Below are 72,089 nucleotides of genomic sequence, written 5' to 3' on the forward strand. Positions count from 1 at the left end.
TGACACATATGGCAAATAAGGGGACTGAACATTCTCACGTGGTTTCCGGTAACACATTTTAGGTCATTTGATCAAAGTCTTTGATCAGTTTCCCCCTCCAGGGGCAAGGGTACCTAGACCTGGGGCTTAGAGTACGCTTGGGGAGTGTGATTGTGTGTACAGTGTCTCTTTATGTCTGTCTCCACGTTGGTTGAGTGTGGAGTAAGTGCATATGAGAGCATGAGGGTGGGAATGGATGTTTGTATCTGTGTGTGCCTGTATGTCTGTGTCTATATGTCAGGTTGGGTATCAGACGCCACCTCTCTGTGGACATCTCAGGTCCTCCAAGGTATGGAGGCCTATCTCCCCCCACCACTTCCCCTGCCAGTGGCAGATGCCCTCAGACATCAGTGCGTTGGTGGTTCTTTGTGTCCAGGGGTGGGCGTCCAGGTACACACCGGCTCACTCCTTGGTGGCTGCTTGTCGGGGCCTGGAGCCTGGGGCTCGCTTGGGCCACTTTGGGGGTGGGGTGCCCTCAGCCTCTTGGCCTTGGGCTCGGTCACTCACACAGCTGGCTGCCGGTGGAGCTCATGGGCACGTCACTGCAACCCCCCTGGCTTCTGCTCCGCGGCTGCTGAGTGACCCCTCATGTGGGACTCACCTCAGCTCCTTCTGGGATAGTGGCGCAGCTGCCCCTCTGTTGGTCTTCCTTGGTCTCTTGTGTTCTGGGGGCCTCTGGATGTCTGGAGTTTTGATCTCCTCCATACCTGCTTCATGCCCTGGAGGACGGGGCTGTGGCCCCCCACACCCTCTAGCAGATCATTACATGAAGGAACCTTTTAAATACAAGCGCGTTCATGCTCACAGGTGTACACACGGGTGATCACACACACAAACTACACCCTTTTTGGCTCCTACCTAAAAGCACACTGTGCGCTGTCGATATTACATGCTGCACAATAATGTTTAATATTTAGTATTTACTGTTATATTCCCATATATCATCGTGATGTTGTTTACTATATTGCTCTCTCTCTTGGGAGAGAGACAGAGAGCGAGAAAGAGCAGAAAAAGAGAGAGAGCGAGTTTTGAAATGTGAGAGATTTGTAACGTTTAGCATGTTTGGAGTGTGTAGTTAATGTGTTGTCTTGTGTAGTTAGTGTGTGGTGTTGTGGATAGTTTTGTGTTGTGTGTCAGAACAATGAGGTGACTGCTGTCTCCAAGTATAAAACAGGAGTGATACACCTGCTGCCGTCAGACCTGCAGGTATCAGGCTGTGATGTTCACCTTTATAGTGGACAGAAATTATTTTTTTGGAGTGTCACAAATAATTTGTGTGGCATCTTATTGAATGCAGAAAAGCTGATTGTCCTGTAAATAGTTTGAAATGGTTATTTAAAAAATCAAGGTAAAAGTTAAATGGATGCAAATAACTTTGTTGTTTGCAAAACTTGTGCATAGGATTTTAAAATTGACAATTTATATTTGTATTTAAAGTTATGAAATATGATTCAATAAACATGTTTGTGGTTGTTACAGTGATAAATATAACTTTTTCTACTCTGATTTTATGTTTTTTGTCTGATTTTAGATCAATTGTGTTAATACAGTATGTCAAAATGAAACCATAACTGTAAATTCAGACATGTGAGGTTGTGCTGAAAAGGATGAAGTAAATAGTTTTTAAAGGTGAAATGTGGAGGGAAAATCAAAAGTAGTTAAAATTGGCCAATTATACCCTGGACCCCAGAGGGTTAAAAAAAATTTTTTTTTTAAGTAACGCAATAGTTACTTTTCAAGTAATTAATTACTTTTAGAATATTGTAACTCAGTTACTAACTCAGTTACTTTTTTGAAGAAGTAACTAGTAACTATAATTAATTACTTTTTCAAAGTAACTTGCCCAACACTGTACAGTGACTATGTCAATAATATTGAACTTTAAGGGCACTTTCTGTAGACAAGAGGGTTTAACCAGAAATAAAAGGGATTTTTAAAACATTGCTTTATACTATAATTATTTTGAACAAAGTAATGTGTATTAATAAATTACTTTTTTTAAATTGGGAGTTTTGTATGTGTACAAATGATGATTTAAGATTTAAAACCTGCTGTTACTGCTAAACTTTCTAAAACATAAAATCATGAAAGAATCAGTGTAAATGTGATGATGTTAGAAAAAAATGTAACAGTTTTCAGTTCTAGGAAAGATGATTAAGGTTGATTCACTCAAAGCTTCGACGGATAGCCATAAATAGATTCACCATGGCAACAGGTAAATACTCTACTTAAGTGCAGTGGGTTAAGGACTGTGCTTCATTGTAGACCATTATTTATATTTATCTTTCATAAAAAAGGGAAAAAAAAATTTTTTTTCCTGCTCAGGGTTGTTTACTCCTCATTTTACCCAACTTCATTTTTACTTTATGCTGACAAACCTAGACTCCGGCCAAATGATGCATTTAATTTTTACATCTAATTAATCAAATAAATACACAAATATCAATCAAACAGAAAAGACACGTTATATATCCAGTGAAACCAGTTTTTATGATTTCCAACACTTATACATACATTTAAACATTTAATTGTACATTTAAATATTTAATGACTACATTTGAACATTTACACATATTTCAACATGAAAAACAGTAAGAGTGCACTTGGATTGTCTACAGCCTGGATTTAAAAACTACTCTAAGCTACATTTATTTTTAGGTTTTTTTTGGATGTTGGAGAACCAGAAAATTCATCCACCATTGCTACGATTGCTGTCTGCATTAGTCACACTGCTATCATGTGTAGTATTAAAACCACATAAAGATTTCCTTTTTTTAAAAAGCAACACGTTTTTTCCTCAGAAAGCTCAGAAGCTGCACATGAAACAATAAAACTAATGCTAACGTAGACAGAAAACACTACATGTGGCAAGGCAAATTTACTTTGGGATCATCTACCTGCTCCTATCCCTTGCATCCTCCTCATTACACTAGCACTCTAGCCATCCTTCTTTACTCTATCCACAAATCTTCTTTGTGGTCTTCCTCCATCTTTAAAAGCATTTGTCGAGTATATACACTGTATCTCCACTGTTTCCACTTTGCTTTTTTTTTTTTTTGGTCTCTGAACTGCTCAGCCTTGCCTGTTCCTCTGATGTCTTTTTGATGTCTATTTTCTTTTCCATTCTGGTCTCTCATAGTCAAAATCTTAACATCTCCAACTCTCCGACCTTCAGCTCAGCCTGCTGTCTTTCTTTCCCACCATCCTAAATCCTACATCACAGCCAACCCTCAATGTTTGACCAAAAAACACCTCACAAAACATATAACATACCACCTGGGCTCTTTACAGTTAATTTTAACAAACTCTTAAACAATATTACATGAACAGAAATACATTAATAACTAAACCTAACACTGAAGAAGTTCAAAAAGTTCAAAGAAAAAAATTATACTTTAATAAGCAGTTTGGCTATGCATGGAGCTGCCTTATGCCAGCCAACACAATATTTCAAAATACCTGTGATGACAACAATAGCTCCCATAGCAATAACAAGTGGCAGAAGAAATGTAGCTGGATCACACGCTTCCAATTTCTGGTCAAACTCAAACCCTTCTGGTACTGGTACTGTTGGTGAGAATTAGAAGAGAGGTGTCAGACATGATCTACAGGGTGGGCCGTTTATATGGATACACCGTAATAACATGGGAATGGTTGGTGATATTAAAGTCCTGTTTGTGGCACATCAGTATATGTGAGGGGGCAAACTCCTCACACCACACCATTGTTTTTCTTGTGACATTACCAATAAGTTTGATGTGTCACATGGCCCTCTTCCTATTGAAAAAACAAAAGTTGTATCCAAGATGGCCGACTTCTAACTGGCCACCATGGTCACCACCCATCTTGAGGAGTTTGCCCCCTCACATATACTAATGTGCCACAAACAGGACTTTAATATCACCAACCATTCCCATGTTATTAAGGTGTATCCATATAAATGGCCCACCCTGTACTATTATTGCTTTATGCAGTCTCATCAACAACATGTTTACAGAAAAATACATAACATTAAATTAAAAGATAAATAAATGCATGTTCCTTTCTCACAACAACAATCTGACACCTGTACTACAAAGCAAGCTTTGGATCTCAAAGAGTCAGCTCTGGGTTTTCAGTGTTCAGGATTCTGGTTCAATGAAAAGTTAATGGCATTGGATGACTTCAGATGAGTATGGGCAAAGTAACCCTTCTACACAGGTGAGTGTGAGCGGTGAGTGCTTGAAGCTACTACCAATGAGAATGCATTATGCAGTGTACCACCGAGTGACGTTTGACCTGGAAGTAAATACATTTGAGGTTACCTAGGCAATGGAATTATGGGATGTGTGCATGTGACCGGTCGTCTTCAAAGCAATGTGCAATGACTTAATCAATTCCAGTTTGGATGCAGCTTTAGGAAAGCGGTTCACTTCTTATTGGGCTACAACACCACGTGAAACTCAATTGCAGACCTAAGGCTGATCAGTCAGTTGTCTGGAAAACAGCATCAGTAAGAAATTCATCCATCCATCCATTCGCTTCCGCTTATCCTTTTCAGGGTCGCGGGGGGCGCTGGAGCCTATCCCAGCTGTCATAGGGCGAGAGGCAGGGTACACCCTGGACAGGTCGCCAGTCTGTCGCAGGGCTAACACACAGGGACAGACAACCATTCGCACTCACATTCATTCGCACATTCACACCTAGTGACAATTTGGGTTATCCAATTAACCTATCCCCACAAGCTGCATGTCTTTGGACGGTGGGAGGAAGCCGGAGTACCCGGAGGGAACCCACGCAAACACGGGGAGAACATGCAAACTCCACACAGAAAGACCCCGGCCTGATGTTGGAATTGAACTCAGGACCTTCTTGCTGTGCGGCAACAGTGCTAACCACCGTGCCACCGTGCTGCCGACTTTATGTTTACATCTTTGTGTTTACATCTTTACTTCCTGCACAGTGCTCTCTCTCAGTGTACTCAGAGACCAGTTTACCATCAGAAATCTGTTTATTACACGATTCGCTTATGACTCTGCTGTTGTGTACAGTGCTGTCCACCACTATTTTTTTTGTTTGTTTCTTCTTTTAATGACAAAAAAGCCTAATAAAGTGGAACCCCGACTTACGAAATTAATTTGTTCCCGAGGGTCTTTCGTAAGTCAAAACTTTTCGTAAGTCGAAGCACCCAGTGAGTGAGGTGATGTTGAATGATAAGCTATAGGCTAATTGCTAACTACAATGGGTCGTTCAAGGGGTTGTCACATGATCCGGAAGGCATTGTAGGCTCAGCCAATCAGAGCCAGTGGATTTCGTTACACGGGCATTTTGCCGTAACACGGGCAGAAATATTGCCATTCAGTGCCTTCGTAACTTGAATTTTTCGTTAAATGGGGTATTCGTAAGTCGGGGTTCGACTGTATCTTTTACAAATTACGCCCTCTGCTTCACTTCAGCAGCATCAGGTAATGTTCATATGTTGATTCTGGGTTTTTTTCCGTTTTTGTTCTACTGCAGAATATTTTTAAGGAGGTAATTTGCTATTCTGTGTTTTATCCTCAGTGACATTGATACAAAGGTATGCTGCTGTGATGGTTACACCTCTGATGAAGTCTCACAAGAGTCAGCTTTGTTTTTCTACACAGATATAAAAATATGGATATGCACTGAGAAATGACCAGAAGCATAATAGTTCTGACAGAGTCTAAATTGAATTGAGTCGAATCAAATCAATTCAGGACTTTTGAATCAGAATTTAATCAGTTATTACAATCAGTGACGATACCCAGCCCTTTTAACAGCTAATGTTACAGTTTTCACTCTGTTTGTAAGTCACTCTGCTGACAGTGGACAGAAACTGAATTTCTGATTGTTTAAAGCAGCTAGATTAATAAACCCAGTGTTGACTTACTGATCTAATAAACACCTTCATGTGAAACCAAATGAAGAAAAGATAATCTGGATATGTTGAACTTGTTTTGTAGTACAGGCTACAAAAGGAAGAAGATTAATTTCTTCTACAAACTCACCCACTGTCAGCTTGATGATTTTGATGGGCGTAGTCTTTAAAATGGCTGCCTTAGAGTTGTTTGTTCCTACCTGGGTGACATGACACTCGTACGTTCCATCATCATCAAATGTCGTGCCATACAGAAACAATGTTAATTTCCCTTTTTGCATGTCTGTATACATGAGACGTACACGGTTCGCAAGACGTGGTGGCTGAGTGCTTGGATCAGATGCATTGCTCTGGTAAAAAAGTTCATTTCCTAGATACGCGACAGATCTGGTCCACATCACAGCTCCAATGGATTCCTTATTTGGAACCTCGCATGGCAGAATGGCAATTTCTCCAGGTGCAACGTAGACTTTCAGTGGTTCTGAAACGGAGAGGAAACAACACAAAACAGAGCTAATATGATACCAAACAAACCATAATACACTGCATGCTAAATATTTAAAAATTACTGAGAATCACATGAGGAGAATAATTTAGATTCCCCAACACAAATAGAAATCAACTATAAATTTAAACCTGTCACAGTCTAAGGATCGTCTATTAGATCAAGTAACACTGGAAAAAATGTCGCTCTCACTCAAACAGAAACTTACATTACAGAATTACACTAACATGCTCCAGAGTGGTCAAATGTCACTCAGGTTCCTATTTTTTTGGATTATGGTTCATTGTTGCTTAACATTTCTGTTTTGTTATATTAATTTCTACATTCATCATCTTAAAAATGACTAAAAGAGTAGTTGTAAAATAACAAACTGATCATCTGAAGAGATTTCAGAGCTCACAGTACAGAAACAGCTTAGTGAAGGTTTAAAAAGGTTTAAGGTTCTTACGGCCTCTGACAGTGGATTCATCTCTGTGCTTGACCTACTGGAACTAAATGCAGTGTTCAGTAGGGATGGGTACCGGTATCTGACATAAACAGGAGTAACCAGACCGAAAAGCAGCGCACATTTCGGTGCTTCATTTCGGTGCTTTCTTTTTTTCCTGAGATGTCATACACTTTAGATTCTAGCCAATCATTTTACCTTTGCAAGCGTAGTAGGCGGGTCCAGGTACGTACGTTCTTTTAGAGCAGAGCTACAGATTAAAAATGCCCAAGGCGAAGCGGTCAAAAGTCTGGCTGTACTTCACAGCAAAAGATACAAACTCAGCAGCCTGCAACAAGTGCTATAATGCTGATACTGTGATACTGTCAAAGGAGGTAACACCTCGAATCTGATGAAACACCTGGTGACGCATAGCATTTTTTTTAAAAGCCGAGAAATGCACCGTATTTGATAGCTTGCTGTGAGACCTCACACCGAGCACATCTACTGCGGGTTGAGTGCCTGTTATCGACCCAGAGTTAGCAACATGAACCCAAAGACGAGAGTCCTGGCACCTAGCCCTGCGGTGTAGCAGAAAATCGCGGGTTATTTTTAGAATGTAACTCCTTCGATGAACGAGCGACCACTGTATGCAAAAATCGCAAAAAACCAAAACCAAGACAGCGCAACAGGCACAACAGACTGATACAGTCACAAGACAGTGCAGACACTGCAACAATGACAGTGGGTTGTGCAAAAGACTGAGCACTGTGTGTGTATGAGACTGGGCAGATAAGTGCTTGAAGTAGTGACCTGTATGAACGTGTGTGTTTTTGTGTGTGTGTGTCAGTCGACTCACTGAGTGTTCAGGAGTCTGACATGGGGAAGAAACTGTTTCGCAGTCTGGCAATGAGGGCCCGGTACCTCTGGTACCTCTTGCCAGAAGGCAGCAGGGTAAAGAGTGTGTAGGCGGGGTGTGTAGGGTCTTCCACAACTGTGGTTGCTTTGCAGATGCAGCAGGTGTGATCAATGTCTGTGATGGAGGGAAGTGAGGCTCTGTGGTAAAGGCTGTGTAAATTCCAATAAAACTGAGGTTATTGTACTCGGCCCTAAAGATGTTAGAAATATGGTATCTAACCAGATTCTTACTCTGGATGGCATCACCTTGACCTCCAGTAACACTGTGAGGAACCTTGGAGTCATTTTTGACCAAGATATGTCCTTCAGTGCACATAATAAACAAATATGTTTAATAGTCATTTAATTTAAAATATGTAAGACTGTGTTCTTCCATTTGCGCAACATCTCTAAAATTAGAAATATCCTGTCTCAGAGTGACGCTGAAAAACTAGTTCATGCATTTATTACTTCCAGGCTGGACTACTGTAATTCATTATTATCAGGATGTCCTAAAAAGTACATCCTGAGTACTGCTGCTCACCTACAAGGTCGTAAATAATCAGGCCCCATCTTATCTTAATGACCTTGTAGTACCATATCACCCTATTAAAGCACTTCGCTCTCGCACTGCAGGCTTACTTGTTGTTCCTAGAGTATTTAAAACTAGAATGGGAGCCAGCCTTTATGCCCCTCTTCTGTGGAATCAGCTCCCAGTTTTGATCAGGTAACCCTGAATCCTCTCTTATTTATGCTGGATATTTTTAAACACCTCTCTCCATTTAATTATTAGTTATTATTAATCTCTGGCTCTCTTTCGCAGCATCTTACCCCCCTCACCCAGAACTGGCCATGGCATGTGGCCACCCCTCCCTGAGTTTGTTTCTGCTGGAGGTTTCTCCCTGTTAATATATTTTTTCTTCCCACTGTCACCAAAGTGCTCGCTCATAGGGGGTCATATATCATATTTTCTCTCTTGTCTTTGTATTATTGTAGGGTCTTTACCTTGCAGTATAAAGTGCCTCAATGCAACTGTTGTTGTGACTATATAAATAAAGTTGATTTGAATTGAATTACTGGTGACATCAATTTGGTCATGTCAATATTTCTGATTGTTTAAAGCAGCTAGATTAATAAATCCAGTGTAGACTTACTGATGTGAAGCCAAATAAAGGAAAAGATCATCTGGATATGTTGAACTTGTTTTGTAGGCTCCAGGAAGAAGATTAATTTCTTCAACAAACTCACCCATTGTCAGATTGAGAGTGTTGATTGGCTTGGTCTTCAAAATGGCCGCCTCAGAGTTGTTTGTTCCTGTCTGGGCGACATGACACTCATACGTTCCAATCTCAGCAAATGTCGCCTCCACTATATACAAAGACAACTGACCATTCCACATGTCTGCATGCAGCAGATATATGCGACTCAGAGAAGGTGACTTCTGAGTGTCTGGATCAGACGCATTGCTTTGGTAAAAAAATACATTTTTTGAATCCAAGTAAGACCTGGTCCACATCACAGCCCCAATTGATATATCATTTGGAACGTAACATGGCAGAATGACATTATCTCCAGGAAAAACCTTGAGGTTTGTCGAGTCTGAAAGAGAGAAAAAAATAAAACACAGACCAGTAAGCTGGAGTTACAGCTGATACCAAACAAACCAGAATACACTGCATGCTGAATATTAATACAATTACTGAGAATCACATGAGGAGAAACATTTAGAGAGAATCGGTTGCCCACGACACAGATAGAAATCAAATATAAATTTAAACCTTTTACATGTAAGAATCCATTAGATCAAGTAACACTGGAAAATATGTCTCCCTCCCTCAAACAGAAACTTCCTGCTCAGTTGTTTTTGTACACATGTTACATTGCAGCAAAAAAAAAAACAAACCCTGAAATGTCTGGTTCCAGCAGCCTCCTTTTTAGACCAACATCAAAAGCTTTTAGACCCAACATGATGCGTCTCAGATAGGATGAGTCACCCACTTCACCCCAACTCTACAGGTACCATTAGAGTTACCTGTACCTGAGCTGGACTGCAGTAAACACAATCAGGTAAAGACTGGTAGTTGAAAGTATGGAGATAATTCAAAGACAAAGGCATCAATTTAATTAAAAAAAAGAAAAAACCTCTCCTCTCCCATCATCAAATTGCCTGAAAAAATTTACACAGAAAAAAACACTCTTACAACACTAATAGAAAATGTATAAATAAATGCCAAAATGTCAAAAAAATCAATTTTCAGACAATAAGAGAGTACACTATATTATATTAACAGAAACTAGAATGATTTCAGTTTCTGTGAACACCTGGGGAATATCACACTGAAGCTGCACCTTTGTACTTTTAAGCTTTAATATCTGTAAAACCATTAACAACGATTTGCACAGTTTAACTACAAGTTTATGCCTTAAATATGGAAATTTGTGCATAAAATATCCTACCCTACCCACTACACTGTGATTTCAATTGTCTTTGAAATCTGCTGTCAAAGATGGGACATCCAATAATTTCAAGAATCCATCTTTCTGTGTGAGCTTCACCTCTGAGACTTCACATTCATACAGCCATGCGATGTCCCTTAAAGTGTTTTTTTAGATAATAGAATTTTAAAATATCCTCTACAAAGAGTCATATCAGCAAAATTTCTAACAACACCCTGATACCTGCTCATATGTAATTGAACATTTAATTTTCTCAAACAAAAAATTATTACAAAAAGGACCTAAAGGTTTGCATAATGTACATTGAGAAGTTTATATTTGCCTTAATTTTTTCCAGCAAATCTGGGATGATCGGGTGAGAGGTATTTAATGAACTGATATGGAATGATCCCAAAAATGAAACATTTCAGTCTGAAAAATCACTTGAATTAAAATCCTTCCGAGCTGAGAATATCATCATAGATCCAACAGAAACATGTGTCTCGTCGCTTTTGATATTTTTTTTCATGATAAAAAAATATATATATTATTTAATGTCTATTAAGGAAAATTGATCTTGAATCAATGAGTTTTGATGAAAAAGATCAACATTGTGCTCCACATTGAAAAGCATTCTGATTTTTCTTCTGCATTTGATTCAAATTGAGGCTCTGCTGATTAGATATTTTTGTCGTGGTGATTCCTGATAGATCCTTCAGATGGTTTTCATTACTCACACGTGTGAACTTAACACCTGTCTGTCCTCCACCTGTTGATATTTATCACTAAGACAAACACGCTCTGTCAAAATCCAAACACTAAGTGCAGCACAGGAAGTATGTAACATAGTACAAAGTAGGAGAAATACGCATCTCTGTATACACATGTGTCGCTGCTGGCTGCAAGTCTGACATCAGCCAAATAAGCTGATTTACATCATTCTAATGAAAAACCTCACCTCCAGAAGATGATGGTGACAGACAAAGGAGAATCAAACCCAGCACGGCTCTTCTGGACATGTTCATCTTCGTCGGCAGTAGCAGTAACGTTGAAGAGCTGCTTCTTCTTGGTGCGTTAGGGTGCTGTGAGCACTTGTACTCTTGTCTAACTGGACACAGTCTCCACTGTTCAATCGCAGGTTTTCTGCTTCAGCCCATCTGCCTCATCCTTCAGACTGGACGCAGAGTTGGAGGTTTGCTGCTCTCTACTGTTCATGTGTGAACTGCCTTAAATACACATTCAGTTATTATTAAATCAACACTGAAAGTGCACAAAGAAAAGGAGAATACACATAAGATTAACATTTGTTTGAGACACTTGCATGTTTGAAATCCTCAAACAAATGTTAATATTTGACAAGTATAATCCAAGTAAATAGAAAATGCAGCTTTGAAATTATGATTTCATTTGTTAAGGGGAAAAAATTATCCTACCTTCCTGGGACGACGTGAAGAAGTAATCCTCCCCTAAACCTGCTATATGGTTATGTTACTACTGGCAGGGGCAATCAACCATTTGTAATAACTGTAAATGAGTCTTTGACATCACTGTGGAGGAATTTTACCCACTCTGCTTTGCAGAATATGCAGCAAACTGAGAAACCAGGAGGAGGCTAAACATTTTTTACAGCACTGTGAATTGGTTTACCGCCCTTTAATGTAAGCAAGATAGACTTTATATGCTAGAAAATGAGATTTATATGTATAATAACGATTTTTAAAAATAGCTGAGTGTTGAATTGCGCACACAGACAGCAGGGGGCATCTGTTTCTGCTGTGATGAACACCATAGACGGAGCGGTTCCGAACGACAGCAACATCAGGAAGAAGGAACACAAGAAGCTGGAGAAATAAAAAGGCCTCAGTGAAGAGCTGGAGAAGATGTGGAGGGTGAAGGTAACAGGAACAGCTAAGCGACTGCGCAGGACTCTCAAGCTCCCAGGCCTCTGGTAGATATTATCATATAATTATAAATTATTATTGTAAAATAAGTGGATTTTATAAATATCCTGAACAGAAATGTTAAGTTATTTAATTGCAAAGATGGTGACTAAAGTTTTAATTTCAGGTGGAAAAAATTGATTTTATAATTAAGGCATAAAAACTGTACTGGACCAAAATCAGAAATGTGCAGAGTGCAGCAAACAGGGGCGGTCCTAGCATGTTTGGTGCCCTAGGCTCTGCAGTCGTTCATTTTCCTGTTTCTCCTTATAAAAAATACATAAGCTGAGAGTGTTTCTCAAAACTGGGTTGTTAATTTTAATCTCTTTGTCTTGTTTTCAGAAAGCATCAAATTTTAATGAATTTAAAACAATAATATTCTGCATGTACACCCATGAAATACATAATATTTTAGGTTGTTCGTTTGATATGAAACTGCTTCCAGGTTTGTTACACCAACTGTTTCACTTCATAGATGCTTATTTTTCTGATCTAGTTTTTTTTTTTTTCTGAAATTTTACAATCCTACTATTTATCCTAATATGATTTATCCTAAGGTCCCAAAGAAGGATTTACTTACTTGGACTAACATGAACAAAGAATAAAGTCAAAAAATGCTTGCAGCGTCTAGTGCTTTCAACTAGGACATTTTGTTTAATTAATTTTATATAAAGTATTGAATTATTGCAGTCAACAGTGAGAGGACATTTATTCTCTGGGCATCTGTAGCTCTAGTATCTCCAGTAGCCAGAGCTGGAGATTTTTATGAATGGGAGTCACTGGTAGGATCAAGAACAAGGGTGAGGGTGGTGGTGGCATTTGGAAAAAAAAGTCAAAGAGAACATATGGCATTAATTCTACTTTAATTAAATGCTTATTTTGTATTATTTTATTATAATTTAACATGTACTTTACAACGGACAAAACACATGACATGCTGCGCAAAGTATTCCCTTGAGTGGGTAGTAGCATAGCTGGACTGGCCATCGGGCATACCGGGCATCTGCCCGGTGGGCTGATGGTGATTTTTCGTTTTTAATGGGCCGACGGTTTTTTTGTTTGTTTGTTTTTTGTAACGGTATAAACAATGAAAGGTGGTGGATTGGCCAAATGGCCACAGCCATATACTTTTCTTTCTTATTCTCATTTAAAATATCTAGGTTTTAATAAATACACCTGAATCTTACAACCAAAGTGGTCATCTGATGTAAAATATATAAAAATTAATTATTGTATATAGTAAATATTAAGTTTAATATATGCCCTAATAAGCTATAGTACCATGTGTGCAGTCTGCAATTCTGTTGCAGAAAGATATTGAATCTATTTAATTACTGTAGAAGAATAACTGGTTTCTGTGCATTTGTTTTACCCTGGCAATAAATTAAAGTCGATCACGTCGATTAAGCATCATGAGGCGGAGGGTGGGGGGTGGTCCCCTATTTTTTTGCTGGGAGTTGGCAACCCTGCTAGTTAGGTATATGTAATTATTGATTAGATTGTTTGATATTTCTGGTAAGTACTGTTGTAGTGTTGTGGTGTAGGTTTAAGTTTATTCGATTGATACATATATACCAACAAGACAGTGTACATAAATGTCACAAGAGCATTTGTTTTCATTCAAAGGCTTTATGGCTTTTCCTATAATACCTGGTGGGCCGTTCTCTAGTCAAAATGCCCGGGCTGATTTTTCCAGTCCAGTCCTGGGTAGTAGGTACGTTTATTGTTAGGATAACTCCAAAAATGGTGCTCCTGTGTGGTAACTCGCAAAAACAAAGAGAATTTTTTTTCAAAGCAGTTTTATTTATTTAACTTCACTTCTGGACATAATTGGCAAGCTAGTGAAACAATAATAGGCATCTATCTGTATATTATGAAAATGATGTTAAAAAAACAACAACAAATAATCAACTCTGAACAACCTCTCCAAATAATTCATACACCACATAGTCACATGACATTTTCCCTTTCCACCTTTCAGACACAAATTAGCAAGCACAATGCAAGAAGAAAGGAAAAACTACTTCACACTCAAGTCAAGTCTCAACAAATCGATCGATAAGCTGTGACACAGATTTGGAGGATAACTTTGGTCCGCTTCTTTACTGGCCTCTCTTCCCACTGACAACGAGGCCCATAAAAAGGAAAAAATGTCATTCAGTGAAGCACCAAATCCAAGTGATGTAATTGGTCGACCAGCACAATGGAAACACATTTTCAATTTCATTCATTTTTACCCCCTCACGTTACTATTTTATGTTTGGTGTAATAACTAAAAAGTAAAACTGGCTTATTTAAATGGATTTTGATTTGATATTATGAATACTGAAAGAAACAGAAAATACAAAAGGGATAACAGAATTGTTTTGGTTTTTCCCTCAGTAAATATAAAAGCACTAATAAAAAAAGCCCCAATTGAAGTCTAAGGAGAAGCCAAGAGTTGACATCACAGTGGAACTGTGAAAACAGGAGCAGTCTTCATAAACTGCACTGTGAAGAGTGAAGAAGACAGATTAGATGAGGATTGAATATGTTTATAGATGGAGTACTGAAACACATCTATCCACCCTTTGGAGAACATATGTAGGACAACAGAACATTAATCATGTTCTTGATAATTGGAGGTTGTGGGTGCATGAGGTGTGGCAGGTGGTGGGCCAGAACCATCTCCCAGGCATCCACCAGATGGACATTCAATCCTTTGAATATAGCCTTGAGTGCCTTTAGCCGCTGAAAAGTGGACCAGTCGCTGTTAACAAATGCGCCAAGAAGTGTATAAGGTTTGGGATTTCCAGTCCGAATGACAACCACTGTGCCTGGAGCCCTGGACAGTAGCCGTACCACTGCACCGCGGATGGTCATCAGTCGACGGATGTAGAACCCAATAGGGAAATTGTCAAAGTGTGCCCAGATGCCAAAAACTACTACAGTGTTACTGCCTCCAAGCACATTGTCCAGCTCATTGGCAATATAATGCAGCTCCATGGATGGGACATTGACAGTACGTAGAGGAGGACCATGGGTGCGGTACCTTACAAAGATGTTATTCGCATGGTCCAGGGCCGTTAAAGGTCCAATTGATTTGTGGCTATGCAGGTTAAATTCCTTTAGATCTAAAAGAATTCCAAAGGAAATAAGTTAAACTACATGAATGAAATAGTGTGAATAAATTATTGTTCTTTGCCAGAAAGGTTTGCAGAGCAGCTACCTGGTAGTGCTGCATCAAGGTACTCAAACCACTGCCTCATTGTGGAGTCTCCATACATATGGACCTGCTTTCCTTTCAGACACTGAGTGATGGCCGAGGAAGTGTTGAACTGATGAACGGTAGTGCCACCTAGTGCTCGCCACACACCCTGGTAGTAATAGCCAGACGGTTCAGACTCCACACTGCTGATGCTCACCTCTGACTGACCTGGTAAGCAGTAAAACAGACAATTGTGTGTGTATTTTTACTTGATAAAATACACACACACACAAACAAAGCCTTTCCTCAACCTGTATGTAGCAATAAAACTCAATTAATCTGACAAATGCAGCATATGCAGTGTGCAGACACAGTACCTGGTCTATGAGGCACTGGAAAGTGGCTGGTTAGGGCAAAAGCCAGGGTACACCCTGGACATGTCACCAGTCTGTCACAGCGCTAACACATAAAGACGAACAACCATTTGGACCAGATTCAAATCTATGGACAATTTAGATTGACCAATTAACCAAACCCCACATACTCCATGTCTTTGGACTGTGAAAAGAAGCTGCAGTACCTGGAAAGAACCAATGCAAACACGGGGAGAAAATGTAAACTTTACACAGAAAGGCCCCAACCATGTGTCGGAGTTGAACCCAGGACCTTTTTACCTTCTTGCTACTAATTGCACCACTATGCTACCTGGTTCAGGTATGTAGTTGAAAATAAAATCTCAGGACTTACCACAATTCACTGATCACATTTAGTTGGTGGACCGATACAACATGTTCACCAAGGAGAAAAGTGGCAGGTTAGCCTTCTTGGAGGCCTTCTGTGAGGTTTGCATCAGTAATGACGGACATTTAAAACTTGATGTGTACCATAAAGTAACCCATGCAAATAAGTATTTAAAGTTTCACCATTGGCGTACAAACTGGATGTCATCGCACTGTGAGACAGAGTGAAAACCATCCCCACAGAGAGGCCAGGGAAGATATGGAGATGAAGATTAAGATATAGATGTTAGCAGTAAGATTTGTATTTTTACCTTTCTGCTTTGGAAAAACAGTGACACTGGCAGGTCCTGAAGCTGGAATGGAGACTTTCATGTTTACGCCACTGAGGAAAGTACACACATTACAATCTTTTCACAAAAATTGGAAAGTATTAAAATGATTTTTAAACTAGAGATACAGTGAATCAAATTCAATTTTTTATCATTGTCATATTTAGGTAACAATGGCACATCACTACTGACAATGAAAATTTTAGGCTCAGTAGGCAGCAAACATAGCTTGAGTTATAAACTACCAATCATTAAGCTTCAGACCAGATAGAGAAAATATGGAACATTTTTCCAGCTAGCAAGCTACATAGTTCCATCTCTATTCTAGCAAATCTAACGAGCTTGGAAAGAAAAGCATCTGGACTTCTTTGAGTTGCTTGAAGACGTTTCACCTCTCATCCGAGAAGCTTCTTCATTTCTAAAGGGTCAAATGGTGGAGAGTCCCAGATTTAAACCCAGTGGGAGTTTCCCCCCAAAGAGGGACAAAGGACCCCCTGATGATCCTCTACCTAATCACATGAGCCAAGGTGTGAAAGCGGGTGTGGGTCAAAATCAGCCATTTCTCTGCAGTTGCCCATAGTGGACCTCATCACAGCCACAGAAACTGCCATACGGATTAATAAATTATCACAGACAGAAGCAGAGCAAATCAGGATGAAAGTCTCAGCCACCCTCTCCAGTGCCAAAGTCTCTCCGTCCAACCTCACAATACAGGAAAAGAAGGCCGTCGCTTCCCTGAGCAAAGACCACAACATCACTATATTACCAGCTGATAAGGGAAGGTGCACTGTGGTCCTAAACACAACAGATTACCACACAAAGATCACTACTCTCAGGTAGTGACAACAATACCTACAAAGCCTTAAAGCGAGACCCCACAAGCAGCTACAAAAAGAAAGTTATAGCTTGCCTTCAAGACCTTGAAAGGGACGAAATCATTGACCACCTTACATATCACCACCTTTACCCAGGGGATGCCATACCCTGCATTTATGGACTTCCTAAGATCCACAAAGAAGGTGTCCCACTCAGACCCATTGTCAGTAGCATAAACTCAGCCACTTACAACATCTCGAAACACCTTGCTACCATCCTAGCACCTCTTGTGGGGAACACCCCACATCACATCAAGAACTTCACCGACTTCACCGACAAGATCCAGAAACTTACCCTGGACCCAGATGAAACAATGGTGTCCTTTAACCATTTGGTTGGCTTTATACTTGAGAATAAAGTAATATAGCTTGTCCTTCTAAAGAATTAAGTTAAATTCCACAGTTGAATCATAAGAAACATTATGTTACATATAAACCCTGCCATATGTTAAATCTGGTCATTTTGCTTATTAGAAACTTTATATATTGGAAATTAACTTTGAATGTAATGATTATATTTAAATTAGGTGGTCTTTTTCAAACACATATCTCTATAGGCCTAAACTGACAGTGCCAATACCACACATTCAGACACAGTAGTAGATGGTGTTTTTAATACTATATGTGTTAGTCTAATTTGGTTGTATGGGGTCTACACTGACCTTCTGTGTTGTAAGTTACAATGATTGCACAGCCATTAAGGATCAAATCAGCTTCTAAAAAAATTTCTGTTTTTTCTCCCTCTGCTTGCTTCTTACTGTTTTTGAGGCTCGGGACCAGCACTCCTGCTGTTGGACAGAAAGACATCAACTCAGTGGTAAGTATTTTGGTCTTCCAATATATTAGCAATTGTCAGTGACATTTATATTAATAAGGCTGAACTTTAATCATACTTTAGATCAGCCTGTTTTACTTATTGTTTTATTTGTGCTTTGGTTTGGGGAAGTTGTTTCTGTACTGATCTTTTCTTGTCTTCTGTCATTAGACTTGAGATATGACTGCACTATGCTGTTGCTGGTGACTCCAGTTAATTCTACAAGACATGCTGTGTAAGTAAACAAACAACAACAGTTTGGTCTGCATTTCTTGAAAGATCACATCCCCCAAACTTAGTTTAGAGGGTCTACACTGTAAATAGTGAAGTCTGCAAGTTTTCTAACAGCAAAATTTGTTTTGTGCCCAAATCATTTTGCACATCATTGGAATGAAAGTTATTGGCCATGTTTGCATAGCCCTTTTTAAAATGATGCTTTCAATTGCAATTGAATGTCACCTCTCCGGTGGGGAGGGAGCCTGAGATTGTCTAAATTGGAGTCTGTTTTATACCAAATGCAGAAAAAAATGTTTTAAGAAAGCAATTAAGTTCATGTTCCAAAAAATATGATTGTTTGGTTGCAGGACACCAGGAGAGATGAGTCCTCCATCACAGATGGTGTGGTCAGTGAAGATGGTTGCCTGCAGGTTCAAGCTCATTGCATCTCCAACCCACATCCACTGCCACTGTACTTAAGGGAAGTTAAAGACTTCCTTCTGCACCTACATTTGGATCACCTCGATCCATGACAATCATTCAGGCAGTAATGCCTGGACTGGAAACAAGCCATCCTTAAAATATTACAAGCTCATGTGTTGGGATGAAAAACAAATGTGTTGTTTAAATCAGAGACTGCACTTGTGACAGCACAGCAAATATTTTATTTTGATTATATAAGTAAGTACAAAACAAACTTGTGGTAGGCCTAAACTTATTTTCAGAATAATTACATCTGAGACTTTGTTTCATTGTAAGATTATAACCGTGATGGCAATATAATTGTTTGTTGTTCAAGAGAACAGTGTCCAGTATGTTGGCTGTTATACTTTTGAAAATAAAAGTTGGGCTGATTTTAACATCATTACAAAAAGTGTTGTTAATTATTTTTAATCACATTCAGGTTACCACAAATTGTTTTTTCATTTAGTTGAACTTGAAATTTTGTTTACTAATTGTTTACCTACTTTGTCAGTAGGTAAACAATTAGTATTGTACAGCCAGAAATATCAAGTTATTCTTAATACAGCATACTTGCAAATAATAAGTTGTCCTAACAGTCATCTTAAGTAAGCTTTACTTAGTTTTTTTGAGGCTACGAGTTTGCATATTTTTTTTGAAATCTGGAAACTACATAGGTTTTTACTCTATACTCAAAATGGGTAAGTTGCCCTAGCTTAATCATCTTACGTAAAACTTTGCTCAATTTTTTTTAGGCCACAAGTTTACATCGTTTTTTTGAGTTCTGTGAACTAATTCGATTTTACAGTGCAGCCACTGGTACAGATATGTAGACGACACCTGGGTCAAAATCAAAACACCAGAAGTGGAATCCTTCACTGCGCACATTAACTCAGTGGATAAAAACATCAAGTTTACCAGGGAAGACACAAAGGATAACTGTTTGCCTTTCCTGTGCACATTGAAGAGAATGGCAACCGCAACATTGAAGTTTACCGGAAGCCCACACACACGGACCAGTACCTCCTCTTTGACTCCCATCACCCTCTAGAACACAAACTTGGGGTAATCAGGACCCTACACCACCGGGCTAAACATGTTCCCTCTAAGCCTGAAGGAAAAAAGAAGGAACACACACATGTAAAGGAAGCATTTAAAACATGCGGTTATCCTAATTGGGCGTTTATAAAGTCAGCGAAGATGCACAGAAAAGAAAATCAGACACCAGCGAGGAAGGATAAGAAAGACAGACGCAACAACACTGTCATTCCCTATGTAGCCGGTGTATCAGAGAAACTCCGGAGGGTTTTCTCCAAGCATGACATCCCGGTGCATTTCAGACCCAGCAACACGCTCAGACAAAAAACTTGTTTACCCGAAAGACAAAACGCCAAAACACAGACTTAACAATGTGGTGTATGCGGTACAGTGCAGCGAGGAATGCCCAGACCTCTACATTGGAGAGACCAAACAGCCACTTCACAAGCGCATGGCACAACATAGAAGAGCCACCTCCACAGGACAAGATTCAGCTGTCCATCTGCATCTTAAGGATAAAGGACACTCTTTCGAGGATGCCAATGTTCACATTTTGGAAAGAGAGGGCAGATGGTTTGAAAGAGGAGTGAAAGAAGCCATCTACATCCACTGTGAGCGACCATCTTTGAACAGAGGCGGTGGTTTACAACACCAACTGTCTGCCATCTATAATCCAGTTTTGAGATCCCTTCACAAACACCTTAAAGGAGTTCAGGTAATTTGGGGGAAAAAAAAACCCATCCAGAGCCAAGTTTATTGTTAAAGGGAATCTTTAGACCTTGGGCAAGAAACCCCCTTTTTGTCATCTCTCTCCTCTCAATTGAAAGTGTCACATTCCTTCTACCGTCACATCGCTTCATCTTATCATACGCTGAATGCTTCATGCAGCAAATAGTTCACTATGTTTTAAACTTTTTAAAAAAATTATTTATTTTTTTAAACTACAAAACCTAGATTTGTGACAACATATTCCCATAAAATAGATAATCTATGAAATCGACCTTGGACGCTGTAACTCTGTAAAGTTTCATTTTTTTCATGGCAAATGGGCAAAGCCAGCTTATTCTTGCTTTCACAGCCTGCAGATGAAAAGCAGAATTGCACACAATTGGTGTTTTGTTCACTCGATGTATTAATTTGAGAAGCATTCATTCCTGGTAGAATATAAAATATTTTTTTGTGTCTATTTAGTGAGCTTTTGCTTGTGTTGCTGCCATGTAAGGATTATCCCAAACATTTTCTCTTAAGGAGGATAACAAAAATTAGCGTGTTAAATCAAAATAAAGAATAGGTGACAATTAATTAAATTCTCCTGAATATTTTGCTGTTCATTGTTCCTGCTAGAAGCAGAAACTTGGAATTATATTGCTGCGCACAAGGCTGAAGGTTAAGAAGTCCATGTTCTTGCATTCAAGTGGTCACATCAATCACCCATTCTCACCTCTGTGATACATTTTCTTTAGCATTTATTCAGCTCAGATGGGGTACACCCTGAACGATCGCCAGCACTGTGGCATGATACTTCAGTCTAAATATATTCCTAGTTCCCCATAATACAGTATGTATACATTTTATATTTTAAACAGTTTTTGTTGTTTATCATGAGACCAGTCTGTCAAATCTCAGGTATCCCATGCTGAGACTGAAAAAGAAAAGAAAGAAAGAAGGCAAGACTGGCAGACCAGCAGCATCAGCAGTGTGATTCAACAATGTGGTTTCCATGCTGAGCAATGGGGAGCCTCCAGCACAAAGAGAAGTTCTGTTCCCCCTCTGATGAGCCAGCACAAACTGCCAGCCTCCTCACTGAATCACTCCCCTAGTAAATGTCCTTCACCATCAGCTTTTATGCAGCGCAGCTCTCTCACCCAGACTTCAGGCACTGTAAACGGCAAGCAGGGTCAGAGTAATTGAAATCATTAACGCCCACTCACATCCTGGGCCATCTGACCTCAGGAAATCACATGATAGGGTGGGGCCAGGTTTCACAATGAGCTCACCCGAAACCCTGGCTGATTGTGACCCACACCCGCTTTCACACCTTGGCTCATGCGATTAGGTAGAGGATCATCAGGGGGTCCTTTCTCCCTCTTTGGGGGGATACTCCCACTGGGTTTAAATCTGGGACTCTCCACCATTTGACCCTAAGAACTGAAGAAGTCCAGACGCTTTTCTTTCCAAGCTCCTTAGACTAGGATAACCTGGATGACTGAGAACCTTCACAGACATATTCTAGCAAATATTAAAAAGTGAGGGGATTTTATTTCATGTGTTTTGAAAGCATTTGCAAAGTAGTCCTTATTTTCCCTTGTATTAGTTTAGATATGATTTTAGTAACTCTAGAAATTGAACACCACAGGTAATGCTCACCTCTGAAAAAGCTTCTCCATGGTTGTCAGGCCTTTTTTATATCCTCCATTGTAGTTGCTGATCCTGGTGTCACAACTCATATTTTCTGGCTTATAGCAGAACCATGGCTCACCTGTACGTAAATCAGTGTAGTTGCACACAGGCTGGGTTGGACGTAAACATACGTTGCAGGTGGTTGTTCTAGTGAACAAGCTCGAGCGGAACTGACTCTTGAAGTAGATCCTGTCGGGTTCTTCTATGTCCACCCTGCGCAACTCTGTGACTGCCTCACTGGGATGAACCAGTGTCACCTGGTAGGACAAATAATCAAAGTTTGGAAATTTGGGTCTCACAGAAGTATATATTATATGGATCTGGCACATGGTACTGTTAAATATTATTAAGCAAGCCAGAGCTTCATTGTGCTACAGCAAATGTGAAGTTGTTAATATAAATAGTCCCTGCAGGCCAGGATAGGTCTGAACCTTAGATCTGGCACCAGGAAGCATCCAGTCTCCTGAAGTGTCACCTCTTATAAATAATAATAATAACAATAATAATAATAATAATTAAAAAAAATAAAAAAATAAAAAAATAATAATAATAATAATACAGGGCAGCACGGTGGCACGGTGGTTAGCACTGTTGCCGCACAGCAAGAAGGTCCTGAGTTCAATTCCAACATCCGGCCGGGGTCTTTCTGCGTGGAGTTTGCATGTTCTCCCCGTGTTTGCGTGGGTTCCCTCCGGGTACTCCGGCTTCCTCCCACCGTCCAAAGACATGCAGCTTGTGGGGATAGGTTAATTGGATAATCCAAATTGTCACTAGGTGCGAATGTGCGAATGAATGTGAGTGTGAATGGTTGTCTGTCCCTGTGTGTTAGCCCTGCGACAGACTGGCGACCTGTCAAGGGTGTACCCTGCCTCTCACCCTATGACAGCTGGGATAGGCTCCAGCGCCCCCCCGCGACCCTGAAAAAGGATAAGCGAATGGATGGATGGATGGATAATAATAATACATTTTAATTAAGAAAGCGCCTTTCAAAACACTGAGGGACACTGTACACAAGCAATAACAACAACAAACATATCAATTTACAAAATAATAAGGATTAAACGTTGAGTAAATAAATAAAATAAATTAAAGTAGCAGGATGGAAAAGTTTATGTGGAATAGGCTATTGTGAACAGGTGAGTTTTGACTCTGGACTTAAAAAGAGGGAGGGAAGTGATTATTATTAGTTAAGTATGAGTGGAGTTGTCTGGCCACTATCTTTTCAAGAATTATTGATAGAAATGGTAAATTGGAGAAAGGATGGAAAATATTCCTGTGACCATTAGCTTTCTTAATCTGAGGCCTCCCGCATTCTGGGGAGACTGCACGTCCATGAATCCACAAACAACCTGAGCCACTTGCATACACATGGAACCTTGTGTGCCTGACCTCACACACCTGTGGGTCCCGTGCACCTTGACCCTGAAGGTGAGTCCGAGCCTGTTTCCCATCCCAGATGAGTCCAAGCCTCCCATGTCTTTTGAGAGTCTCCACCTCTGCTGCTCATCATCTGCCAAGTTTCCAATGCCACATATTTTCCTTAGGGATTAAGTAAGTATCCTGAATCTGAAGGGATTCTGCCTGCCTCCTCCATTATTGCTGGCCTCTGATTATAATCCCAGAGCGTCATCTCACTACTAGTTTATACATATACATACATATATATATATATATATATATATACATGTATATATGTATATATACATATACACACATACACACATATGTATATATATATGTATATATATATATATATATATATATATATATATATATATATATATATACACATATATATATATATACATGCACATACATGTATATATATATACATGCAGCCTAGGCGGAGTAGTCGAATGCAGATTCACTGAGCGCAGGGCAAGCTAGCGAGACAGAAGCTAAGCTCACTGCAACATGGCAAATTGAACCTCCCCTACCCTCATTCAGATCTGGCGTTTGGAACTATTTTGGTTTTCATGTGACGTATGACCCTGAAGGTAAGCACGTCATGGACTAAAGTAAAACAGTATGTTGGATGTGCCAGCAATGCTCAATTACATGGGTGGGAACTAGTGTGTTAGCGCAGTTAGCTCGTTAACGTGTTGGTCGTCCAGCCCCACGCACGGGGCGATCCGCGGTAGCTCGTTAACGGAGATTTGCTGTGTTGTGCCGTTAACGTCATTTCAACGAGATTTACGCTGACAACACTTGTGGGAACACAAGGAATATGACTGCACATTTACGCCGACATCATCCTAGTGCAAAGACAAGTGGAAGCAGACAAAAACAACAAGCATGCTACAAACTTTACCCGAGTCATTTAAACAGCCGTTAGCACATGATTCTCCTTATGGGGACCTGATATGTTTAATATGCTGCTGAGAATATAGCCCAGAAGAAGCGTATAGTATAGCTTTTATTTTGGAAAGAGCCATTTCTCTGTAATAAACTCTCTTTTTTCAAAGATGAGTGATTCCTCAATCAGATACAGGGCTCGCAAAATCGCTAGCCCGACGTCCCGGGGCTAGCGATTTTTCCAGTCGGGCTACCAAAATCTATCTCTGCCCTGCCCGTCCTACCTGATTACAGCGTCTGGGCACCGAACAGCCTCAATAGCCTGGAAAGGTGCTAACCGCTAGGCTAACTAGCAACAGGATGCCTTCCCTCTCCACAGACGACTACCACAGCCTCCTGCAGAAGACTGCAGTACTGGAGACCAAAATTCATCGTTTAGAAGTAAACATGGAGGTAAATGGACTGTGTGGAAATGAAACAATCTTGCCTTTGATTCAAAACAATGGCCATGAGCAAGCTAGTACAAAGCTAAGGAGCACAGATAACCTGACCAAGAAAGTAGACTCTGTGCATTTTAATAAATCCTCAAGCGATAATCCCCCCTTGGACTGTCTTGGTGCAAAACCAAGACATAAATCATGTCTCCTGGAAGGGGGAGGACGTATCACAGACAGGGCACAGCGAGCTGAAATCTCTGAAACTGACTGGCCTTCACTTCCTACGAGACAGAAAAGCTCTTCTACCCCTGTATGCGGGAGGAAACAGGACTGGACAACCGTGAATAGGAAGGTTAACAACAAACCTCCAAAACAACTGAATGTGAAACTGCAGAACAGATTTGCTCCACTATCAAAGGACCCTGGATCTATATCAGACAACCATCCATCTAAAAGTAGCGAAGTAAGGTCTGAAAATCTGTTGAAAAGTAAAAGGCCACAGGGAAAGCTAAAGGCTAGGCCTGAAACTCTGGTTGTGGGTGACTCTGCCGTAAAGGATGTACAAAGGATGTGCGGTAAGAACACTAAAGTCCTCTGCTTTACTAAGGATATGGTCAACAACCTGAAGGAGAGAATTCTTCAAATTGCAGATGAATATCCAACTGTGACAAACATTGTTCTGCATACAGGGTCAAAGAATGTGTCCAAACAACAGTCGGAGGTTCTGAAACAGGACTTTACTGGATTATAAAATACTGTAAACTCTCTGAATGCAGCTGTATTCATCAGTGGACCTGTACCGCCCGTCAGAGGAGGAGACGAGAGATTCAGCAGGTTGTTTACACTGAATAAATGGCTCATATCAGCATGTACTGACCACTCAGTGCATTTTATCAACAATTTTAATATTTTTTTGGAAACGCAGGCATCTGTTTAAAGCAAATGGATTTAATTTTAACAAGTCACGGGTGAAACTGTTCACCTCCAACTTGTTTTATTCCATACATCATCCTTCTGTGCTTGGTGCCAAGGCTGAGATAAACGAGGAGTTTTCTCATAAAGAGGAACAAACAGTACTCCAAGAACAGACAAAGCCCAGCAGAAACCTTGAGGAGGAGCTCCATCTGCCCCCATCCGGGAAGAGCCTCAGAAAGGAGAGACATCTGAGGCAAGAAGAGGGGTCCCTATTTGCCTCCAACTCTCTCAACAACACCAACGACCAGGACCAGGGACCACGATCTTCCCCAGTCCCCCAAACCCCTGACAGGCCATCACCCTCCTCCCCCTCCCTTTCTCCCTCCTCCCCACACCTGAAATTCACTGAGGAGATGATGGAGTGTGTCAATGCTGGGCTCAGATCTACCCCCCGGCCCAATCCCTTTTTGTCCCCCATAACCCCCCCCACCAGAGCAGCCAAAGGTTCGCCATCGAGCCCCGTCCTCAACAGAGCAATCGAAGTTACATTGCCCAGCCTCGCCTCCCTTAGTTCCTCCTTACCACCTTCATGCTCTGTCTCTGCAGGCTGATGTGTGATGTGTGGAGGGTCCGGGCTGCGAGGATTATGGCAGTGGTGACTTTTCCCAGGAGAAGCTGGGACCCTGTTTACTAGAAGGTTTTAAAAGTTCTGTACTGTCAGGTGACAGAAGGAGACATGTGGCCTGGTCAAAAAACAGAGAGCTGCACTCTAAAAGATCTTTAAATATAGTAAACATACCTTGTGTGCCACAGACTGCTCCCAAACACGAGGGGGCAAATAATACCTCAACACTTAAGTTGGCTTTATTAAACGTTAGATCTTTAGCTGGGAAAACATTTTTAATTAATGATTTAATCACTGAGCACAGCCTTGATTTTATGTTTTTAACAGAAACTTGGTTGGACCAAAGTAACAGTGGAGCTGTTCTCATCGAATCTACAGTTTTATCAGTGAGGCCAGGGTGAGCAGGAGAGGAGGAGGGGTTGCTGTCTTATTTAATGAACCATTTCAATGTAAGCAGCTGTCTCCTGGAAGTTTTCAGTCTTTTTAATATGTGGCTTTATAGCTGAAGGCCCCATCCAAAGTTGTGTTTCTTAATGTTAACAGGCCTCCCAAATGCTGCACAGACCTTTTTAATGATCTCAGTCAACTGCTGTCTGTGATCTGTGTTGATTCCGACTCTGTAATTATTGTTGGGGATTTTAACATCCATGTGGACAACCCCCAGGACAAAGGGACTAAAGACCTGAGTAACACTCTGGGCAACTTTGGGCTGGCTCAGCATGTAACAGAGGCCACACATAATAGAGGACACACTCTTGACCTCCAAGGGCTGAGCATTTCAAAGGTTACTGTGTCTGATGTGGGCCTGTCTGATCATTACTGTTTTTTCTTTGAAAGTAAAATTTCAGCACACACAAATATATCAACAGCAGTGATCACAAAACGGTGTATAACTGAATACAGTAGTGAGATCTTTAACCAGGTCTTCCCATTAACACCTGAGCTGTCCAGAGGTTCATTCAATGAGCTCGTCAATAGCTTCAATGCTAAAATGTTAAATGTTATGGACACAATTGCTCGGATTAAGGTGAAGGTTATCTCTGGAAGGAAAAAGTCTCCATGGAGCAACTCCACACTGGTGAAAAATGAAAAAAGAGAGTGTAGGAAAGCTGAGCACAGATGGAGAAAAAAAAACTTTCAGGTTCATTATGACATCTATAAAGAGAAACTTCACAATTATAATTTATAACTGAGGAGTGCAAGGAGGTCCTACTTCTCTGCCATCATCACCAAAAACAGTCATAATGCTCGGGTCTTATTTTCTACAGTTGACAGGCTAACAAACCCTCCTGTGTCAGTGGCAGCTGAACTTCATTTGACCATGGCCTGCAATGACTTCACAGAAAAAATCCAAAAGATTAGACAAGCAATTGGTACATCAACAGCAGATTCAGGATATGTACTGTGTCCACCGAAACACTGTTTAAACACCATGAAACAGTTTCACCCTATTAACAGCAAAGACCTGGAGGACATCTTAGGTCAACTGAACTCCTCCTCTTGCTGTTTAGATGTCCTGCCAACAAGTTTTTTCAAAAAGGTCTCAAAAACTTTGGAGTCAGACCTGTTACAGATCGTCAACTTTTCTTTAATATCAGGTGTGTTTCCAGAATCACTAAAAACTGCTGTAATAAAACCTATACTGAAAAAGGACAATCTTGACAAGACACAAATGAACAACTACAGGCCGATCTCAAATCTCCCATTTTTAAGTAAGATCATTGAAAAAGCAGTTTCTCAACAGCTCAATTACTTCTTAACACAGAATAACTGCTATGATGCTTTCCAGTCAGGTTTTAGACAGAACCACAGCACTGAAACCACTCTGACCAAAGTGTTTAATGACATATGTCTGAATACAGACAGTGGAAAAATGTCAGTCTTAGTTTTACTGGCTCTCGGTGCAGCTTTCGATACAGTTGACCACAACATATTACTCAAACGACTGGAGAACTGGGCAGGTCTTTCAGGAACTGTACTAAACTGGTTCAAAACATACTTAGAAAACAGGAAATACTTTGTATCAATAGGTAACTTCATATCTGAGCAGACAAGTATCACATGTGGAGTTCCCCAAGGTTCCATCTTGGGACCCCTTCTGTTTAACATTTACATGCTCCCACTGGCACAGATTATAAAGAACAACAAAATAAACTATCATAGCTATGCAGATTAACACACATATATATCACAATGTCACCAGGAGACCGAGGCCCTGTACAGGCTCTTGATAAATGCATTGAGGAAATTAATGACCAGTGTTGGGTAAGTTACTTTAAAATAGTAACTTAGTTACATTACTAGTTACTTCTATCAAAAGTAACTCAGTTACTTCAAGTTACTCGTTACTTTCAAAGTAACTAGTTACTAGGGAAAGTAACTTTGGTTTTACTCAGAATTCTCTTGTTAATGTGTTGCTTCCACAACTTTGCCAGTCTTCTAGCTTGCTTACTTGCCACAAGTGCACTGTGCCACCTACCAATAGAAAGGAAAAGATAATGTGCATATTTCCACGAGAGAAATCCCACGGCTGGACCGTCATTGACCGCTGCCATGATTCTAGCCTACGTCACAGCGTCATGTGTGCCTTTTACATCCAACACAAAAACTGCAGTCGTGATGCTTTGATTGTACTCAACTTACTGTACTGTAACTCGGAAATTCTGCCTTCTGAATAGGAAGATGTAGGTAACACCAGACTGCAGATGAGCTGCATACAGGGCTGGACGGGGACAAAAAATCGGCCCGGGCATTTTGACTAGAGACTGGCCCACCATTATAGGAAAAATCATAAAGCCTTTGAATGAAAACAAACGCTGTTGTGACAGTGATGTTCACTGTTCTGATGGTATATATGCATCAATCGTTTGTTGTAAGATTGAGATAATTATTTTTTAAAAGCTAGACATTTTAAATGAGAATAAGAAAGAAAAGTATTTCTTTGTGCCCACCTCTCCCTGTTAATGCCCTACCTGGCCCCCCTGGCAAAACTTTGCTAGACCCGCCCCTGCACAGTTTCCAGCTGTCAGCTACCTAAAAAAGGATCCTGGGGTTATCTGTCTCTCAGAAACAGTTCATAACTTCCCTTCAACTCATTCATGTCACCTAAAAGATAAACCTGTTTTTCCATCACCTGTTCAGCTCTGATGATTCAGTAAGGATGTTTCCTGGTTTCATCTTCATGTTTCCCTCTCACCAGATAACCAAACCGACATCATGACCAGCAGCTTTTTTACAGCTGTGGCTCCAGCAAACATCAGTTGATACTAGAAATTAATATTAAATAAATTCTAACAACAGCTGATCAAGCTTAAACGTGCTGCTGTTGTTTAGCGCGACATCGACTGGTTTCCTATTTCTGGCGCAAAGTGGGCGATAAACAAACAAGAGAGCCGATCAGCTGATCATTGATCAGTTTTCATGATTGAAGTAGAAACGGGAGAGGGAGGGGGGAGAATGAAAGAAGAAGAGGCAGCTGTGCAGCGTAAAGACAGAATAACTCCAGCTTTGTGCCTTTTTCATTGTAGCTGAATTACGGGACAAACTGTTCCTTTTCGCCTCAATAAGAAACGCGTAATATTTTCTCTGAATACCAGACGGGACGGTTGGCAACTCTAATAACTTATGAACAAAATAAAGTTCAACATCATTAACTTCATAGCACCCACCCAGCTGTATAGAAACTCCGTCATGCTAGCTAATACGCAGTATGGAAAAAGTCAGAATAACGAAAATAAACTCCACCTAAACTTGGTTTATATCTGACCCAGATAGACTGCAGGTCATAACTTCTTACCTGAAGTTCAGTTCACACTTGGACCGGCGGCCGCCTCGGGTCTCTTTTCCTTCTGTGTCCCCTTTCCCTCATCCACCTGCTGCCTCCACCACTTGCTAATGTTACAGAATCTGTGGTGGAAGCTCCGCGATAGCCACCACACGAAGTAACGAGTAACGACCCTATCTAAATCCCAGTAACGACTAACGCGTTCCTGATTTTGGCATAATAACTAGTTACCGTGCTCGTTACCACAATAATAACGTAGTTACTGTAACGCGTTACTTAATAACGCGTTAGTCCCAACACTGTTAATGACTGGTTGTGCCACAATTTTCTCCAGCTAAATGAAAACAAAACTGAAGTAATAGTCTTTGGTGCCAAAGAAAAACGATTATAGGTCACCAGAGAACTTCAATCTATACACCTAAAAACCACAAACCAGACCTAAACTTAGAAAAACACATTAAGACAATAATAAAATCAGCTTACAATCACCTCAAGAATATTTCAAGGATAAAAGATCTGATGTCTCAACAGGACCTGGAAAAACTAGTCCATGCATTCATCTTTAGTAGGCTTGATTATTGTAACAGCATCTTTACAGGTCACCTAAAAAATCAGTCAGACAACTACAGCTTATTCAGAACTCTGCTGCTCGAGTCCTCACTAAGACCAAAAATGTGGACCACACCAGTCCAGCTCTGAGATCTTTACACTGGCAGCCTGTCCGTCAGAGGATAAACTTTAAAGTTCTGATGCTGGTCTATAAAGCTCTGAATGGTTTAGGACCAAAATACATCAGTGACCTCCCGACCCAGTATGAACGTTCCAGATCCCTCAGGTCATCTGGATCCGTTTTTTTTTTTATCAGTTCCCAGAGTCAGAACCAGACACGGAGAAGCTGCATTCAGCTTTTATGCTCCATATATCTGGGACAAACTCCCAGAAAGCCTCAGTTCAGGTGAAACACTCAGTTTATTTAAATCCAGGTTGAAGACTCGCCTGTTCTCAGCTGCATTTGAATAAAACACCAAATCCACACTTTAAGCTTAAATTTCAAAACTTACATTTTAACTACTGATTTTATCTACTGTTCTGATTTTATCTACTGTTTTTATTAATCAATTTTAAATCATGCTTTTTATTTGTTTTTGTTTTTTAATGTCTCTGTAAAGCACGTTGAATCACCTTGTTGTTGAATTGTGCTATATAAATAAACTTGCCTTGCCTTGCCTTGCCTTACAGGAACATCTGTGCCGAGTATAACCTGGAAGTCCTGAGGTCAAAATGGGAAATGCCCCCAAGGATGATGGAGAATGACCGAGCTAAGATCCTGTGGGACTTCCAGATACAGACGGACAAAATGGTGGTGGTAGACAAACAGAAGAAGACGGCCGTAGTGATCGATGTAGCGGTTCTGAATGACAGCAACATCAGGAAGAAGGAACACGAAAAGCTCGAGAAATACCAAGGGCTCAGCGAAGAGCTTGTGAAGATGTGGAGGGGGAAGGTAACAGTGGTCCCAGTGGTAATCGGAGCACTGGGTGCAGGGAACAGCTAAGAAACTGTCTTTAATAAGAATTTTTGGCATTGGTGCTTTAGCATAACATCAAGTATGTAGTCATTAAGTGTCCCTTAAATCAAGTAAGCTTGAAACTCACCTTAGACTAAGTACCTCATTATCCATAGCTACTACAGCAATATTAGTCATCACAGAGTGATGTGCTATTTACTTAATCACTTATCTTTGCTCATACACTTATTTTATTGTCCAGCTATCAACATAAAGAATGTGAGGCGCTTGACTACTAAAATACACACATTTTATTATATTTTTAGTTTTTTATTTCTATTTTATTAGTACTAGTCTTGTTATTTTTTGTTATTTTATTTTTTATTTTATTATTTTCTGTTTATTTCATTATCATGTCAGTTGATGCAACAATAAACTTCACAAATATGGGATAAATTAAGCATTCCTATCTTAAATCTTCTAGCAACTACAAAGACATAGATAAACTCATAACAACTCTAGTAACAATACAAATTAAAAGTTTTATCATCACCTCAACCTGTGCGCTTCCTTCCCAGAGTAAAGAAAATACAGCAGAGTAGGAACCATTGAGATGATCCACCACTTGTCCTGCAACACCAGCACCAAGGGTGGGGTTGTGCAGCCCGGCAAGTAAGACGTCTCCTCCATACTTCTTTGGACGGCCCATCAAGTCATATATTTTGATCAGAGCCTCCAGTTTATCCCCTATTTGCCACTGTCCCTCTCTCTTCCTGGGGAGAATGGTGAAGGTGCTGTGGGCTGGATCACTGATGCTGTTCATAATAAGAGGTGATGGTAAAGATGGGGTTTCAGGCCAAGCAATGGACTCTAACAGATGTTGTTCTTCAAGAGACTCCTCAGGGGACAGTGGTTTTAACTTGCAGAAGTTGTAATGTATGTCAACAGGTTGAGTTACAATGGCAGCTCTTGGGTAGGGGATGGTGTAGGTGGTGTTTATTTTCCTCTGAAACTGGAAAAGGGAGAGAGCATTGCAGTTATCTAAATGCTTCAAACAAAAGAAGTCTGTCTTTAGTTTTAAACACAATATAATCAATGATTCCTCTTGACATGACATTTCCTGCTTTCACTATCTTGCAATGTATAATGCATGTAAGCTGAATTTCCCTGAATTTTCCAGAGGAACTCACCCAAGCGATTAATAAAGTTTTATCTAGTCTAATCTAGCTCTTTATTCAATACAGTCATCATTAAATTATTACTTTACACCCGGATGTGTAAATGGGGGCTGGATCCAGGAAACGGTTAGTGAGGCTATAGGAGGCGTCTGTCCGGGTGGTCTGGGTGAAAACTCTTTGATTGTATGGTAAAGAAACATGGAATAGAGTGTGTGTGATAGGTCAAAAAAGAAAAATTTAAAAAGGGGGAAGGGGAAAAAAGAGAGTGGTTTTCCTAAAAATGGTTTCCTCAGCGTGAACCGGCTAAAAAGGTGGAAGAGCAACTGGGGGAGGAAGATACACAAGTGTTTGTAATCAAGGTGACATCATGAGATTTAAGAGAAACAAAATTAGAAACAAAACAAGTAGCCATAATGATCATGGGGCCGTCTGTTTCATGAAATATTTTCATGAAAATAATCATTCAAAATAATCATTATTATTTTGTTAGTTATCATAAAAGTACCATGTGTGTAGTTGCATCACTTTGACATTTCAGAAAATACAAATGTCTGGAAAAAAAAATATTATTTGTTGAAATTATTCCAGAAGACTAATGGTATCATACATTTGGATAATTTTGAAAATGAAATAGCAGAGCATGTCATTTTGAACTCATTGTAAAACAGCGTATTCAGCATATAAACAGCATTTCCTGTTAAAAGTCCCTTAGTCTGTTCATTTTTAGTCACAGTTGTGTCACCTGACATTATGATTTATTTATTTATTATTATTTAAATTAATCTAAACACATTCAAGCTAAAACCGTTTTCTACAATGTGTCCCGGCACTGGGTCTGGTGACCCTGTGTTTGTGATTTTGATTTAAGTTGTATTCTTTGAATTATTGTATTCTGTTTGTGTTATATTCAGTGTTCAATATTAAAATCTGTAACATAATGTTTGGAGTTTAGTCTGTTACTGTTACTATTATTACCATTTCTTTTTGGAGCAATTGTAACCCACATATTTTCCTTAGTAATAAAGTATTCTGATTCTGATTGTTTCAGGATGACCTGCCATTATCCAATGACACGATCCAGGGTTAACTGATGGCACAATCATAGCTGGACTGCCCATCGGGCATACCGGGCATTTGCTCGGTGGGCCGATAGTGATTTTTCTTTTTATGGGCCAATGATTTTTAAAAAAAAAATTTTTGTAACGGTATAAACAATGAAAGGGGGTGGATTAGCCAGATGCTGGCCAGTGTGTAAAAATAACTCAGTTGTTTGGTGGTGGATATGGCGTAGGTTCTGCAGATTCAGTAACATTAGCAAGTGGTGGAGGCCAGCAGGTGGATGAGGGAAAGGGGAGGCAATAGGAGAGACCCAAGGCGGGGCCGGTCCGAGTGTCAGGTGAATTGAACTTCAGGTAAGAAGTTATGACCTGCAGTCTATCTGGGTCAGATATAAACCAAGTTTAGGTGGAGTTTATTTTTGTTGGGCTGAGTTTTTACAGTCAGTTACAATAACTTGTACTTCGTACTAGCTAGCATGACGGAGTTTCTATACAGCTGGGTGGGTGCTATGATGTTACTGATAGTGAACTCTATTTTATTCATAAGGTTAGTTAGTAAAGTTGCCAACCGTCCCGTAAAAACGGAATCGTCCCGTATTCATGACCACAGCTGTAAAAGCTGCTGGTCATGATATCGGTTTGGATATGTGGTGAGAGGGAAACATGAAGATAAAACCAGGAGATGTCCTTACTGAATCATCAGAGCTAAACAGGTGATGGAGAAACAGGTTTACCTTTTAGGTGACATGAATGAGTTGAAGGGAAGTTATGAACTGTTTCTGAGAGACAAATAACACCAGGATCCTTTTCTAAGTAGCTGACAGCTGGTAACTGTGCAGGGGCGGGTCTAGCAAAGTTTTGCCAGGGGGGCCAGGTAGGGCATTAACAGGGAGAAGGGGGGACAAAGAAGTACTTTTCTTTCTTATTCTCATTTAAATTGTCTGGCCATTATTAAATAATTATCTGAAGCTTACATTCAAAGTTTTTATCTGACGTAAAATGTATAGAAATCATACATATACCAACAAGACAGTGTACATCACTGTCACAACAGCGTTTGTTTTCATTCTAAGGCTTTATGGCTTTAATACCTGGTGGGCTGGTCTCTAGTCCAAATGTCCGGGCTGATTTTTTGTCCCAGTCCAGCCCTGGGCACGACACGCAGTGAATTAATCTGAGAAGGTGCATCAAAAAATAAATGGCCGCGCCAGCAGTGCACATCTCAAATTAGCTTGCATATACACATTAGTTGTGCCGCTTCTTATTGATGGCATCTTAGCTAACAACCCCAACTACCAGATTCAACTTGTAATTGGCTAAAAAATAACTTAGCCTACTGGTGAGAGGGACGTTGTTAGCTCTCCAATTTCCGACACTTCAAAAGCTTCAGGAGCTTTCCGCTCAGCACAGCATCAGCGCCACGGAAATACACAGATGCATCCGTAGACTCGAGACAGAATTCACAATGCCTTTTTGGGACTTTCTGGTCCAATGTTTTCTTTTCTGATCAAACCAGAAAGCTTTAATTAGCAGCTAGATTTGTCTCGCATTAACTGGCTGAGTTAATGCCAGTTAATGCAACATTGAAACAGCTGGAATTCACAGCTGTGCATGTTCATGGAGCTTGCATTTTCGCCTGATGGACATCACTACCTGACAAGTTTAACTGTCTTCAGAACATTGCAGAGGCCTTGTTGACAGTATTTGGTTCTACATATCTGTGTGAGCAGATTTTCTTTCACATGAAGAGTGTCCTCAGGTAGCTGTCTGAATGCTGGACACTTGGAGACCTGTGTCTCTGAGTGGGAGACCAGAGATAAAATTAACATGTGTATCCCTGTATTAACAAACATGCCATATTGGGCTAGTTTATTAGGGCCTGAGCACTGAGAGTGCGAAGGCCCTATTGTATCTGCTCCGTTTCTTCTTCTTATTATTATTATTAGGGCCCGAGCACTGAGAGTGCGAAGGCCCTATTGTATCTGCTCCGTTTCTTCTTATTATTATTATTATTATTATTAGGGCCCGAGCACTGAGAGTGCGAAGGCCCTATTGTATCTGCTCCGTTTCTTCTTCTTATTATTATTATTAGGGCCCGAGCACTGAGAGTGCGAAGGCCCTATTGTATCTGCTCCGTTTCTTCTTATTATTATTATTATTAGGGCCCGAGCACTGAGAGTGCGAAGGCCCTATTGTATCTGCTCCGTTTCTTCTTCTTCTTATTATTATTATTATTAGGGCCCGAGCACTGAGAGTGCGAAGGCCCTATTGTATCTGCTCTGTTTATTATGATTATTATTATTATTAGGGCCCGAGCACTAAAAGTGCGAAGGCCCTATTGTATCTGCTCCGTTTATTATTATTATTATTATTATTATTATTATTAGGGCCCGAGCACTAAAAGTGCGAAGGCCCTATTGTATCTGCTCCGTTTATTATTATTATTATTATTATTATTATTATTAGGGCCCGAGCACTAAAAGTGCGAAGGCCCTATTGTATCTGCTCTGTTTATTATTATTATTAGGGCCCGAGCACTAAAAGTGCGAAGGCCCTATTGTATCTGCTCCGTTTATTATTATTATTATTATTATTATTATTAGGGCCCGAGCACTGAGAGTGCGAAGGCCCTATTGTATCTGCTCCGTTTCTTCTTATTATTATTATTATTAGGGCCCGAGCACTGAGAGTGCGAAGGCCCTATTGTATCTGCTCCGTTTCTTCTTCTTCTTATTATTATTATTATTAGGGCCCGAGCACTGAGAGTGCGAAGGCCGTATTGTATCTGCTCTGTTTATTATGATTATTATTATTATTAGGGCCCGAGCACTAAAAGTGCGAAGGCCCTATTGTATCTGCTCCGTTTATTATTATTAGGGCCCGAGCACTGACAGTGCGAAGGCCCTATTGTATCTGCTCTGTTTATTATTATTATTATTATTATTATTATTATTTCGGCAAATGAATCGGCCTTTTGAGGGCCTAAACATGCTCAAAAACTCATGAAATTTTGCACACGCGTCAGGTCTCGTGAAAATTTACGTATTTTAATGTTCTCAGACATGGCCAGGGAAAATTGCCTCAGTAGCGCCACCTAGAAAAATGAAAAACGCGAGCCCCCAGTATCTGTATGACCTACATGCTTGAAATTCGGTACACATATCTACCTTTCAGAGTCGACCAAAAAAGTCTGTTATGGCCATGTCCTAAACCCAACAGGAAGTCCGCCATTTGGACGTGAATATGACATTTTGGCTCTAATTTTGCCATTTCCATACCTCGAACTTTTGCGAACTCCTCCTTGGGATTTAGTCGTATAAGCCTCATCCTTGGTCAGTTTCAACTACACACCTGGGCCATGTTAAATTGCGGAGCTTGTGAGTTTTCATCATACGGTGAGGCCGTGGCGCCATGGCGAATTTCGATGACTCGCCATGAAAATCTTATTGCCTCTCATTCTGTCATACATTGTCCGATCTGGACCAAAGAGCACACATATGATAAGGCTCCAGCCCTGAACATATTTCAACTGCCATATTTGACATTAAGGACAGCGCCACCTAGTGGGAACAGGAAATGTCATGTTTTACACTTTGGGGTACAGTATAGTGATGGGTGACATCTGCAGCCTCAAATTTCTCCAGGAAAGCCTTAAGGAGTTGGTCTTGGGTTACAGTGAAAACTGTGACTTTTCACAAAAGGGTGTAACCTCAGCAGCATGGCGAACTTTGATGTCTCGCCATGAAGAAACAAATTAGTATAACTCCATGAAATTCCGTCTGATTAGTACCAGACTTTACAGGCATGATGTCACACCTGCCCTGAACAAATTGATATGCCCATTGTCAGGAATACGCAGAGCGCCACCTAGTGGGAACAGGAAATGTCATGTCTTACACTTTGTTGTACTAATTTTCACAGGTTCAATGTGGCCACCTCAAAAGCGGTGAATATCACCATCAGTCCTTCATGATTCTTCAGTGAGAAAATTGTGACTTTAAACTTAACGGCGCACCCTGGTGGCAATGCGGTTCACCATGAAAAATGAAGTGGCTTTTGAGGGGCTTGGAAAGTTTATAGAGGCTTGAAAATTGGCCCACAACTACAATGTAATGAAGGCTTTGTTGTTATCTGATCATTTTCCTTGAATAGCGCAGAACGGCTCAACAGCGCCCCCTACAAAATGTCAAAACATCAGCCCCTGCTCTGTGTTTTATGTATGAGTCTGAAACCTGGTAAGCTTATAGAAGATATCAAGATGTACAAAAAAGTCTCTTGGAGCAATATCCCAAATCCAACAGAAAGTCAGCCATTTTAAAATTAATGTGTAATTTTGGCGACATTTTCCCCTCTTTTCAGGCTCCGTACTTTGACAAACTCCTCAAAGGGATTTCATTAGATTAAACCGATCTCCAGTGCATGGAATCTGAAGACCTTTGTGATGTTAAATGGCGAAGCTTTTTACGTTCAGGGAAACAGGGTGGTCATGGCGGCACGTGGAGTTTGAATCACTCGCCAAAAAGCAGTAATCTGCTGTTTACTCAAAAACACAATGTCTAATCTCTCCGAAAACATTGCAGGCATGATAAGAGTCGAGCTCGAAAACGTTTGTTATGCCATTTGTCAGTAATGGTTAGAGCGCCACCTAGTGGAACGAGTGTAATCATTACTGAATGAGATGAAATTTAAGCTAGTGGTTCTACTTAGGAATTCGATCAATGTGACATCAGTTCGGACTTGCTGGTTTTAGGTGTTGGGCGTGGCTCGACGTGCCAGGGTGCGAGGGCCCTCATAACGCTGCTTGCAGCTTTAATTATTATTATTATTTTTCACCGAAATGAATTGCCTTTTTGAGGGCTTTAACATGCTCAAAAACTCATGAAATTTTGCACACATGCCAGGTCTGGTGAAAAATTTTGTATTTTAATGGTTTTACCTATGAGCACTGGGAAATGGCTCTAGGGCGCCACCTATGTGTTGTTAAATGCAGCTCTACGACCACATTTTTTGAGCTACATGTATGAAATCTGGCACACATGTGTATCATGCCGAGTCGGACAAAAAAGTCAATTGGCCCATTGACGCAAACCCAACAGGAAGTCCGCAATTTAGAAGTGATAGTGACATTTTGGCTCTAATTTTGCCATTTCCATGCCTCGAACTTTTGCGAACTCCTCCTTGGGGTTTGAATGTATAAGCTTCATCTTTGGTCAGTGTCAACTACAAACCTGGGCCATGTTAAATTGCGGAGCTTTTGAGTTTTCAAAATACAGTGAGGCCGTGGCGCCATGGCGAATTTTGATGACTCGCCATGAAAATCTTATTGCCTCTCATTCTGTCATACATTGTCCGATCTGGACCAAAGAGCACACATATGATAAGGCTCCAACCCTGAACATATTTCAACTGCCATATTTGACATAAGGGCCAGCGCCACCTAGTGGGAACAGGAAATGTCATGTTTTACACTTTGGGGTATAGTATTGTGATGGGTGACATCTGCAGCCTCAAATTTCTCCAGGAAAGCCTTAAGGAGTTGGTCTTGGGTTACAGTGAAAACTGTGACTTTTTGCAAAAGGGTGTGACCCCGAAAGCATGGCGAACTTTGATGTCTCGCCATGAAGAAACAAATTAGTGTAACTCAATGAAATCCAGTCTGATCAGTACCAGACTTTACAGGCATGATGTCAGACCCGCCCTGAACAGATTGATGTGCTCATTGTCAGGAATACGCAGAGCGCCACCTAGTGGCAACAGGAAATGTCATGTCTTTAATTTTGTTGTACTGATTTTCACAGGTTCATCGTGGCCACCTCAAAAGCGGTGAATATTACCAGGAGACGCTCATGATGCTTCAGTGAGAAAATTGTGACTTTAAACTGAACAGCGCACCCTACTGGCAACGCGGTTCACCATGCAAAATGAATTGGCTTTTGGGGGGCTTGGAAAGTTTAAAAAGTCTTGAAATTTGGCCTAAAGCGTCAATGTGATGAAGGCTTTGTTGTTATGTGATCATTTTCCTTCAATAGCTTAAAATGGCTCCGCAGCGCCCCCTACAAAATTTGAAAACAACAGCCCCTGCTCTGTGTTTTATGTATGAGTCTGAAACCTGGGAAGCTTATAAGAGATATCAAGATGTACAAAAAAGTCTCTTGGAGCAATATCCCAAATCCAACACAACGTCAGCCATTTTAAAATTAATGTGTAATTTTGGCGACATTTTACCCTCTTTTCAGGCAACGTACTTTGACAAACTCCTCCAAGGGATTTCATCAAATTGACCCAATCTCCAGTGCGTGGAATCTAAAGACCTTTGTGATGTTAAATGGCGAAGCTTTTTACGTTCAGGGCAACGGGGTGGTCGTGGCGGCACGTGGAGTTTGAATCACTCGCCAAAAAGCAGTAATCTGCTGTCACTCAAAAACACAATGTCCAATCTCTCCCAAACATCGCAGGCATGATGAGACTCGAGCTCGGAAATGTTTGTTATGCCATTTGTCAGTAATGGTTAGATCGCCACCTAGTGGGACAACTATAATCATGATTGAATGAGATGAAATGTTAGCTGGTGGTTAAATGCATGAATTCCATCAATGTGACATCAGATCGGATGTGCTGGTTTTAGGTGTTGGGCGTGGCTCGACGCGATGGGTGCGAGGGCCCTCATAACGCTGCTTGCAGCTTTAATTATTATTATTTTTCATTGAAATAAATTGCCTTTTTGAGGGCTTTAACATGCTCAAAAACTCATGAAATTTTGCACATATGCCAGGTCTGGTGAAAAATTTTGTATTTTAATGGTTTTACATATGAGCACTGGGAAATGGCTCTAGAGCGCCACCTATGCCTTGTTAAATGCAGCCCTATGACCACATCGTTTGAGCTACATGTATGAAATCTGGCACACATGTGTATGATGCCAAGACGAACAAAAAAGTCTGTGGGCCCATTGATACAAACCCAACAGGAAGTCCGCAATTTAGAAATGAAGGTCACATTTTAGCACTAATTTTGCCATTTCCATGCCTCGAACTTTTGCGAACTCCTCCTTGGGATTTAGTCGTATAAGCTTCATATTTGGTCAGTTTCAACTACACACCTGGGCCATGTTAAATTGCGGAGCTTTTGAGTTTTCACAATACGGTGAGGCCGTGGCGCCATGGCGAATTTCGATGACTCGCCATGAAAATCTTATTGCCTCTCATTCGGTCTTACATTGTCCGATCTGGACCAAAGAGCACACATATGATAAGGCTCCAACCCTGAACATATTTCAACTGCCATATTTGACATCAGGGACAGCGCCACCTAGTGGGAACAGGAAATGTCATGTTTTACACTTTGGGGTACAGTATTGTGATGGGTGACATCTGCAACCTCAAATTTCTCCAGGAAAGCCTTAAGGAGTTGGTCTTGGGTTACAGTGAAAACTGTGACTTTTCACAAAAGGGTGTAACCTCAGCAGCATGGCGAACTTTGATGTCTCGCCATGAAGAAACAAATTAGTATAACTCAATGAAATCCAGTCTGATCAGTACCAGACTTTACAGGCGTGATGTCAGATGTAACCTGAACAGATTGATATGCCCATTGTCAGGAATACGCAGAGCGCCACCTAATGGCAACAGGAAATGTCATGTCTTACACTTTGTTTTACTGATTTTCACAGGTTCATCGTGGCCACTTCAAAAGCGGTGAATACCACCATCAGTCGCTCATGATGCTTCAGTGAGAAAATCATGACTTTAAACTGAACGGCGCACCCTGGTGGCAACGCGGTTCACAATGAAAAATAAAGTAGCTTTTGAGGGGCTTGGAAAGTTTAAAAGGTCTTGAAATTTGGCGCACACCTTCAATGTGATGAAGGCTTTGTTGTTATGTGATCATTTTCCTTGAATAGCGAAAAATGGCTCCACAGCGCCCCCTACAAAATTTCAAATCAACAGCCCTTGCTCTGTGTTTTATCTATGAGTCTGACACCTGGTAAGCTTATGGAAGATATCAAGATGTACAAAAAAGTCTCCTGGAGAAATATCCGAAATCCAACAGGAAGTCAGCCATTTTAAAATTAATGTGTAATTTTTGCGACAATTTCCCTTCTTTTCAGGCACCGTTCTTTGACGAACTCCTCCAAGGGATTTCATCAGATTGACGCGATCTCCAGTGCGTGGAATCCAAAGACCTTTGTTTTGTTAAATTGTGAAGCTTTTTACGTTCAGGGAAACGGGGTGGTCATGGCGGCACGTGGAGTCTCAATCACTCACCAAAAAGCAGTAATCTGCTGTCACTCGAAAACACAATGTCCAATCTTTCCCAAAGGTCGCAGGCGTGATGAGACTCGACCTCGGAAATGTTTGTTATGCCCTTTGTCAATAATGGTTATGCCGCCACCTAGTGGGACGACTATAATCATAATTGAATGAGATGAAATGTTAGCTGGTGGTTAAATGCATGAATTCCATCAATGTGACATCAGATCGGATGTGCTGGTTTTAGGTGTTGGGCGTGGCTCGACGCGCCGGGGGTGCGAGGGCCCTCATAACTAGGGTTGCCAACTCCCTGAGAAATAAATAAGGGACACCTCGTGGCCAGGGCCGGGCGACCCAGTTCCCAGTACCCTTCCCAGTGTGGTGAATTTTTTAGCTTTTTTGTGTGTGTGAAATTATTTTTTTAACCATTTGACTTTAATTTGATTTAAGTAGATGCGTATTCTTTGTGATATCAACACATGGGAAACAAAAATCATTTAGCCATTTATTTTTAGCTCAAAATGACAACATTAACACAATAAAACAGGTCTCTTTCTTAAACAGAAGCCTGTCACGTCAAAGCAAATCTTTCTTTAAAAGAACTCTGTCCTGCTTAACGTAAAATTATATAAATTAATAGAAAACAATAGAAAGAAAAATATTCTTGTAACAGTGCACATTTAGTGCATTTAGTACAATTGGCTTCAGTAGAGGCATTATTTCAGCTTTTGCTCGCGTTTGTAAACCCACTTGTTCCCATGATTACGCATCATAACTCATCATCATTATTCATCTATGTATTACTTTTATGTATTACTCATCTATTTGTTGTAATCATCTATCCTTGCAGTTGTCTATTACACAAAATAAATTATATTATCACACTTCTGGCCACATAGCGCTGATATTCACTGCACATGCCCATTTTAACCTTAACCAGAGGGTTTAACACAAACAAACCAGTGTTTACATACCATATCTGCTTCTGCCGTGGCCTGGTGGACAAAAATTGGTTAAGGGTTCCCCGAGCTTTCACGCCCCTCATGTTCTTCATGTGCCCACCATTAGAAGCATGCCTATGGAAAAAGTGCGCCGGCACACAGTGCAGTGCGCTTTATAGGTGTTATCGTGCACTTTTCCAGCCAGGTGTTTTCCTTTTCCCATTCTTCCCTGTACTTTTGCAGCCTTTTTTTCTTCCTCTGAGAGGAACAAACATTGCTGGTCTAATGCCGGGCTCACACTGTGCGATTTGTGGCCCATTTTGAGCCGATTTCTGAGTCGTGCGACCAATTTGGTGATTGGCCCGATTTTGGCCTTCATCGGGCATCGTGTAGCATACGTGGGGTGACGAGAAGCGATTAACACCTCACGACCAGCTCCCGATCATCAATCGCTCGTGAGGGTGTCACCGCAGCCGCTCACACTGCTCACGCGCAAACACATAAACGTCGGTGAAAAAAACGGAGCAGCACGACTGTGCAGTGTGTGATCTGGACACAAGCGATGGAGGCACAACTTGTAGAACTTTGGAAAGCTCAGCTTTCGATGTGGCATCACATCAAATTATCACGACCACAACAACCGTAAAAATAGTTGGATTTACATTGCTGCTCAATCACAGCTGCCTGATCAGTGTTTTTCATTAGCAATTTAGCAAAGTTGATGGTGGTGTGTGTCTGTGTGAGTGAAAGACAGAGAGCGAGAGCGAGCGACAGATTTTCTGTTATAACCTTCATTTTATGGAGGCACAGTGTGAGCACTCGGGTCACATCAGAGCATCGGGCGGTATAGTGTGAGACCCTGCATCGTGACCTACGAACTTAACCCATGCAAGCCAATCGTGCAGTTTGAAAATCGCACAGTGTTTGCCCAACTTCAGGTGTACTGTCGTCTGAGACTTTAACCGCAGTGTCGGCGTTTGTTTCCCTGTTGGCCATGCTTTTTGTTGTGGTCATCTGTTGTCTTCCGGTATTTTCTCCGCAAGCGACCTTTCCTCAACCAATGAGATGAGCGGTAATCTGAATTGTCATACTCGAATTGTCATAAGTGTGCTGTCAGCTCATTGGTCACAAAGCAGGAGTGGGGCTGGGAATTATGTTTTCAAACAAAGCGTTAATTACATTAAAACTTATAGACTACTTTTGATTCTCACTGTATTATGGGACAAAGTGCGTCCCTTTTCAGCTCAATACGGGACATGTACTTTTGTTTCTAAATACGGGACGATTCCGTTTTTTAAGGGACGGTTGGCAACCCTACTCATAACGCTGCTTGCAGCTTTACTTTTTCTTATCATTGTTGTGAGGAGACCATACATAGCATAACAAAGCATAACACAGTGGGCCCAAAATTCCGTCTACTTCAGGTCCCAAAGTCAAACGAACACTGCGGCATCACTGAGAGTTAAAAACTTTCTAAATTCTTTCACCTTAAATAAAATGATCAGCTTTGCTCCTTTACCAGGTGTAACAATTAAGTTTAACATCCAGGCATCCATGAAAATAGAATTTATTGAATTTAACGGAGTTAGAAGTTAGCAGACAGTTAGCAGGAAGTTAGCTCGCTGGTTTCGCTAGTTAGATAAACATGATATATCTATATCTATCTATCTATCTATATATATATATAGATATAGATATAGATATAGATATATATGTTCTGACAGAGATTTCTGGAAAAAAAAACGTACAGCTCTGCTATCACTTCCAACATGAATGAAGACAGAAAACTACACAATAGTGACGTTTGTAGGGTTACTAGAGTTGGGCTAGATGGTATATAATGCTGTGCTAGTGATCACTAGCGACGCAGCTATGTTAGCATAACAAAGCATAACACAGTGAACCTGGAGAATGAACGCAAACTTTTTTCCACTTGATAAAAGTTCCCGATGTTTTTTTGACAAATGCAATTGCATGGAAAATTGCTGTAAACGGACCAAACTTCAGTAGGTGAGAACAACTGAGATAATCCAGCCACAATATGAGGTTAGTCATTAATGTAAGATAAGATAACCTTTATTAGTCCCACATGTGGGAAATTTGTTTTGTTACAGCTAGAGATGGACCGATCCGATATTACGTATCGGTATACTGACCTAAATTACTGGATCAGATATCGGAGAGAAATAAAAAATGTAATCCAATCCATCACAAAACTTGCGACACGCCGTAACTAGCCTCATAACCTTAGCACGTCGGAGCAGTATGCATCACGTGATAGAGCGGCTGTGGCATGCGAGACCTGTCGGTGGTCTGGTTGAGCATTTGGAGCTTCGCTACCAACCCGGCATTTCATCTCCGACAAAGTTGTCCCCGAGAGAAGTAAAGCAAGTGTGTAAGTCCATCTCTGAATGTTTGTAAAGCATTCCCACGTTAAGCTTAACAACCGATTTATGGAGCGACTGCCTCTTCTCTCTCTCCCACTGCTACTTCAATCATGAAACTGCTTAATGATCAGCTGATCGGCTTTTCTGTCGCGACTCCGTCTCTATTCTTTGTTTTTGGCCCACTTTGCACCAGAAAGAGGGACCCGTGGATAAACAACAGCAGCACGTTTGAGCTTGATAAGCTGTTGTTAGAATTTATTTAATATTACTTTCTACACCAGGATCCTTTTCTATGTAGCTGACAGCGGGTAACTGTGCAGGGGCAGATCTAGCAAAGTTTAGCCAAGGGGGCAGGTAGGGCATTAACAGGGAAAAGGGGGGCACAAAGAAATACTTTTCTTTCTTATTCTCATTTAAAATGTAAGTAAGCTATAATACTTTTTCCTTTGGGAAGGCATCATCTGTGCAGTCTGCAATTCTGTTAAAGAAAGATGTTGAATCTATTTAATATTTCTTGAAAAATAATTGATTTCTGTGCATTTTTTTTCACACTGTATCAAATTAAGGTTGATTACGTCGATTAGGCATAATGAGGTGGAGCGTGAGGGGTGGTTCCCTATTGTCTTTTACGCTAAGTACTCTTTAAAATACCAGAATAGGGAGGATGGTGTAGGTTTAAGTTTATTAGATTGATCAGTATTGCTGAACTATGAAATATTTTTTTGCAAACAGGTATAACAGAATAGCTTTAGTGTTGTTGTTTTTTGAACTTTAGTATGAACTTATACAAAATGCAGCAAGATATTAAAAAAACAGTTTTATTGATTAAAAAACACTATATCGGATTCATATCGGTATCGGCAGATATCCAAATTTATGATATCGGTATCGGACATAAAAAAGTGGTATCGTGCCATCACTAGTTACAGCAGAAAGTGGACAGTGCAAAGTTACATAGCAAAAAATAGAAAAACACTGGAACAACATATACTGTTGTTTCAGTGTTTATACAGCAGCTACCAGAGAATTCAACATTAATGAATCAATGGTACGGAAGTTGAGGTAGCAAGAGGAATGAGTTGAGTAAAGTTTGACTTATCTGACTGTTTTGTTTTGTTTAATGCGCTTTATAATCCGGTGCGCCTTATGTATAAAAACAGACCTGTTTGTCAACAGTGCGCCTTGGTTTCTGTTTCTGTGTCTCCCCTGCGTTCCTGGTGTCATGTCTCTAGTTTAGGTTTTGTTCTGTATTCTTTTTATATCACTTTTTTCTCTGTGTGTTTTATGCTTGTCTTTGTTCTCTGTCACTATACCTTCCCTGTGTTCCAGTTATTTTTGTCTCTGTACTTGATGTTTCCTCTGTTCCCATGTCTTCCATGTTTCCACGTCTAGTCTGCGTTTTTATGAATGAAATGCTTCCAGTTTTGTCTCTATTTTTGCTTTCCCCTTGTCTCACTATGTCTGATTTGTCCCAGCTGTGTTTCCACCTGTTGCCCCAACCTTTCATTATCCTGCCTGTGTATTTTATTCCTCAGTCTGTCCCTGCTTGTTGTTGCGTCGTTAACCATCAAACCTCCTCGGTGCTGTGTAGTGATGCCTGAATCATGAACGAATTGTTCAATACTCAAGAATCACTTCACTGACTCATAAATCATGATTCACAAGCCCAACTGACTCACTGACTCATCCCTGTTGCTGTTAGTGACGGGTCGGTCGCGAACAAAATGGCTCTTAGAGCCGGATCTTTGAAGTGAACAATGCGAGCCGACTCCTTATTGGGAGCCGTGGGGTTTTTTTTCTTTCTCTTACCCACGCTTTCATTTTTTTTCACTTCACGCTGCAAGTCCCTTGTGTTTGCGTTGAGCAGAGACGGCAAACAGAGCCTTGCGATTGTGCCCCTCCCCCCTCTGCTCAGCGCTGAGTTGTGGGGGCAGGGGCGGTAGTTACACTCGCAACAGCAGTAGCACACAACAAGAGCAGGAGGGAGAGAGAAAGAAAGAGAGCCAAAAGCAACAAGAGACAACACCGTCCCATTGGAAAGGTACAGTAAAGAAAATGAGTGACACCAAGAAACGAAGCAAAGTCTGGAGCCATTTTGAATCTTATTGACAAAACAAAGGCAGAGTGTAGAGTCTACAAGAAAAGGATGTCATATAGAGCCGGCTCCAAAAAACAACATGCACAGGCACCTAAGAACTGTCCACCCATCAGTGCAATGGGAAGATAAAACGCAGTCAGTTGAGTGTGATATTAATATTTCTAAATGCCAACCTTTCCCTTAATTAAAGATCTGGGCGTTCTTTTTTTCACCCTTTTTTTCAATAGTTTAGTTTATGTTTAATTTTGTTTTGGTTTGCGGTGTTTTGTGTTGTTTCACTTTAAATTTGTTTAAAAGGAAAAAGCTTAAAATTTAAGTAGTTAAAAGTTGAAATGCATGAAATGTAAATAGTTGTTTTTTGTATTTTATAATTTATTTATTACATTTTATGTGGAGTGAATAAATAAAAGTATATTTACAGTGGCCCCTAGAGACAAAGCACATACAAACTCCAAAACAAACAGGTGTTTGACAAGGTCAGTGGTGTTGCCACAACACCTCACTTTTTTGCCACATGTATCGCAAACCACGTCTCAGCTGTTTGTGGAGGTAAAATACGTCCGCACATGACTCCAATTACGCTCAGCCATTGTTGTGAGTGCGCACACCAGGGGCTGCGACACATTTATACAGCTGTATTTCACACATGACTATGAAAGGCAGAAGAGGAAGTAGTTCCTTCGAATGTAGACAATCCGAATGTTATAGTTTCTTTCCACTGTGCTCCTGTTAATGATAAACTACAAATTTACCCTAAATTACTAAAATATCAATATTTTAATGTGAGAATCGATTCTAGAACATAAATGATTGGTATCGGAGGAATCGATTTTTCAGGATCGATCCGCACATCACTACTAATAGGATATTATGGTCAACAGTATTGAATGCTGCACTAAGGTCTAGCAGGACAAGCACAGAGATGAGTCCACTGTCAGAGGCCATAAGAAGATCATTTGTAACCTTCACTAAAGCTGTTTCTGTGCTGTGATGAGCTCTGAAACCTGACTGCAACTCTTCAAATAAGCCATTCCTCTGCAGATGATCTGTTAGCTGTTTGACAACTACTCTTTCAAGGATTTTTGATATGAAAGGAAGGTTGGAGATTGGCCTATAATTAGCTAAGACTGCCTGGTCTAGAGATGTATTTTTGAGTAAAGGTTTAACTACAGCCAGCTTGAAGGCCTGTGGTACATAGCCGGTTATTAGAGATAGGTTGATCATATTTAAGATCAAAGAATTAATTAACGGCAGGACTTCTTTGAGCAGTTTTGAAGGAATGGGGTCTAAAAGACATGTTGATGGTTTGGAGGAAGTAATTATTGAAGTTAACTCAGAAAGATCAATTGGAGAAAAAGAGTCTAACTTAACATCAATGGTACTAAGAGTAACTGTAGATAATATTACATCTGTGGGATGATTGTTGGTAAATTTTTCTCTAATGATAAAAATTTTATTTGTGAAGAAGTTCATGAAGTCATTACTAGTTAACGTTAAAGGGATGGTTGGCTCAACAGAGCTCTGACTTTTTGTCAGCCTGGCTACAGTGCTGAAGAGAAACCTGGGGTTGTTCTTATTTTCTTCAATCAGTGACGAATAGTAAGCTGTTCTGGCTTTGCGGAGGGCTTTCTTATAAAGCAACAAACTATTTCTCCCGGCTAAATGATGATCTTCTAAATTTGTGACACGCCATTTCCTCTCCAGCTTACGAGTCATCCGCTTTAGGCTACGTGTTTGAGAATTATACCACGTAGTCAGGTACTTCTGATTAGAGACCTTAGTTTTCACAGGACCTACAGTATCCAGAGTCGTACGTAGTGAGGAGGTAAAATTATTAACAAGATAATCGACCTCTGTTGGGGTAGCGTTCAGATAGCTGCTCTGCTCTGTGTTGGTACAGGGCATTGACGATGATAACAGTGGGTGGATTATATTCTTAAATCTGATTTATATGGAATATGGTTGAAGTAAACTAAAGTATAAAATACTTAGTCAGTAATTTTTTTAATAGTAACTTAACATTATATAATTTACATATAAAACTATGAATTGTAATTTTAAATGGTTTAAAAGCATGTAGAATAGCATATGTAGGCAAGTATATTTCTCCTTTTTTTAATCAAGAAGCAAAGACAAAAAGGGAAAAAAAAGAAACAGGGCAAAACCAAATCTACGCCCTTGAAGCTACCTGTCTGACAAGATTACCACTCATGACTCATATTTAATTGGATAGCAGTTCTGAACTCTAAAAACAGTAATTAACAACAGCAGTTGTTAGACATGCATATTTTTTCTTTCTCTCACTCTCTCTCTCACACTTTTTTCGCTTCACACCACACGCAAGCCTTTTGTTTGCACTGAGCAGAGGGAGGAGGGGTGGAAGTAGAACCGGCTCTCCACCTCTGCTCTACGTTGGTACAGGGCATTGATGATGATAACAGTGGGTGGATTATATTCTTAAACTTAGTTACAGCGCTTTCAGAAAAAACATCTACTGTTATAAAGTCTGCTCTCCACTGCGGTGTAATCAATTATTGTAAATGTAAATGTTATCAGGAAATGATCAGACAGGAGAGGGTTTTCAGGAAACACTGTTAAATGTTCAGTTTCTATGCCATATGTTAAAACAAGATCTAGAGTGTGATTAAAGTGGTGGGTGGGTTCTTTTACATTTTGAGAGAAACCAATTGAGTCTAATAACAGATTAAATGCCATGTTGAGGTTGTCATTTTTAGCATCTACATGGATGTTAAAATCACCCACAATAATTATTTTATCTGAGCTGAGAACTAAATTAGATTACAGGACATCTGATTACTTGTTCTTATCACTTAATAATGAAGAGTTCATCATATAGAAATAAAAAAAAACTGAAGTTTTGCGCTATTTGATCAACTTGCCAGCCTGCAGCACTAAAGGACTCCGTGAGAGACGTCCTTCTTGCCCTAGCAGCACCTGTCCCTCTCCTCCTGTTCAGTTCGCCTCAACATACGCTCGTCATATTCTGTGATATGATTTACTCTGAGGTGTTTGACAAGGTCAGTGGTGTTGCCACAACACCTCACTTTTTTGCCACATGTATCGCAAACCACGTCTCAGCTGTTTGCGGAGGTAAAATACGTCCGCACATGACTCCAATTACGCTCAGCCATTGTTATGAGTGCGCACGCCAGGGGCTGCGACACATTTATACAGCTGTATTTCACACATGACTATGAAAGGCAGAAGAGGAAGTAGTTCCTTCGAATGTAGACAATCCGAATGTTATAGTTTCTTTCCACTGTGCTCCTGTTAATGATAAACTACAAATTTACCCTAAATTACTAAAATATCAATATTTTAATGTGAGAATCGATTCTAGAACATAAATGATTGGTATCGGAGGAATCGATATTTCAGGATCGATCCGCACATCACTACTAATAGGATATTATGGTCAACAGTATTGAATGCTGCACTAAGGTCTAGCAGGACAAGCACAGAGATGAGTCCACTGTCAGAGGCCATAAGAAGATCATTTGTAACCTTCACTAAAGCTGTTTCTGTGCTGTGATGAGCTCTGAAACCTGACTGAAACTCTTCAAATAAGCCATTCCTCTGCAGATGATCTGTTAGCTGTTTGACAACTACTCTTTCAAGGATTTTTGATATGAAAGGAAGGTTGGAGATTGGCCTATAATTAGCTAAGACTGCCTGGTCTAGAGATGGCTTTTTGAGTAAAGGTTTAACTACAGCCAGCTTGAAGGCCTGTGGTACATAGCCGGTTATTAGAGATAGGTTGATCATATTTAAGATCAAAGAATTAATTAATGGCAGGACTTCTTTGAGCAGTTTTGTAGGAATGGGGTCTAAAAGACATGTTGATGGTTTGGAGGAAGTAATTATTGAAGTTAACTCAGAAAGATCAATTGGAGAAAAAGAGTCTAACTTAACATCAATGGTACTAAGAGTAGCTGTAGATAATATTACATCTGTAGGATGATTATTGGTAATTTTTTCTCTAATGATAAAAATTTTATTTGTGAAGAAGTTCATGAAGTCATTACTAGTTAACGTTAAAGGGATGGTTGGCTCAACAGAGCTCTGACTTTTTGTCAGCCTGGCTACAGTGCTGAAGAGAAACCTGGGGTTGTTCTTATTTTCTTCAATCAGTGACGAGTAGTAAGCTGTTCTGGCTTTGCGGAGGGCTTTCTTATAAAGCAACAAACTATTTCTCCAGGCTAAATGATGATCTTCTAAATTTGTGACACGCCATTTCCTCTCCAGCTTACGAGTCATCTGCTTTAGGCTACGTGTTTGAGAATTATACCACGGAGTCAGGTACTTCTGATTAGAGACCTTAGTTTTCACAGGACCTACAGTATCCAGAGTCGTACGTAGTGAGGAGGTGAAATTATTAACAAGATAATCGACCTCTGTTGGGGTAGCGTTCAGATAGCTGCTCTGCTCTGTGTTGGTACAGGGCATTGACGATGATAACAGTGGCTGGATTATATTCTTAAATCTGATTTATATGGAATATGGTTGAAGTAAACTAAAGTATAAAATACTTAGTCAGTAATTTTTTTAATAGTAACTTAACATTATATAATTTACATATAAAACTATGAATTGTAATTTTAAATGGTTTAAAAGCATGTAGAATAGCATATGTAGGCAAGTATATTTCTCCTTTTTTTAATCAAGAAGCAAAGACAAAAAGGGAAAAAAAAGAAACAGGGCAAAACCAAATCTACGCCCTTGAAGCTACCTGTCTGACAAGATTACCACTCATGACTCATATTTAATTGGATAGCAGTTCTGAACTCTAAAAACAGTAATTAACAACAGCAGTTGTTAGACATGCATATTTTTTCTTTCTCTCACTCTCTCTCTCACACTTTTTTCGCTTCACGCCACACGCAAGCCTTTTGTTTGCACTGAGCAGAGGGAGGAGGGGTGGAAGTAGAACCGGCTCTCCACCTCTGCTCTACGTTGGTACAGGGCATTGATGATGATAACAGTGGGTGGATTATATTCTTAAACTTAGTTACAGCGCTTTCAGAAAAAAACATCTACTGTGATAAAGTCTGCTCTCCACTGCGGTGTAATCAATTATTGTAAATATAAATGTTATCAGGAAATGATCAGACAGGAGAGGGTTTTCAGGAAACACTGTTAAATGTTCAGTTTCTATGCCATATGTTAAAACAAGATCTAGAGTGTGATTAAAGTGGTGGGTGGGTTCTTTTACATTTTGAGAGAAACCAATTGAGTCTAACAACAGATTAAATGCCATGTTGAGGCTGTCATTTTTAGCATCAACATGGATGTTAAAATCACCCACAATAATTATTTTATCTGAGCTCAGAACTAAATTAGATATAAAGGCTGAGAAATCACACAGAAACTCTGTGTAAGGCCCAGGTGGACGATAGATGATAACAAGTAAGACTGGTTTCTGAGTTTTACAGCTGGGGTGGACAAAGCTAAGCATCAGGCTTTCAAATGAATTAAAAGTCTGTCTTGGTCTTTCGTTAATTAATAGGCTGGTGTGAAAATTTGCTGCCACACCGCCCCCTCGACCTGTGCTTCGAGATTTCTGGTAGTTAGAATGACTCGGGGGTGTTGATTCATTTAAACTAACATAATCATCCTGCTGCAACCAGGTTTCTGTAAGGCAGAGTAAATCAATTTGTTGATCAATTATTAAGTCATGTACTAACAGAGACTTGGAGGAGAGAGACCTAATATTTAATAATCCACATTTCACTGTTTTACTCTTTGGTTCAGATGTGGATACTGTATTGTTCTTTCTTTGTAATTGTTTATGTTAAAGTTGTTTGTTGCTGGTTTTTAGTTTGTTTTTTGTCTTTTTGGAAGCTGACACAGTCTCTATGGAGATGGGTTTTTGGGGGGTAGCAGGAGGAGAGAAGCTGCAGAGAGGCGTGTAAGACTGCAACTCTGCTTCCTGGTCCCAACTCTGGATAGTCATATTTTGAGGGGTTTAATAAATTTGTCCATATTTCTAGAAACGAGAGCTGCTCCATCCAAAGTGGGATGAATGTCGTCTCTCCTAACAAGACCAGGTTTCCTCCAGAAGGTTTGCCAATTATCTTTGAAGCCCACATCGTTTCTGGGACACCACTCAGACAACCAGCAATTTAAGGAGAACATGCGGCTAAACATGTCACTCCTGGTCTGATTGGGGAGGGGACCAGAGAAAACTAAAGAGTCCGACATTGTTTTGGCAAAGTTACACACCGATTCAATATTGATTTTAGTGACCTCTGATTGGCATAACTGGTTGTCATTACTGCCGACATGAATTATGATTTTACTGAATTTACGTTTACCCTTAGCCAGCAGTTTTAAATTATACTTATTATACTATGAAAAAAGAATGCATTTAAAAGTTTTTAATTAAATTGCTAAGCAGATAAGCTACTCAGAAACACCACTGTGTTTGAGCAGGAACAAGAAGTGATACTCTACCACAGAGCGAGCGAACACCAAGTGACAGCACCACCAAGGGTGCCAGTAAAAAGTAAAAAGAATCAAATTTACCATCACTAGTGCTGTGTGCTTTTCTTAAATGTCCTTAGTATTTTTCCTAGGTCTTTGTGCCAGTTTAGTTCCCAACTTATTTCATGTTTCTAGTTTCTTGTTTATTTTTTTCCTGTATTCAGTGTGGAGTTTTTCCAGCAAAAGAAGCTGCCATTTTAAGCTTACTTTTCCGTGTTTTCCGTGTCCTGCATTAGTGTCCTTCGTCCTGCCTGCCACACAGACTAACCATGACAGACAGAACAAACCATGACTTGAAAATATAAATTTAAAAAGAAATGTTACACTCTGGCACAGAGTTAAATGCCAGCATTCAGACATTAAACAGACTTTGACAGGACTGCAGAAATTCACAACACTGACATCCATGCTCACCACAGGTGTTCCTGGGTGTTTTGTTCCATCTTGCTTTGTTCTGTATCCTGCCTTATGTTTCAACATATAAAAAAAGAAAATTAAAAAAAATTCTCACCTCGAGAATGTCCATGACATATATCATGAAGATGAATACAAAAACAGCCAATAGTAAGAAAATGCAGCCACATTTCGGAAGGCGAGAATAAACCTGCATTTTACAAAGTGGAGACATTGTAAATAAAGTGAATACACAGTGTACTGTTGTAGTACACTGTGACTTGCTCAACTGGTTTTGGAAAAAACAGCATTCAGTGGTCGGAATGATGAAAAGTAAATATCTCTGTGCCTTTGCCTCTGCGCTCCTTCTCAGGATGGAGCCCTTGTGGCTCCTCCCAGGACTCCCGTCTGATGTCAAACAGGTGGATATATAAGCTTTGCTACCTGTCTGATAAGATTACCACTCATGACTCATATTTAATTGGATAGCAGTTCTGAACTCTAAAAAGTTATTAACAACAGCAGTTGTTAGACATGCATATTTTTTCTTTCTCTCACTCTCTCTCTCTCACTTTTTTCGCTTCACGCCACATGCAAGCCTTTTTTTTGCACTGAGCAGAGGGAGGAAGAGGAGTCGTAGTTACACTCTAGTGATGGAATTTTCGGCTCTTTTTAGAGAACCGGCTCCGAACCGGCTCTCCAGGTTGTTTTGTTAAATCATTCAAACCGTATGCTATCCATGTCACACAAAGTGAAGTTGAAGTGACTTTGGCTGAATTTAAAACTAAACTGCGGAGCTATGAAGACACAGAGAAAATGCACGCTGCAGCATCAGATGACAATGCCATGAAAGCACGTGCACGACCGAGCAACAAACCCACTTTTGAAAATTCGAATGACCGTGGAGCCAGCAACGCAGACATAGTGTGTTTCAGATGCGGACTAAAGGGACACAAAGCCAGGACGTGTCAGCGCAAGCAGTGGTGTAGAGAGTCTAAAAGCACCACCCATCGGGACTCAACCTGCAGACGGAAACGGCGGCAGGATAATGCACGAAAAGTTTCCGAGGAGTCGAGCAGCAAAGACTACGCATTCCGGATAAGCAGCGAGGATGCAGAGTTCCAGTCAGAGCATGGCGTCAACAAAAAGATTTTGATGGTGGACACAGGGACAACTGTGCATATTGTTACAGATATAACGAAGTTCAGAAAATTCAACGACAGTTTCCAGCCCAAGACACACTATGTAGAGTTTGCTGACGGCACCAAGTGCACTGGAGTTGCAGAGCAAAGAGGGGAGGCAGAGTTTTGCTTGAGGGACAGCAGGGGGCAGTGCTAACAAACAACCTTGAAACAGGCACTGTACATCCCTTCATATCCACAAGACATCTGACACATTATTAAATCCAATTCATGAATGGCTGGAATGGAATTTCTGACATGAGTCTAATATGCTTACCTCTATCAGATTTGAAGAATACCAGATGAAAAAGAGGATCACAAATGAACCTCAACAGCCTTCCATATCACAGTTTATGGAAACTTGTGCTGGACAGTACAGCATGACTCATCCACAGCAGAAAGTGATCACAAATGCATTATTAAGTGACTTGATTATTGGTGCAACCTGCCCCTTTCTATTGTGGAAAACAAGAATTTTTGGCACTTTCTGACAGTAGCTGACAGTAGGGATGAGTACTGGTATGGTTCTGACATAAACGGTAGTAACCAGACCAAAAAGCAGCGCACATTTCGGTCTGTTTTTTTTTTTTCCTGAGATGTGATACACTTCAGATTCTAGCCAATCATTTTACGTTTCCAAGGATAGTAGGTGGGCCCAGGTACGTACGTTCTTTAATAGCAGAGCTACAAATTAAAAATGCCCAGGGCGAAGCGGTCAAAAGTCTGGCTGTACTTTACAGCAAAAGATGCAAACTCAGCAGCCTGCAACAAGTGCTTTAAGGTGATACTGTGATACTGTGAAAAGGAGGTAACACCTCGGATCTGATGAAACCCCTGGCGACGCATAGCGGGGTTTTTTTAAAGCCGAGAAATGCACTGTACTACGGGTGTGGTGCCTGTTATCGGACCCGGATTTAGCAACATTCCCCAAGATCCCGAAGAGGAGAGTCCTGGCCCCTAGCCCTGCCAGTGTAGCAGAAATGATGACGGATGATGATGGCAGCAGCAGCCGTTCTTCTCTGCGTGAGTAGCTTAATGTTGTTCGTGTGTAATTTACGTTGAGTAGGCTAACCACGTTATTACATTAATGCATGTAAGGTGAACTAGCAAACACCGTCGTAGTTACATGCGGCTGTCTTCTTGTTTGATGGTAGATACTCCCTTCACCCTGGCCAAAAAGGCTAAAATGACAAAAGAAAAATTGGAAAACAGTTAAGCATGAGAGGTTTTTGGACAAAGTTTGTGTTTTTTCCATTGTTTAAGCACTGCTTCCAGCCAAGAGTGATACCATATATGCCCCATAGCTGCAGAAAAGGCTAACATTGTTATCTTTTTACAAAAAAACAGCTGAACATGAGAGGTTTTTGGACAAAGTTTGCATTCTCCATTCTTTAAGCACCAGTTCGAGCACCGTTTAAGCACCGGCACCGTTTCAAAAATACCGGTTTGGTACTGGTATCGGATAAAACCTAAACGATACCCATCCCTAGTTGACAGAAAATACAGCCCGGTATGTCGCAGAACAATTATATCAAAAACAGAGAACCTCGCTGCTGAGAAACGTTCAATGTTAAAAACTCAGTTGAGCAAGAATGATCATGTTTCAGTCACTGTAGACATTTGGTCGGACCGAAGGATGAGGGGTTTCCTTGGTACCACTGCATTGGATACAGAAAGAGAAAGAGAGGATGCAGCTGAAATCCAAACTGCTGGCCTTTGACCGCTTCAAAGGATTGCACACTGGTGAAAGAATCTGTGAGAAATTTGAAGCTATATGTGACAAATACAACATCAAAGATAACCTAGACTATATTATTAGTGACAATGCTGCCAATATGCTGAAAGCATTCACTGTGTGCTTCCCCACTGAGCAAGGTGAGGAACATGATGAGGATGGTGATCATCTTGACGACCCAGAGCTTTGGCACGACTTAACCTTGGAAGATCAAGAAACAGTAGGTGCTGCTATGGCAAAGACACAGCACCTGCAGCGTTTTGTGCACACACTTCAGCTGGTGGTGAGAGACGGTTTGTCAGAGACCAAAGTGGCATCTCCTGTACTTTCAAAGTTATCTAAGCTCAGCTCTCTACTGCACACAAGCACAACATTCAAAGATGTGTTTGAAGCTAAATTTGATGAACAGAAATGGATTCCTGCTGCTGTAATCACAAGATGGAATTCAACACTGAGAGAAGTAAAGTTCTCCAATCTGAACATCTAAAACTCTGTGCTGTTCTTGAAATGGCTGGGCACAAGGAGTTATTATTTACAACAAGAGAGTGGAACCTGTTGAAGGAGATGGTAGACATCTTGAGGCTTTTTGCCAGAGAACTCACTTCGATCATACTCACTGCCGTGTATATCCCCCCGACGCTAATGCTAGGTTGGCCATGAAAGAACTTTCTGCAGCCATTAACAACCACCAGAATAAACACCCCGAGGCTACTTTTGTTGTTGCTGCGACTTCAACCACACCAAATTAAAGACAGTCCTCCCCAGATTCCACCAACATGTCTCCTGCCACACCAGAGGAGACAAGACTTTAGACCATGTGTATTCCAACCTGGCTGGAGCCTACAAAGCCACACCCCTCCCCCACATTGGACAATCGGACCATCTCTCCTTGTTCCTCACACCTAGGTATTCACCACTCATCCAACGTGTGAAACCTGCTGTGAGGACAATTAAAGTGTGGCCAGAGGGGACAGACGCAGTGCTCCAGGACAGATTTAAAAACACAGGCTGGAATATGTTCAGCCACACAGACCTGGACCAGTATGCCTCATCTGTACTGGATTACATCTCCGAAACCACAGACAGTGTCACCACCCAGAAACGGATCACCATGTACCCCAACCAGAAGCCTTGGATGAACCGGGATGTTCGTCTCCTCCTGAAGGCCCGCAACACTGCCTTTAGGTCAGGAGATGCACACGCCTACAGTACAGCCAGGGCTAATCTAAAGAAGGGCATCAAAAAAGCCAAACACCATTACAAAAAGAAGGTAGAAGAACACTTCTCCAACTCCAACCCCCGATGCATGTGGCAAGGACTCCAGACCATTACAGACTACAGGACCACCAAACCCTCCCCCGCATCCTCTGATGTCTCCTTCCTCAATGAGCTCAACAACTTTTATGCTCGTTTTGAGCGAGGGAACCCCACAACCACAACCAAAGCAGACGTGACGCCAGACCACCAACCTCTGACTCTCTCCCCCACCGATGTAGGAGCGGTGCTGAGCAGGATCAATGTCCACAAGGCTGCAGGTCCTGATGGCATCCCCGGGCGTGTTCTAAAGCGTGTTCTGGGGAGCTTGCAGGAGTGCTCACAGACATATTCAATCTGTCCTTGGCCCACGCTGTGGTACCGGCCTGCTTCAAATCCACCTCCATCGTCCCGATACCCAAAAACTCCAACCCATCTTGCCTCAATGACTACCGCCCAGTAGCACTCACCCCCATCATCACTAAGTGCCTAGAGCAGCTGGTCCTAGCACACTTCAAATCCTGTCTCCCCCCCCACCCTGGACCCCCACTCTGTCCTCTCACACCTGGACAACAACAACACATACGCCAGAATGCTGTTTGTAGACTTCAGTTCAGCATTCAATACAATCCACCCCTCACAACTCATCAGGAAACTGACAGACCTGGGCATCAGTTCCCTCATCTGCAAATGGTTACTGGACTTCCTGACCAACTGCCCCCAACATGTCCGGCTGGATAACCGCTGCTCATCTACAATCACAATGAACACCGGTGTACCACAAGGCTGTGTGATGAGCCCTTTCCTTTACTCCCTCTTCGCCCACGACTGCAGACCTGCTGATGGTTCCAACACCATCATTAAGAATAACTGAAACATAGCTTATAATAATAATAATCAATAAAGCACCAGAGAAGGAAGACAGTCCATTATTCAAAAATAAACCAGAACATAAGAACTCAAAATGCTGGGTCGAACCCAGAACCGTAACACAACATTACTATCAATACAGTTTTAAAAAAATGCTTCTCTGTGCAAAATGGGTTCAAAAACATAAACAGCTGTGGGATACTGTTTGTCCATGATTTGAACCGGGGCAACAAATCTTGGCAGGATCAGCCTGATGTTATTTGTATCCCGCTGTAACTTTACTGTATAAAGAGCTAACATCTCCAAAATGTCAGGAGTAGTTTAGTCATTACAACAAGTGTTTGTGAACTAAAAATCAAGAATGTGGGATACTGTTTGTCTGTGATTTGGAGAGCCCAGCGCTGCTCCCAACGAAGGGAAAACCAATTACGCAGGGGAGATCTACCTTGGCACTTGTGCAGGTGAAGCCAAAGGGAAGATATGCTTCACCATATTTTCTACAGGGTGGGTCATTTATATGGATACACCGTAATAAAATGGGAATGGTTGGTGATATTAAAGTCCTGTTTGTGGCACATTAGTATATGTGAGGGGGCAAACTCCTCAAGATGGGTGGTGACCATGGTGGCCATTTAGAAGTCGGCCATCTTGGATACAACTTTTGTTTATTCAATAGTAAGAGGGCCATGTGACACATCAAACTTATTGGTAATGTCACAAGAAAAACAATGGCGTGCTTGGTTTCAACGTAACTTTATTCTTTCATGAGTTATTTACAAGTTTCTCTTTGTTCACAGCCATTCTCACGTCGTAGAGGTTAACACGTGAGGAGCAGATCGAAATTGTGTTGATATCTGGTGAACACAGTAACCGGGTCATTGCAGCAGATTTAGATGCAAGACACCCTAAGAGAAGACCCATCTCCCATGCTACAGTCAGCAAACTGATTGCTAAGTTTCGTGAAACTGGTTCAGTTTTGGATTTGCCAAAATGTGGATGCAAGAAAACTGTCAGTAATGAAGAAACATCAGTGGCTGTCCTAGCTTCATTCAGCAAGAGCCCACAGCGTGGCACTCACCGCATGTCACTGGAGAGTGGCATTAGTCGAACATCCCTTCGGCGGATATTAGCTACTCACAAATGGCACCCTTACAAACTCCAGCTACTGCAGCATCTCAACGAGGATGACCCAGATCGGCGCACAGAATTTGCAGAATGGGCAAAACAAACATTGTAACAGGACCCTCAGTTCACACAGAAGATTTTGTTCAGTGATGAGGCAAACTTTTATGTGAATGGTGAAGTTAACAAACAAAACCACCGCTATTGGTCTGACACTAACCCATATTGGATGGATCCCTCCAAGACTGTTGGAACAACAAAAGTGATGGTTTGGTGTGGTATATGGGGTACAACAATAGTGGGTCCATTCTTCATCAATGGAAACCTCAAGGCCACTGGATATTTGAAATTGTTACATGATGATTTGTTTCCCTCTTTATTCACTGAAGCTGGCACGTTCCCTGAGTTTTTCCAGCAAGATGGTGCACCACCACATTATGGGTGCCAGGTCTGAGCATTCCTAGATGAACAGTTTCCTGGAAAGTGGATTGATCGTCGTGGGCCAGTTGAATGGCCCCCCAAGGTCTGCTGATCTGACCCCCTTAGACTTTTATCTTTGGGGTCACCTGAAGGCAATTGTCTATGGTGTGAAGATACGAGATGTGCAGCACCTGAAACTACGGATACTGGATGCCTGTGCTGGCATTTCTCCTGCGGTGTTGCTATCAGTGTGTGAAGAGTGGGAGAAGAGGGTTGCATTGACAATCCAACACAATGGGCAGCACATTGAACACATTTTATAAGTGGTCAGAAACTTGTAAATAACTCATGAATAAAGTTACGTTGAAACCAAGCACACCATTGTTTTTCTTGTGACATTACCAATAAGTTTGATGTGTCACATGGCCCTCTGCCTATTGAAAAAACAAAAGTTGTATCCAAGATGGCCGACTTCTAAATGGCCACCATGGTCACCACCCATCTTGAGGAGTTTGCCCCCTCACATATACTAATGTGCCACAAACAGGACTCACCAACCATTCCCATGTTATTACGGTGTATCCATATAAATGGCCCACCCTGTAGTATTTGGCATGGAAGATAGTTTGTTGGGAAACATATTTGGAGATGCTTCATCTCCTGCTTTGCGTTTGTGCAGGAACCCTGTCAAAAAGCTGTCCATTATGCTAGCAGTGTCCAAGCGTTCTTTTTTTCTTTCTTTTTTTAAATTCATACCGTGCCCCCTACCCCCACGTTAGGAACCTCTGAATGTGGCAATGGCGGAGGAGCACGGCTAAAAAATCTTATTCTTTCTGGGCCACAAAATAAACATTTACGTTAAGGCGAGAATGTAGCTGTGTAAACTTCAAATATCTGCTCGATTTATCATGACATCACATGTTTGCAAAAGTGCTCCGACGTTTTCAGAGACGTTTCTTATCCCACCAGCTCGATAGCTTACCAGGAAATCAAGGCTCACTAGAGCCGGCGAGAACAGCGAACTCCCGGCACATCGTTTTTAAATCCCCCGCAGTCTTTCGTTACTCAGGTCAAACATGATATATAAGTCACTTAGATAACTTATAAATGTTAATATTTGGTTTATTTCAGTGTTTTATTTGTTCCGAGGTAAATCGGTTTGGCTGAGATTAAAGTTAAGCTTCATAACATATTTATCACAGTTACATTAAGGGGAACAGCAGTAAAAACTCTGGAGATGTGATGTCATCAAGTACACTGCCATTCCAATTGTAGAATAATCGTGTTGCATCCTTGCATTCTCGCCAAGTCTGAACTCCCGTGCAAACTTACAAAGTTCGGACTTGGCGAGAACGCGAGTACGGACTCGTGTATTTCAGAATTGAGAAACGGCACAGACTCACGAGCAGACACTATGACATTGCAGACATGACAGAGGAAACAGAGATGCGGGACCAGGGTAGGCACAGAACAGAGGGGGCTCAAAAACACAGGACAGTAATAATAATCAACACACCACAGCAAAATAATCAGAACCTAACCCATAATACAGAATCGTACCAGAACATAGTAAGCTAGGAAATGCAGACAGTTTACTCATTATTAAATGTTTCCATTTTGTAGTAAAACCACTTCCAGCTGATGACTGAATATCTTGGAGGCAAGGAATTTCATGACTAGAACAGTGTACTTTTGTCCATATACTGTAGCTCTCTATCTAAGAGTGATGACCAAAGAAAGGTGTTGGGTGTAATTATCAGGATATTTGTTAATAGAGAGGAAATGTAATCAATCTTTCTTTCTTTCTTCACAAGTTACACTTGTGTTTGAATCCTGCAGCTTATCACACATTTGATTTCCATGTGTGACAACTGCAAGTGTCCAGAGTGAGGACAGACTGAGGGACCCACTGCTGCACATCATCTGTGAGGCTTTGCACCCCCGATGATCCACCAGGACAAACTCAGCAGTGTGTGAGGAAGAGGAGGAGGAAGAGCCAGCAGCAGCTGACAGATGGAGAGAATAGACAGACTGTTCCCTGTTTGTGAAGGACTGCTAGAAAAGTTTAAAATAACTAATTGTCTGTCCTGAATCAGTCTTATTAGGTAATGTTCAAATAATTTTATCATTCCAGCGTTTTCAGTGTGGGAGAAAGTACTCAGGGCCTTCAGGTTATTACAGCTCGTACATTTGCTTTTTACACATGTATGTAAGCATTGAGCCAAATGTAATAATGCCAACATATTAAACGAACAATATTTGTCGCTTATGTATAATACATCTATATATACACTGTCAAAGATACTTGTCTTTGAGTGAAGATTTAAGGTGATTGGAAATATAAATAACTGCAACTTGAATCTTTACTGAAGTTCATTTGACACAGAGTTCAAGTTCACTGCTGTAATAACTAATCATGATTTATAAAATACTAACTTTAATATTGGCCATATTATATTTACATTACCACAGTGAGATGACTTTAGTCTCATGAACAACATTAGCTAATTGTTATTTACTAACTAATCTTGAAATGACTGTTCAATACAGAAATGAAGCCCAACAATCATGTTTTACAGTCCTGTGGTCTCACCCTCAGATACTCAACTAATCAAAGTGATGTCATAAAACAAATGAATGAACAAAGAAACATTTTTTCTCCTTCATTTCTGTCAAACAATGCTGTATGAAACGTTTCTCGCGGTTAGAAAAATGCAACCTGAGCAGCACGACGAAGGCTAGACTGTCCCATTTCACAACGTCTCACTTCCGCACTTCTCGTACTTCCTAGTACGCACTGTACATAGTATGTGAACTGCGTGTACTCCGATGCGTGTGGTCGCTGGATTGCGACACAGCCAATGTCACTGCAGACTTTGTACATGGCTTCTGCTGCAGTTTGTCAGTCCTCAGGGGGCCTCTGCTGCCCCTGGGGCACCTAGTAGTTACCTGCCTTACTTGGTGGCACCTCTGCATTCACCAAGGATTTAAAGAATTTAAAGAAATGTAAATGATTGGAATCATTCAAATCCTAATCCTTTGGAGTCATATCAGGAAAGGTATCTGGCAAATCTTCCAAACTCAAACATGCAAATTTACTTGCTGTGGCGACCCATTGTGAACAGGGAAGCAGATGACATCACATAAAAAGCTGGCAACACATCTTTAACGCTGTGACCAGTGGTGGCTAGTGGTACAAATGTTGGCGCTGGGAATAACTGGGTCTGATGGGTCAAACAATGTAAAGCATTTTACAGGTTAGGGAAAAATCTCCAAATACAAAATCAGCACAAACACTGTAATATTTCTTAAACCTTTTCAATAAGAAAACAAAAACTTTAAAAACACAAATATCCACATCGTGTACATATTTGTGTGGTCAAAGTGCTCTCTGCATTCAAATTCAATATTCTTCAAGACAAGAGTGATTATAACATTCTTAAATAAGGCAGGTAATCCATGCTAATTGGTAAGGAACAAATTGCAAGCTCCAATTGAAACTCAAACTAGTGACTGAAAAATTATTGGTCTGTCCAAAGACTCCCATTTGGCCGGCATTTGGTCGATACATAATTATATTATTCCCAAGAACTTAATGTATAATGTAAAGAAGTTTGCACAATAGATGGATTCAGTGACTTATTGTGACATCAGTTTTTTTGAAGTACTGAGATTTATTGAAATCAAATTCCCCAGTATAGGATATTGTTTGTAAATGTGGGCAAATATTTGAGAGACCTCTTGGTGCATGCTGAGTTTGTATATGAGAAGCCAAATTGGTGTATTTTTAAAATCTGATTAATGGCATATGCATGTGAAATGTGCTAATCAGTTAATTCTGAGTCAATTAGTTCTGACTGACTCAAATGATCTTTCCAATCTCCTTTGACTACGATGGCCTGGGTGACTGAGAACCTTCACAGACATACTCCTGAGGATATCTTTAGATGGGACTGAAACATCTGAGGATTTAAAAGATTATGAGGTGTAACTTGAGGAGATAAAATCACCAAATTTATCTAAACTCACTTATTTGGTACCCGAGTTGGACAATTTCACATTTCTTTGTAAGTTAGCTTTATGAACTAACCATCCCCAGATTTGTGCACCACAGATAAGAGAACACTTGAACAGGTAGCCAGCTTTAACATTTGGTTGTTTGGCTCCTCCTACTTTGCTGTTTCACAAAGGAAACTGAGGTTTATATTCATGCCATCAGATATGAGCCCACTTTTTGTACATCTGAAAACCTAACGTTATTCATTAAGGCTTAGTGGAGGGAACCTGTTAAACTTACACCTGAGAACACTGACTGCAAGATGCCATATAATAATTGATAACCTTAAATTGGGCCAACTTTACAGGCTATGCAACTAATTTTGTGCTAAACCGTCTCCTTCAATCCAAAGCAACATGCATAATTGTTTGCAAAGATAAATTTAGCCCTAATTACTACATTAGACAAACTCTGTGACTACAGAATTTCTTGAGGACGTCTTCATTTATTTTGCTATTTTCTAGTGACATCATCCCTTAAAGATAACTGCACAAGCTTGTGAATGATCTCTTTTTAGTCGCAGTGACGTGAGGGAAATCTCTCTAACTCACATCAGCCCATCTGCTCTGGACTTTGTTTGTACTCATATGTGATGTCTGTCATGCCAGCATGAAATGTGATGAGTGAGTGATTTTAAAATGGTCAAATAAAAATCTGAGTGTGTTTGTGGCTTAAATTCACTGGATGTTTCATAACTCGTCTGAAGAATTACTGTAAGAAGGTCAGGTTTCCTGTCACTGCTTTTAAAAAAAACCACAAAGCAGCTAGACCCGAGGAAGGCGGTAGGTGTGACTGCTCACATCTCTGCTCACAGCACAATGGGTCAAATGTCTCTACGACTCCTCTGTAAGTACGAAAAGCTTTATTTACCTACATTTACAGCTTGATGAAAAAGAGCGGCACAATTAAATAAAATTTGACTCACAGAAAGTTTCTAAATTAAACTTTTGCTTCATTAAACGGTTTAAAAATAAGGTTTAAGTAAGTGTTGATTTACTTTCTCACCTACATCTATAACCTACATCCTGTCCCTGAAAAACACTTTCTGTTTGTCACTGCTGCACTTTTTTCCTTGACATTTGGAGTTTGAAGCAAAACTTCACTGAAGCTCACTGAAACTTTGCCTCTCTTTGCAGTTCTGACCTCACTGATCTGCTGCACAACAAACCAAGGTTAGTAAACCTGTTATAGGACAAACTAACATTGAAAGGTTAAAGGTGAAAAGTTTTTGGTGCTGAATATTGTGCTGTTCTAAAACAAAATCAAGTCACAACAGAATGAAGTGGATCCAATAATGAGCAGAATAACCTGCAGAATGAAATGTTTAATACATTTATCAACACTTCTTCATAATCAGCACCCTGATTTCAACAGAAATACCCAAAAATTATGGTAAAAGTTTAAAAAAAGAAAAGAAAATCCTCTTTAGTTTCATTAAGACAGACCTTCAGAATTATATCTGCACAGCCAGCAGCTGGTTATCTAGAGCCAACTTCAACCTGCAAGCATCTGTGAGGCTTAAATAAATAAAATATGTTAACTGGGTGGTGTTTTGCCATCTGATAAACCTTCCAACTCATTAATCTATTGCTACACTCTTGTATTGTTTTTTTCTTCTGCACCTCAAATAGAGTAAAATCAAAGTCCCTGATATTTATTTAAAACCCAGACTCGCTCATGTTTCTCAGCTCGTCTGACTGTGAGTCCCAGCAGCTCTCAGCTGTTCTACGGAGACTTTGTGTCTCTGAGCTGTGAGGAGGACGACAGCTCTGCTGGATGGACTCTGAGGAGAAACACAACCTTTGAAACCAGGACTCAGTGTGGAGCTGGGTGGGGAAAACCAGCTGGTTCGTCCTGTAACATCACCTACATTGACCCGCTGGACAGCGGGGTTTACTGGTGTGAGTCCAGAGAGAAAGCAACAAGCAAGAGCATCCACCTGACAGTCAGTGGTAAGCTCAGCACATAAGGTGGTGTGAAAAGTGTTTGCTCGCTTCCTGATTTCATTTTTTCTGTATGTTTGTCACACTTAAATGTTTCAAATCAAACAAATTTAAATATTAGACAAAAATAACACAACTAAAACACAAAATGCAGTTTCTAAATGAAGGGAAAAAATATACAAACCTACATGGGCCTGTAGGAAAAAGTTATTGCCCCCTAAACACTAATCACACTAGCACCACCATACTTTACTGTTGGTACGATGTTCCTTTGATTAGATGCTGTTAATTTTATGCCAGATGTAACAGACCACATATCTTCCAAAAAAGGTCAGCTTTTGTCTCATCAGTCCACAGAGTATTTTCCATATTTCTCATCGAGATGTTTTCTGGTAAAACTGAGATGTACCTTTTGCTCAGCAGTGGTTTTTGTGTTGGAACTCTGCCATGCAGGCCATTTTTGACTAGTTGCTTCCTTATGGTAGAGCCGTGAACTCTGACTTTAACTGAGGCACATGAAGCCTGCAGTTCTGTGGATGTTTTTCTGATGTCTTTCGTGACCTCTTCGATGAGTTGCAGCACTCTTAGGGTAATTTTGGCCACTCCTGGGGAGCTTCACCATTTGCATTTGCAGATAATAGCTAACCTTTTCCAAACTGAGAGACTTGTTTTTGTTTTGTTTTTTGTTTTTCATTTGCTCCTCAATTTCCTTGGATCCTGGCATAATGTCTGGCTTTTGAGGATCTTGTGATCTACTCCATTTTGTCAGGCAGGTGCTACTTAAATTATTTCTTTATCTAAAAAAGGTGTGGCGGTAATCAGGGTTTCCAACGATATGATGTACCACAATTAACTTTTCACACGGACCATGTAGGTTTAGATTTTTTATCCTCTTATAAACACCTTCATTTAGAAACTGTATTTTCTCTTTACTTGTGTTGTCTTTGTCTAATATTTAAATTTGTTTGATGATCTGAAAGTGTGACAAAATATCTGAACTCAGGAAGGCAGTAAACACTTTTTCAAGCCATTGTACATATAATTTTTATTTATTTACTTATTATATTATTAGGATTTCCATCATTATTATCAGAGTTACGGGTCTTTGAAGGACATTGAGCTGAGCGGGAAATTGGCACTTTTTGAGTCACCTTATCTTTACAGCATGTTTGAGTCTCCATAACATTTAAGTAAAGAAGACAGTCTTAAGATCTTTTGGGAATAAAAAACATCTTTAAATTCTGTTAAAACTGCACATACTCCAAGTGAATTTCAGCCCACTCTTATACTATTCTGGGGGTCTGTGACTCTGAAATATATAAACTTCATAGTATGAGGTTCAAACATTGCAATGGCTTCAAACAGTTACTGTTAAAGTTATTGGTTAGTCCTCTGCTACTTTCATGCTCTTATTGTGTACTTAGAGAAGGGGGGAAATGTGTATTACGCTTTAGCCCTTAAAGTTGGTACCTGTGGATCAGTGTGTGGAGTTAGTGTTGATGAAGCTGTGTGTAAATGGATGAAATGCTGTAGTTTGTCTCTGTGTTGAGGTGGATCAGTGATCCTGCAGAGTCCTGTCCTCCCTGTGATGGAGGGAGATGACGTCACTCTGCTCTGTAAAACAAAGACCACTCCCTCCAACCTCCCAGCTGCTTTCTATAAAGATGGCTCCCTCATCAGGAAGCAGCCTACAGGTCACATGACCATCCAGCCTGTTTCCAGGTCTGATGAAGGCCTCTACAAGTGTGACATCAGCGGTCATGGAGAGTCTCCATCCAGCTGGATCACTGTCACAGGTGAGGAGCTTCACTCTGATTTCACCTCTTATTTTATCCACATATTTACTGTAACAGGTGGGATTCTCTCTGCAGGTAAACTTAAAATAACTACATCTGCTCCTGACTCACCTCTTTCACCTGAGCCCACCTCCCCCCAACTTGTGTTCATATTGATATGGTACCTCATGGTGTTCTGTCCGTACATCATCTCCACTCTCCTCTTGGTTTCTTTATATCGACACAGAACCACAGGTAACACTCTGAATCGTTCATTGATCAATCAATATGCTGACAGTTAACTCATCTCTCTCTGAACTCTTCATGTGTGTATTCTGTTTTTATTTTATTTATAAAAACATATATATTATATTATTTATATTCTACCTTTTCTGACTGCAGGTCAGATGCTAAAGTCTCATGCCCAGCCTAAGCATGGATTTGACAACAATTATGATGATGGCATCCATACTGTCACCACAGAGCATCACTTTTGATCTTCTGCACTAAAATGTGGTTCTAAAAAGAGACTTGACCTTTAGATAGAGCTAAGGATCAAGTCTCTTTTTAGAGTCACATTTTAGTCCAGCTAAGGGTTACTAGAGCCTATCCCAGCTGCCACAGAGGGAGAGGTGGAGTACACCCTGAACAGTTTGCCAATCTTTTGCAGGGCTAACAATGAGAAACAGACAACCATTTACAAATGGAATTTAGAATTACTAGTTAACCCCACTAACCGCATGTCTTTGGACTGTGGGAGGAGCGGGAGTACCTGGAGAGAAACTACAAAAAAACCAAAAAAACAACCACAACACAGATGACATATTTGAACCCATGAACTTGTTGCTCTGAGGGAACAGTGCTAACCACTGCAGTACCTTTAAACTGAAAGCTTTTACTTTGTGCATTGTATTTGTATAAGTTTTTATGTTTAGTTTAGTTAATTTTTTTTTATATATATATATATATATATTTTTTTTTTTTCAACCTTTTGTAGTCTTTTGAATCCTGTATTGGTCATTTTGTTGTTCTTTCATATCATTGTTGTAGTTTCAGTTTTATTACACCATTAAGTGCATCTGCACAACAAATGTGAAATAAAAATATTTATTTGTATGTTTCTGTAGTTATTGTCATTACTTTATTCACTATTTCGATTCTTTTTTCTCTTAATAAATTTTCTTCGGACTAGTTAGTGTGTTTTTTACAATATGTATTTATCCCACATTTTTATTCGATTTTTTGTTTTAAATTTACAGTTTTATGCAGCTAAAATTGAAAACGATAAAGGAATTGTAATACATTGATTAAAAAAACTTTGAAGATCATTTTACGTCATTTTCATATAATGATATCTCGTTTTTTTTACGTTCTCACTGATTAAAGCTTATTACGGCTCCTGTAAAAACATCGACGCACAAAAGAGGACGGTTGAGGTGACCCGGGAACGTTTGTGACGGTCTCTGTTCCTAGTGGGAGAAAATGAAACGGGCACCAAAACCGGAAACACTCTCAGATTGTAAACAATGCTGCGAGTGACTAAGTATTTGATATAAACATCAAAGCAGTGGTTGCGGTGATGAGCAGAAACACAGCGGACCGTTTGGCTGACATGTCTAAAGCCGAGGCACTGCGGGAGTTTGTTACAGAGAAGCTCGCCGCCGCCTCCCGGGAGATCTTAGCGGCTGTGGACACACTGGTGGCCGGGTACGAGGAAGAGGCTTCGGGCTTCAGACAGGAGATTGACCGGCAGAAGAGACAGCTGGAGCTTCTACCGCATGAAGCCACGCTAAACAAAGGGGGTGGGTCATTTTCTTTGTAACATATAAACGAGAATTTAGCAAGCCTGTTCTCAAACTGATCTCCCTGTTGGAGCTCAGTCTGGGCGGAGTTCTCTTTTCTTCTCGTCTTTCCTCATGTTGTACATTTTTCCATTGTTCGTTTCCGGGTCGCTGCTCGTGCGGCTGACCGGCCAGCTACCTAGCCTGACCTGTCTCCCCAATGTGATGTTTGTGTATTGTATGTACGGTTGGCAAGGTCAGTGTCTTAGTTGCCCCGTGGGGACAAATAAAGTCTTCTGAAGTATGTTTTTTTTTTTCCCAGCCGTGTTTGTCTTTATACCATTTATTTTCATTTTTCATTTCTTTATTTATTTCACACATTTTATATTCGCAGTATTAACAGCTCGGCAGCCGTGTTTGTGTTAACTGTGTACAATCATGTCCTTTACACTTTTAAAATGGATTCTGAATGGCAGAATAGTAGATTTTGTCATTGAAGTCTGGCATGTGTGGTCTATAACATTAAAAGCAGAGCATCGTAGACAATAATATTAATACAAGCTAAGATAAGATAAACCTTCATTAGTCCCACGTGTTATGTCACAGCAGAAAGTGGACAGCGCAAGTAGCAAAAATGAAGAAAAACAATGGGATAAGCCTCGCTTCTGTCAGTCTGCCCCAGGGCAGCTGTGGCTACAGCTGTGGTTTGCCTCCACCAGTGTGTGAATGTCAGAGTGAATGAATAGTGGTATTGTAAAGCGCTTTGAGGGCCCCGAAAAGCACTATATAAATGCAATCCATTATTATTATTATTAAGATAAGAATAAAACAATTCTGCTTTCAAAGAGGCTTTTCTACTTTGTTCTTCTTTTCTTCAGGATCAAAGTGCAGCAGGAGCTTCAGCCCTGTTCAGGAAGAGGAGGGTGAGAAAGAAGAGTCTCGTGAGAATCTGCAGACGGCGGACATAACCGGTCCATCAAGGTTGAAAATGAACCATCCTTGCCTGTATATTGGATGATTTCCATTTTAATATTGGCCATTTCAGACTGTAATTAGCCTGTGGATGATCTCTGTCTTTAAGGTCTTCACCACACCAGTGTGAGACAGAAAGAAGAAATCTTGCCAGAGCTCAGAACCACATAGACCTCAAGATCAGCATCCTGGAGCACTCTCAGACCAGCCTGCTCTTGAAAAATGGTAATACGTATTTCAATGTAATAAAAAGTATAAAAAGAATATATATATATAAAAATTAAAAAGTTAAAAAATGGTAACAAGTTAATTAACTAGCCCCTCCCATAACCCTTTCTTGAGCCACAGCATTTTTTTTTAGGATTAAAAGTATCCTGCAGCACATCGCCACACACTTTATTCATACTTAGTGTACTCACAGTCTCTCT

The 72,089-nt window shown here is 40.5% G+C and overlaps 4 protein-coding genes and 1 pseudogene across 5 annotated transcripts in view; 3 read left to right on the plus strand and 2 right to left on the minus strand.

Moving 5' to 3' along the window:
• Positions 1 to 2,516: 2,516 nt before the first annotated feature.
• LOC102793044 (uncharacterized) lies at positions 2,517 to 11,293 on the minus strand. Its single transcript, XM_087832610.1, has 4 exons — positions 11,138 to 11,293; positions 8,992 to 9,342; positions 6,048 to 6,398; positions 2,517 to 3,606 (listed from the first exon to the last, which is right to left on the minus strand). Exons 1-4 carry the CDS (start codon positions 11,202 to 11,204, stop codon positions 3,428 to 3,430), a joined length of 948 nt encoding a protein of 315 aa, XP_087688736.1. The 5' UTR covers positions 11,205 to 11,293; the 3' UTR covers positions 2,517 to 3,427.
• Positions 11,294 to 13,945: 2,652 nt separating this feature from the next.
• On the minus strand, positions 13,946 to 54,796 carry LOC102792745 (NXPE family member 3-like). The gene is made up of 6 exons (XM_087832598.1): positions 54,670 to 54,796; positions 32,297 to 32,755; positions 22,148 to 22,437; positions 16,358 to 16,428; positions 15,328 to 15,534; positions 13,946 to 15,232 (listed from the first exon to the last, which is right to left on the minus strand). Exons 1-6 carry the CDS (start codon positions 54,784 to 54,786, stop codon positions 14,679 to 14,681), a joined length of 1,698 nt encoding a protein of 565 aa, XP_087688724.1. The 5' UTR covers positions 54,787 to 54,796; the 3' UTR covers positions 13,946 to 14,678.
• On the plus strand, positions 24,836 to 26,445 carry LOC148103617 (uncharacterized; annotated as a pseudogene).
• An 11,202-nt stretch (positions 54,797 to 65,998) lies between the features above and the next one.
• LOC102789951 (Fc receptor-like protein 5) lies at positions 65,999 to 69,415 on the plus strand. Of its 2 annotated transcripts, XM_087839158.1 has the most exons (6): positions 65,999 to 66,036; positions 66,327 to 66,362; positions 66,879 to 67,142; positions 68,684 to 68,929; positions 69,005 to 69,163; positions 69,311 to 69,415. In XM_087839158.1, exons 1-6 carry the CDS (start codon positions 66,009 to 66,011, stop codon positions 69,403 to 69,405), a joined length of 828 nt encoding a protein of 275 aa, XP_087695284.1. In that variant the 5' UTR covers positions 65,999 to 66,008; the 3' UTR covers positions 69,406 to 69,415. The 2 variants fall into 2 exon arrangements, with proteins under 2 accessions (XP_087695284.1, XP_087695283.1); XM_087839157.1 differs by lacking the exon at positions 69,311 to 69,415 and having other exon boundaries at positions 68,684 to 69,210.
• A 987-nt stretch (positions 69,416 to 70,402) lies between these two features.
• Positions 70,403 to 72,089, plus strand: part of LOC102790126 (uncharacterized) — a 6,266-nt gene continuing 4,579 nt past the window's right edge. The window contains exons 1-3 of the mRNA XM_035914725.2: positions 70,403 to 70,710; positions 71,568 to 71,670; positions 71,771 to 71,886. Coding sequence (XP_035770618.2) covers positions 70,488 to 70,710; positions 71,568 to 71,670; positions 71,771 to 71,886 — 442 coding nt within the window. The 5' untranslated portion in view covers positions 70,403 to 70,487. The remainder of the gene's footprint in view (positions 70,711 to 71,567; positions 71,671 to 71,770; positions 71,887 to 72,089) is intronic.

This window comes from Neolamprologus brichardi, chromosome 3 (genome assembly GCF_056152115.1).
Source record: "Neolamprologus brichardi isolate AB-2024 chromosome 3, ASM5615211v1, whole genome shotgun sequence".
In the NCBI taxonomy this organism is placed as follows: Eukaryota; Metazoa; Chordata; class Actinopteri; order Cichliformes; family Cichlidae; genus Neolamprologus; species Neolamprologus brichardi.

Coding starts and splice junctions, on each gene's coding strand:
- LOC102792745 (XM_087832598.1), bottom strand. CDS start 54,786: ATGTCTCCACTTTGTAAAATGCAGGTTTATTCTCGCCTTCCGAAATGT. Junction 15,535..16,357: donor TGTTTTTCCAAAGCAGAAAG/GTAAAAATACAA, acceptor ACTGCTTACCAG/GTCAGTCAGAGGTGAGCATC. Junction 15,233..15,327: donor CCTTGATGCAGCACTACCAG/GTAGCTGCTCTG, acceptor GAATTCTTTTAG/ATCTAAAGGAATTTAACCTG.
- LOC102793044 (XM_087832610.1), bottom strand. CDS start 11,204: ATGAACATGTCCAGAAGAGCCGTGCTGGGTTTGATTCTCCTTTGTCTG. Junction 6,399..8,991: donor CACTCTCAATCTGACAATGG/GTGAGTTTGTTG, acceptor TCTCCGTTTCAG/AACCACTGAAAGTCTACGTT. Junction 3,607..6,047: donor AATCATCAAGCTGACAGTGG/GTGAGTTTGTAG, acceptor TCTCACCAACAG/TACCAGTACCAGAAGGGTTT.
- LOC102789951 (XM_087839157.1), top strand. CDS start 66,009: ATGGGTCAAATGTCTCTACGACTCCTCT. Junction 66,363..66,878: donor CTGCTGCACAACAAACCAAG/GTTAGTAAACCT, acceptor CATGTTTCTCAG/CTCGTCTGACTGTGAGTCCC. Junction 67,143..68,683: donor CATCCACCTGACAGTCAGTG/GTAAGCTCAGCA, acceptor CTCTGTGTTGAG/GTGGATCAGTGATCCTGCAG.